Source organism: Clupea harengus, chromosome 9 (assembly GCF_900700415.2).
Source record: "Clupea harengus chromosome 9, Ch_v2.0.2, whole genome shotgun sequence".
NCBI lineage: Eukaryota > Metazoa > Chordata > Actinopteri > Clupeiformes > Clupeidae > Clupea > Clupea harengus.
This window is the reverse complement of record NC_045160.1, coordinates 17,580,496-17,652,584: the sequence shown is the minus strand read 5'-3', so window position 1 is coordinate 17,652,584 and position 72,089 is coordinate 17,580,496. Positions and strand designations below refer to the sequence as shown.

The 72,089-nt window shown below is 43.9% G+C and overlaps 1 protein-coding gene across 2 annotated transcripts; it reads right to left on the bottom strand.

The window, feature by feature from the left end:
- Nucleotides 1–13,044: 13,044 nt before the first annotated feature.
- si (sucrase-isomaltase (alpha-glucosidase)) lies at nucleotides 13,045–60,471 on the bottom strand. Of its 2 annotated transcripts, none has more exons than XM_031573710.1 (48): nucleotides 60,262–60,471; nucleotides 52,573–52,699; nucleotides 51,930–52,021; nucleotides 51,616–51,736; nucleotides 51,409–51,518; nucleotides 50,941–51,092; nucleotides 49,600–49,771; nucleotides 49,072–49,171; nucleotides 48,485–48,597; nucleotides 47,934–48,059; nucleotides 47,258–47,389; nucleotides 46,983–47,099; nucleotides 45,479–45,592; nucleotides 45,297–45,381; nucleotides 44,848–44,965; nucleotides 44,051–44,222; nucleotides 41,829–41,945; nucleotides 41,280–41,434; nucleotides 41,045–41,129; nucleotides 38,367–38,423; nucleotides 36,698–36,822; nucleotides 35,698–35,786; nucleotides 35,209–35,258; nucleotides 34,794–34,967; nucleotides 33,914–34,063; nucleotides 33,468–33,671; nucleotides 33,112–33,266; nucleotides 32,672–32,840; nucleotides 31,446–31,542; nucleotides 28,624–28,736; nucleotides 27,813–27,938; nucleotides 26,882–27,010; nucleotides 26,463–26,579; nucleotides 25,211–25,273; nucleotides 24,649–24,765; nucleotides 24,170–24,260; nucleotides 23,735–23,873; nucleotides 23,213–23,346; nucleotides 22,440–22,474; nucleotides 22,023–22,139; nucleotides 18,067–18,215; nucleotides 16,972–17,056; nucleotides 16,529–16,585; nucleotides 16,246–16,370; nucleotides 15,702–15,790; nucleotides 15,278–15,327; nucleotides 14,567–14,737; nucleotides 13,045–13,402 (listed from the first exon to the last, which is right to left on the bottom strand). In XM_031573710.1, exons 1-48 carry the CDS (start codon nucleotides 60,268–60,270, stop codon nucleotides 13,325–13,327), a joined length of 5,472 nt encoding a protein of 1,823 aa, XP_031429570.1. In that variant the 5' UTR covers nucleotides 60,271–60,471; the 3' UTR covers nucleotides 13,045–13,324. The 2 variants fall into 2 exon arrangements, with proteins under 2 accessions (XP_031429570.1, XP_031429571.1); XM_031573711.2 differs by lacking the exon at nucleotides 60,262–60,471 and adding an exon at nucleotides 54,108–54,534.
- Between the last annotated feature and the right edge of the window lie 11,618 nt (nucleotides 60,472–72,089).

Sequence of the window (72,089 nt, the reverse complement as noted above, 5' to 3'; positions counted from 1 at the left end):
GAGAAGAAGCAGAGGATGAACGAGAGAAAGAGAAAAGCTAATTAAACTGAGCTGCGAAGAGATGGATCCCCATGTATAGTAATTACCTAGAGGGGCTTTTTCTGGAAGGAGGAGGACGAGAGAGAAGAGGAGGTAGATAACTAATAGCGGAAGGACTTACGTGGTTAATGAAAGTGATCTAGATGAATCCTGAATTGTTGCTTTAAAGCAGAATTGTAATTAAGGCGTGCTAATTAAATGCACTTGATGCATGAAATGATGCAACCAGAACTTGCCTGGCAACTGTCTATGCACATTCTCTTCTCTCTCTTTCTTTCTCACACTCTCTTTCTTTCTTTCTCTCTCTCATACTAATTACTGACTCTTTCTGCCTCAGCAATTCTCATTCCAGGATTTTCTTTTGTTTGAGTATCGTATCTGTATGTGTGATCATCTCTGTTCCTCCCATCTCTCAACCTTATTGACTCTCCAATCAGCTGCGGTTTGAAGACTCACAGACTTGGACGAGGTTTTGACACTAAAAAACACAACAATGCAACAATAAAAAAAATATATCTATGATACGTGGAGAAAGTCGCCAAGGCAAATGTAAAAAGAAAGGGCTAGAAACGTCCATAAAGAGAGATGGAGACGGAAAAAAAGCCTATGGCACATTGTAGTAACCTGACCGGGAGACAAAAAAGAACAGATTACAGACGAAAGGGCAAACCTTGTTTCAAAGAAATCAGCAGCATCTTCCAAATAGCTATTAGGGTCTGCAGGTACACTGTGCTGCTTGTGGTCAGGGAGCTGTTGTAGAGGAGGCTTTAAATTCAGCACCATGGAGAGCACCACAGGGTGCCTCTGTTGCTGTGATGGCTGCTGGTGGCCCAGGAGTGAGTCACATGGCACATCTCTGTGGAGACTAGGTGGGGAGCGTGAAGATAAAAATCAAGCCATTTGTCTGAGTGATTGTGCTCTTTTAGTGAAGCTGATCCACCATTGTTGGAATAACAAGAAGACAAGGCGAGGGAGTCAGAGACTGACTTAGCAGCCTCCTTTTTCAATCAAACATGTGGACACACACATACACACACACACGGAGAGAGAGAGAGAGAGAGAGAGAGAGAGAGAAAGAGAGAGAGAGAGAGAGATACTGATCAGTTGAATAATGCAAGGTAGAGAAGTGATCAGAGTTGAGGTTACAGCTGACTCTGTCCTGCAGTCCTCTTTGTCCCTGGCTCTCCCCGCCTCAAAGTCTTAACCACTCTGATGAATAAAACATTCCATATCGTTGTTAACGTGAAATACATGCAGCTGGAATGCAAAAACAGAACATCTTTGCTGTAAAGGCACGCAGTAGTATAAATGAGCAACTTGCAAGTTGTTGAGCATTTCAGACCTCTCCAATCTCACACCAACTGGTTTAATTTCCCAGCAGGCCTTTTTATGGTGACAATTAACATTGTTTGTTTTACTATAATCTCATAAATAATTATCATATCTGATAGTAATACATGAGACTGCGGCAAAGAAGTTCCGAAATTTTAAGAGAGTTTTGAGAAAAGGTACTGTAACAGAAGGCAGAGCATTCCTCTCTCTCTCTCTCTCTCCCTCTCTCTTTCTCTTTGAAACACATACACACACACTTTTCCTCCCTTCCCCCTCTCCACAAACCCACTCTCAGCAGTTGCTGTTATTTGCATATCCAGCACACTGTGGCAGTGTTTAATTCTCTGATGCATGTTTGCTCAAAAGTGTGTTAGTGCAAGGGACAAAAAGCGAATGCTGAATAATGCAGTATGCTCAGGGGCTTTTATTGTATTTTTTCTTTTTTTTTGTTCAGAATGGAAGGTTTTACATTCGGGCAATTATCTATAACTGGCTAACCTTCTCACTTTGAAAAGCAAGCTTGATTTACCTTTGTGCTAAAAGTGGTGCGAAGAACCCATTCCCATGGGGATTTGTCATTTGGGAAAATATTTATTACAACATTTGAAAAGCTAGATAGCAAGTATAACCTGTGACCAAGGAGTGGTTTAATGCTAAAAAAGGTGCTAAGTGCTAAGTGCTACTGTAAACATGTATGCTTTGCTGCTTGTGTTCTGTGGGCATGGTGTGACACTGAGGAATCACTGCAGAGCACCTTTCATTAAAAAAAAATCCTTTGTAACATTTCCACAGAGATGTAAAGATAAATAAAATAGATACATTTTCAGTCAAACATCCTCCACATACAGAGACTGAGAGGAAGAAAGAGAGAGAGAGAGAGAGAGAGAGAGAGAGAGAGAGAGAGAGAGATGGGAAGAAAGAAGGAATGGGCGTGTGAGCGAGAGCTGGAACAAGTGTGGACTGAAGCTACATGCGGAAATGGGACCGCGGTGCTAAAAGCTGTCATTTTCAGCTCAGCACCCCCTCAGGTGAAACAACACCAAGATGTCTGCTGATATTTGCATCTTGCACGGTGACTGAGAGCGAGTGACAGACAGGTCTATATCATCTCCTCCCCACTCTCACACCTACCCCACTCCTCCCTCTTGAGATCTAATGAGATCTCTTGAGATCTAATTGTCAGACAGACTTCTTCCTGAGAGCTCTGTCCATCAGAGGCTAAGAGGAGAGATATTGACTGCTATCCCATAACCTATATTGTAATGGCTGTCAGTGGGAAGGATTCCATTGCTCTAAGGGTGGCTGCGCCGGACCAAACGAGGCTGCTGTCATTTCTCCCTGTCAGACTCGCCACGGGTTTAGCTGTCGGGTTTGAAGCAGCCTGGAAATAAATGGGAAGGTCATTTGAGGCAGCACAGCACACAAAGACACAGGAAGTAGCTCATCACGATGACAAGCTCCTGTCTTGTGGCTCATAATCATAGGCTTCCTGAAAGTCCTGTCATGCCAAAGATTTTACATTTTTCGCATCAAAGGAGAATATTTAATTAAATAACTTCCAAAGACTGATCTTACTGCTGTGTCCACATCAGAGATTATATCTACTGGGTTTGTGTGAGATGTTGACATTAAGAAGCATCAGAGAAGAAGAAGCCAGTGAATATGTGTTAAAGTAACACTATGAAACATTTTGAGATATTGAGGTCTCTTTTTGAGGTATGGTTTTATAGGCAACTAGTTTTGGTACCATTCTCAAATTAATTTTGATAGCATATGGTCATGTGAAGGTAGTTCTCGATACCGGGCTGGAATACCCTGCAAAAATGGAAGAAAAGCTTTCACCGCATGACACCAGTTAGTGTGTTGGCAAGCTGGGCTGTTGGTGGTGTTTGCAAGGTTTTTGCATGGCTTGTAGGTAGTTAGCTTGCTAGTTTTGGAACAGAACTCCTTATTGCTGCTTTAATGAAGACACCAGGGAAGATGGGAGCAGAAGTGTTTTTGGTGAAATTTGGTTAACTTCTGCTTTGTTTTTTTGTTCCTAATATCCTTTCACATCAGACAGGGAAGACTGCTCTGTTACCCTGCCCCCCTACCTATCAAAGGTGAATAAACTGACTGAACACTGCCCCCGTCAACTCCCCTACTTCTTAAACTCAATAAACTGTACCTAAGTGACTGGTCATTTTGTTTCTGCTCATCTTGGTAAGCTGGCGGCAGCCACGTCTCCCAGGTGAAATCAGTGGAGGGCTATGAACATCTCCAGTAATTCCTAGCCTGGCAGCTCACCTAATGAGTGACAGGTGAATCCTGTCAAGTAGCGCAGGTGCTACTGAGTGGAGAGTCACCCAGGAGAGCCACCTGAGTCTTGAAGGGATCTGTCCCTGATTTGGTTCCTGGTGCTATCAACGACCCTTGTCTGTCCAAAGTGCTCTACACCTACTGGTTGCCACTATGGGATGTCTTTTTTTTTTACCACATCACATAGATTTTAATCTGTTGGTTCAGTTATATCCCTCCTAATGTTTAGACCAGTGTAAAGTGGGAAAGTCCGATTGTCCCTCAGTTCCCTTTGTGCTGGTGTATGTCTGTCTTTTTAGATGTTGCTCCTCCAGCATGTCATGATAGAGAATTATCATTTACAAATACTATGTGTAGATACTTTTTAAAGCATGTAGATAAACAGAACGTTGATATCATCACTGTTTAGTGTGAAGAAAAAAATCCTTTCACACAACAATGCAAATATTTCAGTGCGATTCCTAATGATATTGCATTGCAAGTCATACATCCAGCCACATGCATCATTGAGGCCTACATCATCATATCACAAGACTTCTTCATTTCTTGGTAAGGGTGCACTGGAGTGCCTGTGTTGGTCTTCTAGCCGGTGTGGAGGACAGCGAATGATCCGAATATGTGTTTCCTGTCAGACCCAGCGACCTCAATCAGCATGGTGAGTAGCCAGGAGAGGATTGCAGTGGAGGTGGGCGCCACCTCAGCTTCCGTCTTCGACCTCCACGCTCAGCCTTCTGCTCCCAATCACAAATAATCAGCCGCACACAAACTCCACACGCACACACACACACACACACACACACACACACACAGACACACACAATCTGCTGTCTGTCAGAGCTCCCACTCGCAACACTCATCAGCTGCTGGATACCGCTACTGTGGATGAAGTGGACAGGAGAGGTATATTGCAATATCACAACGGCAATTCTTTTTTTACCTAAACTTGGGATCAGGATGATATATGCCACCTCATATCGTAGCACAAATTGCAAAAATATCAGCGCAGTTCAATTACAATTATGTTGAAAATCACTGTTAATTGCATTGAAACTTTGTCTAGAAAAATTAATTCTAAATGCTTTGAACAAGGGGCCTAACCATCCCCTCTCACAGATTAATCTACATATTCAGCACTTACTCATTATGTGGATAACCTTCACTGTTACTTGCATTTCCAAATGACACTTGAAACAAACATAAAGGCACTCTAAGCTTGCAGCTGTCTAGCTTTAAGATGGCTACCCTTACTTTTATTTCACTCTTTGGACCATTCCTTGAACAGCGGCTCCCCTTCCTAATGTCTATGCTGTTGTTGCCATCATTTTGACGCATATTGCCTCCAGGGCAAACATCTCCTTAGAGCTGCAATTGAAATTCACTAGGTTGTAAAATAGCGCTGTGGACTGGCTTACAATTCATGCCAAATCACACCAGAACCAAACCTATCAACATATTGTAGCATGCAAAGGGGTGCACACTTACAAGTATGTGTGTGGTGATGTAGAGAGAGCCCATGATTCTGTCTGTGTTATGTGTAATGGCTTTGTTTTAGCCCCTGCATTAGTTAGTGTATTTGGTACACCAGTACTGATTGTGTCATGTCGGAGTATAAGACCTGCCTCCTGTGCCTTGTTCTGTGTGTGTGGACCAGTGGTCAATAAATGGCGCTCCCCGGGTCGTGCGGTGCATAGGGCACAGGAGCTGCATTGAACCTGAAATCTTTGCGTCAGTCTACATCCTTCCGGACTGGCTCTCTACAATATCTATTAAGCTACTCTGGCAAAATAGTTATGGCTTCTTACAACAACATTCCTTCAGCAGTTTCCCTAACCCCAGCCTAACAACAACGGCGTCTGCAGCAGCGGCGTATCTCTGAAGATCAATATCTCCGTCTTGACCAAATTAATCAGTGTTGCGTGTGCTGCCGCATCTTGGCGTATTTACTTCTTACAAACACACAAAGTGGTGTGTCTTCGATCAGTAGAAGGACCCCACTGCCTAATATATCCCCCGATGATCAGACAGAACACAATTACAAAGTGATGCATCTCCATGGATATTTTTCCTAATTAAAATAATACTTGGGCCCATTGGGTGTGGGTCATCTCCAGTCACGCTGGGCTGGCTCAACTGAAGACTGATACGAGCCGAGAATGAGCCAATCTCAGGGGCACATCTTCAGTGATATTTAACTCATTTACCGCATGACTTCTCTCCCAGCCCTTATTTATTTATTTCTTTTGTGTTGATTTAATTTGCAAGGACATATGCTAGCAGCGTGTTGCCACCACGTCAATTACGAATTAGGCTACTCATTTCCTAGACCCCTCTTCCTTTCGGTGTGTGAATGCATACACACAAGTACACAACTTAGATGTCAACAACTTTATATGTGGATATAAATACCTAATAGGGTAGTTTATAGCTGGTGCATTGTTTTTTATGGCTGTAAATTGGATGATATTACCCCCATTAACTACAAACAATAGAGAAAACTGGATGCAGTAGACTATTACAGCCAGTACAGACACAGCTATTACACGTGATATCTCAGCCAAAGCCTAATGGGGAAGTTGTATTCATCTGTAGTCGCACACGCCCCTTTCTGATTCCCAGGCTGATCCAAACCCTGATGTTTTCTCAGTTTCCCACAATAATCTCATATGTTCGCAGTACTGAAAAAAAGGTTTCTATATTATCTACTATTTCATGATCGTGATCACCATTATTATTATTATTATTATTATTATTATAATATAATCATTGAATAGGGGAGATTTTGGACATTAGAAAAGTAAACCTGACACTCTACAAAACCACTGCACATGCAATCCTAAGTGGCAGAAACCCTTGCAAAGGAAATACAGATGGACAAAGTGATGGGTTTATGTGTCTGTGGGCACAATGGAGATAATGAGTGCAGGTGAGAGGGGAGAGGGAGTGGTTGTAGTCATACTCAGCTTTGAGACTCATCTCGAGAACAGTATCTTTCCACGTCTCGCAATTACAGACCTGTCATCATGTCAGCATGTAATCTTTTATGGATATGAGGATTAACAACCCTTTTGTCGTCGCGCACTGATGGTGACAATAATAATCGCTAGGCTGCGGCACGTGAAGCACACCTGCCCACCTCAGGTGGAGAGAGACCAATTCAGACAAGCTTCATTAAAAAGATCTCTTTGTGGGCATGTCCCCATAAAACTCACAGACAACGTTTAAGTGAGAGTCACTGATTCAATATGTGGCACTCTCACACTCTCACTCTCCTTCTCTGTCTCCCTCTCTTAACTGATGCCTGGGGTGTGATTGTATCAGGTATGGCAAAGTGCTGTTGTCGTACATACGCAGGCAGCTTCTCATCAATTAGATGGGCCTCTTGGCAGTGGGATTTGATTTAATTGCCAGTTGGAATCCCCACTCAACCTCTGGGACGTTCAGACAGGCTCATAAAAGGAGTTTGAGAGTCAATTTGTGTCCACTTGCTTGCCCCTGTCGCACTGTAAAAGTGGGCATGCTGGGACATGTAGTCTTAATCACAACCCGACAGGCTGCTGAGGTTAGTTAGCCTGGGGAGGGAGCACCGCTAGTGCACGGATTATCTGATTAATTGTCATTAAAAGGTTTGAACTTGTACATATCCTAAGATTCATGCAGATAGACACAGACAGACACGCACGCACGCACGCACGCACAGACACAGACACAGACACAGACACAGACACAGACATTCTCTCTCTCTCTGTGGCAAAATACAATTGAGACCTTATTTTAGTTACCTTATTTTCAACTTCTTCTACTCAAAAGGCCCAGCTTTTACTGGCAGCTGGCTATAGGCTATGGCTGTTAACACTGTAAAAACAAGAGGGCATGTGAGAGTGCATACTGTGTCTGTTTTGACAACACTAGACTGAGGTTATTTTTCCATCAGCAAACCTAGCCACTGTAGGAGTTAGCTTTAGCATGTGCAAGCAAAGGTCTTGTTTCCAGACGGGTTACAGATCTCAGCCAAGCTACAGAGAAGCACTATAAAACATCTATTAGCGTGATTGCTGTCAAAACATTAAATTAGTTTAGATCAAGTATCCCTCACAGCAGCATGGATATCACTTTACATTCAATTTGGTGCCCTACCTTGAAATGATTAGGGTCTAATTGCATGAGGACTATCAAGGCTCCTGAAAGGATTATCTTTAATGATCACTCTATGCAAAAGAGACCAGCCAAAGTGCAGTTACCAGTGGTACAAATCGTGCCTGTTGTCCAAGGCAGCCGGAAATATCCTTTTAAGACTGTGCAGCCGAAAATATCCTTTATAGACTGTGCAGCCGAAAATAACCTTTTACAGGCTGTACTTTGATGAAAGTCTCCCTCTCCTCTTTTAGCCACTAAAAGGAGTGTAAGGTCACGACAGAGTTGGTGTTGATAAGGAACAGAGGAGTTGCTGGAAGTTAGCCTCTGACCTTAACATGGAGGAGAAACCAGTGTACATCCTCCTTGTTCCTCCATAGTAGCTCTCTCATGTGAGCGCTCCATGCACGTGAAATGTGTACATGCTGGTCATGCTGGTGCATACGGCATTCTAGGAAATTCTGCCAGTTAAAATCACTGGAAATACTGCTATCTTAAATCACTGGAAATACTGCCAGCTTAAATCACTGGTCAGCCTCTTCTGTCAAATGCCATAAGGTTTGCATGTACCAAGGGACTCAGGGCCTGGTCCAGGGCCAACAATTCCAAGTGCTATTTCGTTGTTCATTATTTCACACGCTGTTCTCCCATCCCAGTTCCACCTCTCTTTTAGGGAAAAAAAACTGCACTCATTTAACCAAGGAAAGACCCTCTTCGCCAAGTAAACCGACTACGGATGAAAATGCTGACTGACTTGACAGTCCCTGACAAACTAGGCAGCAGCTAGCTAGGGGACGGGGGTTATGGCAGTTTGATTTAGAGGATGGTGGTATGTAAAGCCCCCCATCCATCTGAGGTGTGGGCCAAGAGAAGAGATGGAGGGGCCAATCACTCCGCGTCTGTAGCCCCATGCTCCCCCTGTCACACGTGTCTGGGGTGTAATTGGTGTCGGGCGCATGGAAAATTGTGTGGGTGAGTCGGCGTGTCACGCGGTAAAATGACTCGTGAGGAAGTTGTGTGATTGCCTGTTATTTGGGGGCTGTCAGGAGGGGCTGTGACAGTGCAGAGTCTGACAGGTCAAAATAGATGTTTTTTTTTTCCTCTTTTGCACGTGGTTGTAAGTTTGTGAATGGAAGAGAGACACAAAGACTGAAAGAAGCGTGAAAGACACAGAGAAGACTAGAGTGAACATGCTCTGTTTCTCTAAAGGGGTCCTTCCTTGTTCATCAAAATCATTTAAAAAACCTGTGTCTCAACCAAAGAGGAGCTTTAATGATAAGTTCAAACATATGCTTTCATTTAAAAAGCCAATTCATTTCAATCGCAAAGCCTGTGTTGAGACTCAATAAGGCTTTGAGTTCAGATGAATAGCGGAAACATTCTATATTCTTCCTGACTAAGGCATGAACTGAATGTAACAGTACGGTATGGACCGAAAACCCAATTCATTAAACCAGATTATTTCACTGAACCGGTCGAATTGGATGACAACAGCAAATGTTTCAGTTTGTCCAATTTAATCAATTTGTCAAATTTATATTGTTTTTCTTTCGTCTATCCCATTATGGCGCAAATACATAACTTAAGCCATTACCATCACTACTATGCTAGTAAAGTGTTGGCAGGGAGCCTATTTGTTCTATGGTGTTTAGGCCATATAGTTTCCTGATCCACTAGTGCATCTACTGCCTACGGTGGTTGTGCTCTACATACTGTGAGTATGACCAGAGACGTTACAAGAGAGGAGACAAATCACTGATGGGAAAATCAGAATTACAGAATCCCTAATGCTTAACTCGGCGGATTTGTGACGGGAAGTCCTGCCCTGTATTATAAAGAGTCAATCACATTGTTGGAAACGGCATAACATTTTATCTCCCCTGCATGTTCTGTTCATTTCCATTGTTGCCATAGTAATAGCTGCATGCGCACTAAGCAAATCAACATGAAAAAAAAAGCCTTATTTGAGCGGTTGGATTGTCCCCATTCATTTAGATAGGAGCTTGATCTTGGGTTGCCAAGATGGCTGCCGAGTGACAAGACTTGCCAATAAAAACTTTGGTATGACTCAAATCACTGTATCAAAGTGCACAGTGAACCGTGACAACCGTCAGACAGCAAGAACCATCAAACATGTCCATGTGACTGGTTCCACAGTGATACTGAGACACTTGGTGACTACTCAGCTGCCAAAACTAATGCTGGTACTGGCAGGTTTTGAGCCGATCCCATAAGACATTGTGATTTAAGTGCATCAAGAGGATTGCGCTCATAGAAGGCTGTAGCCTACAGATTTGCAATAGACTTCATGTGCAAGTCACATTCACTTCAGTCTTTTGTTTAGGTAAACTGTCATTTAAGAGTACAATGCACACCATATATAAATGGCATGAGGAGACTGGCTATTGAGTCAGTAACTTGGTTACAGTAGACTAGGCTACTCACTTGGCGAATGTAGTCATGCGGTTTTTACTTGCCCGAAAGTAGTCATATCGTTCTCATTTGCCGAAAGTAATTGTGCGGATTTCAGCAGGTTTGAATTGGATGGACGCGGACATAAAAGCAACCGATCCCAAAAGCTATTGCGATATTTTAGTGCATATAGAAGATTCTGCTCAGGGAAAGCTGTAGTCACGACAGTCACAACATTCATGGAAGTCGTGACATTCATGTCATTTTCTGTTGGTAGATTGTGTCTTGACTACTCAGTACTTCTGCCAAATATAATGCTGCGGTTCTTGACAGGTTTGAGTTAGACAGACTCAGTCCGTAAAATGAACGGATCCCATAAGCCATTGTGATGTTTTATAAGTGAGCAATCTGCCAATGCGGTGTACAAACTAGCAGTAACAACTTAGCAGTGTGATCCTAGATGAACTATGAATTTGTAATATCATGTAGTTGGAGCGACTGCTGTACATGAAGGTGACAATAGTACTTTTGGTGGGCAGATGAGTAGAGTTTATTCCATAAGCAGGACACCTGACCCTTGCCTAATGCAGTTACAGCTACAGTTAAAGTTTATACCATCTGCTATAGCCAGAGGTCACTCATCTGGGTAAAACCTAGGCCTGAGTCTGATAATAACATTAAATTAAGTTTAACATTAAATCTGACCAGTCCTTTACGGTAAAGGTAGAACAACTGCATAGTGTCCCACTAATGAAGTCTAACGACAAATACTAGCAGTGCTTCTGTTGGAATGTTTCATGAAATTGCTGTGGCAATCAATGAACAACAAGGATCATAACTATCATTGCGGTCATTAAACAGGCTTTCTTTTACTTGCAGGTTTAAGATGTCAATTGGCCAGACAGTAATTAAATAATCTTCAAGACAGTCTTCTGCATGTTGTTTACACTTCCAGTTGAAAAAAATCCACAATCTAAACGTTATTTAACATCTTTGCATCTTGCACAGGTGCATCCACAGCAGCTCATTAATCTGGGAAAGTCATATTGGTTTTCTACCTTCAGGAAACAGCAGGGAGAGTTTTTATAGTGCGTGTGTGTGTGTGTGTGTGTGTGTGTGTGTGTATGTGTGTGTGAGAGGGAGAGAGTGTGTGTGTGTGTGTGTGTGTGTGTGTGTGTGTGTGTGTGTGTGTGTGTGAGTCTGCGTGTTTGTGTGTCTCCCTTCACTTTTAATCTCACAGATACTTAGTGGTGGCCTCTTCTGTTACAAATTGACAATTAATGGGATGCAATAGTGAATTGTTTTGGACAGCCTCATTTTCATAACTGCAGCTTCTTTCCCAGAGCGTCTGTGCATTTAAAGCATCACCTCTTGGCTTCTAAATACAACGCCTGAGCTGAACTGTAGGCTGTACCTGTTCAGAATCAATCCAAGGCGCTCAACATATTACACATTGGAGAAGGCATGTTGGTGATCCTCCCTCCTCTCATCTGATCCGTGTCTCAGATAATATATTCTAGCGTGGGGATGTTAAAAACACTCAGTTTCATATGTCAGGCCTTTGAAGTTGTTTGAGTGTTTTTATGCTTTCATGTGTTCCTGTTTGAGATTTTGTATTCATTTTTTTCCTCCCTCCCTGCACTACTTTTGCTGTGAATAACAAAAAGTCTTTGTTTTCACTGCTGGTAAATCAAAGTGACAACGCCTGTCTGGAGTGATGTTTTTTTTTCTTTTTTTTCAAATTTCAATTTGATTGACTGTTCTAATGTACCTCCACCTCTTATTGACTGTTGTTTTAAGGACAGAAGCTAAAAGGGCTGGAAGATATCCCTGTATATATTGGAAATCAGCAATTCAAATTTCACATTTCAAGTTTTAATAATGTGTATTCTAAAATGAACTAATAATGCATTTTCCTTCATGCCCATTGTTAAAAGCCCCTTAAGTCCATATTTTTCCCAGAACTCATTTGAGTGACATGTATTATGTTTCTGTGAAGTGCAAATCTCTCCCTGCAATGGCCTGAAGGATTATAAATGGCTTCTTTAATCATGCATGGTCACATATTTTACAACATTTTATCAGTAGGATGTCGAATGTTTCATGCGCCGAAATGTGCATAATAAATAATTAAATTAGCTAATGATGTCTTATTGTCATCTTGAAACATTTAGTGGACTTTAATCTTTAATTCCCTCTTTTTGTAGAGAAAGTCTTAAAAATCACCATAGGGCTCTACTAAAAAGTTTCACTCCACAGGAAACGACACATATGCCGCGACCCGCTAATTGAATAGGAGATTCCAGATTTTGCTTTTTTTTCCCTCTAAAAAAAAATATAATGAAGAAAAAAATAAATAAAAAATCCAAAACAATTATCCTCTCAGTTGGATCTACTTTGCCTGGTCTCCTGCAAGCTGAACAGGAGCGGGCCGCTCTGCCGGTGCCTGTGTCATTAGCATCCGGCCGTGGCGCTCTCACCTCCTCACTCTCCCCTCCACATCTTCTCCTACTGATTGCCAATTAGAGCAGAAATCAATTTCAAGTCCCCATGGCTAAATTGATATCATTATGTTTACGGTGGAATGTATAATTGATTATTGTATCATTATAACCGAATGTAATCGTGCATCAGTTTCACGCACATGAGGGGAGCTCGAGAGGGAGGGGTGTCGAGCCAGAACTTGTGATCATTGATAATCAAAAGTTATTATTATAATCTCTCATTGCGCATCACCACCATCAAGTTTCGCTGTCTCCCATTAAAAGTTTGTTCTGATTATTTACCGGGGGCCGCAACCTCTCATTATGTGAACAGGTGTAGCAAACAGAATGTCTTTCAAAAGCAAATTATTTTATTACAAACATTTTTCCTTGATAAAAACATTAGGTTGAATTTCATTTTTTCCCCTCATGTACACGTGTAGTCAAGTACAACATTTATTCGGCTATTAACAAAGCCCATAAATACCCCAGCAGAATTCTGAAATACTAGAACATTTTCTTAGTTTTTGCAGTACAATATGAGTCTCATGATACCATTGCCGCAATGATTTCAGTACTTTTCTGTGCACCTTTAACTTGTAAATGAGAAGAGCTTCTGCCTGTGCATGTTAAACGCCAGTGTTCCACAGAATGGTGAAGGGCTGATGCAGTGGATGAGATCGCTCTGTTCCGTGCAGGATGAGCTCCTAGAAGCAAGGTCAGAAAGGTAATGAGTTGACAAATGTAATGAAATGTAACCTAATGTAATTTATGTATTTTTCTAGGGGCCTGTTTTCACCAAGTAGACTTTTTTTTTTACCGACTTGGTGAAAACAGGCCCCTAGAAAAATACATAGACACAACATTTACAAAAAGACAACACAAAAATCGTCTCTTTATTGACCAACAGGCAATGAGTTTGTCTGGGAAAGAATAGGTGTAACTACACGTCAGTTGAAAATGCTGTGCTCCAACCCATCCTTCAGTTAGACAAACAGGCCAACAGACAGGCGGAGGCTCCCTGCATATTTAAAGTGATTATACAGTACGAAGACTTTGAGGAAGATAAATGGAAGAGGTGGGTTTCGGAACACATTAAAATTCAAATTCATTTCTATTGCATCTTTATCATTCCATTTTATTTCAGTCCCCCCAGCGGTCTGAAGCAAACATCCGTGGTGCTGCCTCTCCTCTTTAAAAAAAGGAACTTAAAGGTGCACTGCTGCCCCTGCTCAATGAATATGACTTGTCACTTTTCAAGGGCAGAGCCAGAGAGAGACGGAGAGGGAGACAGAGAGAAGAAAAACAAAACACATTATCCTCCACCTCCGCCTTCCTATGATCCACTACCCCTTCCTTTTTCAGTGTTGTCTTTCATCTTATCCTTGCCTCCACCTCAAACTTTGTTTCTGTAGACTTGCTCCCATTACTGAGCAAAACTTTTTTTTTTAAAAGGTTGCATTATACTGAGAGAATGCAGGATTTAGCTATCCGCTGATAGCAGAAGAGATACTGTAATTTCACACTGTAATGACAATTTATTTTTAGTGTAAGGAAATAAGGATTGACAAAGTTACAGCTTCCTTACAGTGAGTGCAGACCATGTGAAATTAAACCTAGGGACCATATTCTACCCTACGTTTCCTCAAAAATATTATGCCATGACTTGCCCAGAAGTATAATCCATTTGATGTGATTGTGTTAGTACTCTGTAATATTATTTATGACATTAATGTTGCTTTTAACTGACTATTACAGACTTTTTTTTAAATCAGATGAAATTAACACCAAAAAGTGCACATATGTCCATGACCTTGCATAGTCCTAAATATCCTGTCTCAGTCCATCCATACAGCGTGTCGTCAGCTCACCTCTGTTTGCTGGTTATGCGTGAATCCCAGGCTGACATCAGCAGCCCCCTGGGTGCGGAAGATGACCTGGGTGATGGCCACACGCCCAGCGCCCCACACCTTCACCTCGCCCAGGGTCAGGTGGTCTGCAGAAGCCAGGCCATCGTGGCTGATCTGGCTGCTTAGCGTGTTCTGGTGGACAGACAGAATGAAGTGTGGATATATATGGGCTTCTTGCATACAATGCGCCTAACACGACATGACATGAAAAGCTGTAGATTTGATTACTTCAAAAACTCTGTGTGCTGTGTGTGAAGTGTGGGTATACAAGGAGAGACCTGTGACAGAGTGCCGTCACTACGGTTGTGTGTGTGCTCTGACTGCCACGCCAACGAGCCTGGCACTTTGCCATTGTGGTCAGGGTGCAGGGTTGGTTCCCCACAGAGCTGGGTTCAAGCCCTGGGCGAGGTGGCTGCTCTCTCCCTTCCCTACGAGACCCTTAGCCACTTCTCTCCTCACAACAAATATAATTTTGAAAACACTGCCACACATTTGGTATATAGCTGTGTGACAATGGGACCAGATGGTTCTGCCCAGAACCATGATGCGGCTGATTTCCCCACTGGTTCTAATGAGTCCCCACACTGCACAGTCCATCATTGTTCTGTGGATTGTGGTTCTGTCATTGATTTACGAAATACAGATTTAGAATGTACTAAAACAACAGCCTACCTTGTTTGCTGTGAAAGTCATCGAGAGGTGCTGGTTCTTTTCATAAGTATCTGAACAGCAAGACAGAGAGGATGCACATAAGAAGTAGGTGAAGGCAGGGTAGAGAGATAAAGAGAGATGAGAGGAAAAGATAAGATCCTGACAGACAGTAAATTTACAAGGTAAGACAGATAGCATTAATGTAATGGCATCTATCCTTGTTTTTTTCCTTCCTTGTTACACACTTCACTTCACTCAAAGCTCTCAGAATTCTGATCACACACACACACACATAGAGGGGCTTTCAAACTTCAAAACAGAGTGCGACCGTGTAATCAGAGTGCGCTGTCATCACCAAGTCAGATAGGAGGCCACTCTATTTCCCTGCTGTTGGTCGCAAAGCGCTACAGACGGAGAGAGGAAGAGAGGGAGATGAGTGACTCACCGATGCCCTCGCCGTCATCCCAGAACAGGGAGCCCTGCGCCGATCCGTCATCATCAAGACCAACAATAAGTCCCATGGGGTTCTTGCGACTGGAACAGAAAGAGGGGGGGGGGGGGTCAGGCACAGTCTGTGGCCAGTCGTCACAGGATGATGAAAATGCGTGTGGAGAGCCCACTGACACAGGTGGACCCCGCCAGTGAGCACCTCTGGGTTAATTCAGTGCAGCTGCTGCAATTTTCTGATGAAATTTTCATCATACTTTTTGCGAGACACTCATCTTCTTCTCACATACATCTAAATAGAAAAACATTAACTTTCCTATGGCAAAGATGATAGTATAAAGAGTCTATATACTGTGTCATAAGTGAATTTGTCACACGAATATTTCATCGCTTCACTCAGTATACATTACATCTCAAGCCAGTTGAGAGGAGATGAGAATGGTCCTATACCCTAGAAACATTTTTCATATTCATGCTCTGAAAATCCAACCTATCTTCTCAAAGTAAGAAAATGCACTGTGCCCATGCTTCCATGAGTTCACCTGTAGAGGGTGTTGTTCTCAGGTTTCTGCCAGGGGAGGATGTAACCGCCTCTCACGTGCAGGTTGATGTGGTTCAATGGGGTGTGCATCCTCACAGTCTCAGCTCTCTTCCCCACCGCCGTAGCCTGCAAAGAGAGCAGAGGGGATCCGTCCACATGTGAGTCCCCCACCCATGAGCTCCAGTAGCAGAGACACCGACTCTCCACCGGCGCTTTAGCCGTGGATAGGTGAGTGACACGTGTAGTGATGCATGTAGTGATAAACACAATGGAGATTGGCTTACCGTGTGATAGTCGTACCATTTGGCATTTGGCAGGTAACCACTGACTTCAGTGACACCCTGTGAATAAATCAAAGGTCGTCATGACGGATCTGTGTGAACGTGTATGTATGTATATGTGTGTGTGTGTGTGTGTATATATGTATATGTGTGAGTGTGTGTATGTGTGTGTGTATGTATATGTGTGCGTGTGAGTGTGTGTGCATGTGCATGTGCATGTGCGTGCGTGTGTGTGTGTGTTCGTGGAGGCCTTACGGCACTTGTGACATGTGTGTTGTTCTGTGTCTGTGTCTGTGTCTGTGTCTGTGTCTGTGTCTGTGTCTGTGTCTGTGTCTGTGTCTGTGTCTGTGTCTGTGTCTGTGTCTGTGTCTGTGTCTGTGTCTGTGTCTGTGTCTGTGTCTGTGTCTGTGTCTGTGCATGTGTATATTACACATGCATTAGCTCACTTGATCCAGTGCAGGCGTGATCAGCAGTGCTGGTCCCCAGAGGAACTGCCTGTGGATGTCCCACGTCACTCTATCATTCACAAACCTGCAGGGGCAGAAGAGACAGAGAAGCCCACTCACAACACGGCTCTAGGGGACACGGGGAAAAGCCCCGCAGAGTCCAGCAGCTCTTACCCAGATGCACCACAAATCCCCACATCAGGAGCCTCTGCGGGTGAGGCTGGTGAGTGGAATGGAGAAAGAGCCATGAGAGAGCAGGAGCCTTAGAAGAAAGAAAAAGAGAGTGTAGCTGGACAGTGACTGTGATGGTGGAGATGGAAGCAGGAGAGGCTGGTGTGCATCAGGCCCATTAGGCTGAGAGCGGAGACACAGGACACTGAGGGCGAGGGAGTAGAGTGGGGGAGTCAGCAGCTCCTGATCAATGCTGCCGCCGGCACAGCGCTGCCAGAACGCCAGAAATATGAGAGGAAGAGGAGGACGGGCAAGGGCGAGAGAGAGGAAGGACAAGATGAGTCAGAAAGAGAATGAACTGGAATGAGGGGCGTGTGAATAATGGAGGGAAGGGTGGAAGGAGACGAAAGGACATAACTTAAAAGGGCAACAGTAAGAGAAACGACAGAGCAGGATAGAAGGAGGAATGAAGTGAGAAGGACAGAAGACGAGTTAAGAAATAGAAAATAAGTTGCTGGACAAGGACAATTCGGAAGAAGCAAAAGCTGATGGCAAGGGTGAGATGAGACCTTCTGAAGTGAGAAGAGAGCTTTAAAAGGTGCAAATCTCACTCTGATATGTACAGGGAATGTGCCGGCATAGAGAAAATGGATTGAAAAAGGACGATTGGCATTCGGGGATGGCACATCAGGAAACGCCTCAACAGCCAGCCACCACGTAGGATGCATTAAAGCGGATTTTACAAGCCAAGGCCACTTATGCAGCGTTTTTTATTTGGAAGAAAAAAGCGGCCCATTTGTAGCCATGGGTTGGGTGTGTGGTGTGTGGTGTGTGGTGTGTGGTGTGTGGTGTGTGGTGTGTGGTGTGTGGTGTGTGGTGTGTGGTGTGTGGTGGAGGGTGATGTGGAAGGGCGAGGGCACTGACTCGTGCAGGAGGGGTCGCACAACGGTGCTGCCGTCGGCGTGGGCCTCAAACATCAGCGTGTAGAGGTAGGGCAGCAGCGTGTAGCGGATGTTCAGCACGTCTCGGGATGCCACGGAAAACTCTGCATCCCAGGCTACAGGGTCTTGTCTCTGTCACACACACACACACACACACACACACACAGAGACATAGACACACACACACACACACACACACACACACACACACACGTACACACACACACACACAAACACACACAGGAGTTAGGAGGAGGGAGGGAAAGAGAGAGAGTAAGCCAAGATGCAAAGTAAATTCATGGGCACAAACACCCTTGGGGGAAATGTATGCTAATCCACACATGCAACCACAATGCGTTCAACTAGACTTGTGCTACATCATGTGCATTCCTACAGCTGTGGCCTCCAGCACATAGCAAACGTCCCGAAAAAAAAAGACATTTTAAGAAAACAGAATCCCAGTCGACAACAGATCCTACTTATGAACAGATGACATGTGCTCCCTTCTATATGCATCTGTGGTACAGCTCTCTACAGGCCTGATGCCTGATCTAAGAGTGCTTCTGAGAGTAAATAATGAAAAAGACGGGAGAGTTAACCGAGTTAAACAGCCTAGCAAATGAGCTACATTTTGGGTAACGCAGATAGTTTCCGTGTTAAATATGAATAAGCAAGAGATATCAACGACACAACAGATTTTGAAAAATGAATGATGAACAAATGCATTTTGAATAAGAAACAGCAGAGAGTAGGTGATCCCTTCAGTAGGCCACCTAATTTAGAGCAAATATGCATGATTTTAAACAATAACAATTAGTAAACAAACAGTTAACCACAATCCACTCGGGTTACTGTTGTATTCTTCTCTTATGCCATCATGGACTAACCATATTTGGAAGATTATTATGTCTTGTGGCTGACTGTTAAGAGGGCAGAAGCCATTTACCTTTACCTGAAAGGTAAATTACTTGTTTCAGCATGAGAGGCCATGACAGCGGTAACTCCTCGGATAAGCACAGACTAAATAATACTAACAGAGGGGCAGGTTGGAGAGAGATGTTGCTCCCAGTGTTTCAAGTGGAGTGCACTGCTCAGACCCACTGTGGCCGTGGTGTAGCAGCACAGCGTGATGGAGGACTTCAGTTTGTCCCGGAATCTGACTTCGGCTATCGGGCTTGTCAAGCGGCAGCGCATTTGCAGTTGGGACTTCATACGTCATACTTAGCTTTTGGAAGTGACATTTCATAGGACCAAGGCCACCGACACTGGTGCGGTTCATATTTGTTTAAGACACTGAAGCTATTTCTTGGAGCCTCAGCTAAGCAGCTGAGGGTTTGTAGTTTGCATTCATGAGTGTTCCACAAGCAGCTTACCGGCATTACCAGTGATTTACTGTAATACTGTTAATTTTAAGGATAAAGGAAAGTGCTGTGTGTGATGGCATTGACCGTGCATTGTGCTGAAAATTGCAAAACAGTTCCCCTGGGTTAAGGCTCTTCTCCTGAGTAAAGATTCAACTTTAAACAATTTGAGACTCTCGGGAATATTGAGCTTACGTTAAATGTTACATATTGCCCCTCTTACTGTAGAAAATAAGACTGCTTAACTTAGTGCCTTCTTAAAGCCCATAAATCATGGCAGAGATGAGCATCTCTAAAGAGTGCTTCTGACAGCGAAGCTGAAGAGGAGTCGGGGAGACCTGCTTACGACCATATCATTTAATGCAGACATGCTTTCGCAAGGCAGTAAAGAGAGGCTTTATCCTATCAGTGTGAGCGTGTGTGTGTGTGTGTGTGTGTGTGTGTGTGTGTGTGTGTGTGTGTGTGTGTTTGTGTGTGTGTGTGTGTGTAAGAGAGAGAAAGAGGAAGACAGAGAGAGAGAGCTCTTTGCTGAGCACTATGCTTCTTCCACGGGGTGGGTGTTGTATATCTGACCACATGTGATCTTCATCACCCATGACTTTGCCTCATCCCCCCCCCACTCCTCTCCAACCAAGACAAGGCCTCTCTTCCCCTAAACTATAATATATAGCACTCATATTTCCCCATTAAAACCCTAAATGCCTCAGACCTCCCCCAGACTGTCTAACTTGCTCTCTGCATATGAGGGGCCAAAAATGATTTCAGGCGCACTGGCCCCCGACTCCTTTAAGATGCGGGTGCCAAGCGAAGGCGTCTCCACCCACGTGCATCTCCGTTCCTCTCCTGCGGAGGCAGCCAGGCGAGACTGAGGGTGGAGGGCCGAGACACACGGAGCATCTCTCTCAGTGGCAGCTCATATCGACGAGCACATTTACGGCAACTGGTAGACATAATAAACACAGAGACCCATCATCCTCCGGCCCCCATCCTCTCTGCTCCCCTCTCTGCTCTGCTCCCCTCCTTCTCTCTCTCTCTCATTCTTTCTTTTCTTGATGTGTCTTTCTGCTTTCCTGTCTTCTAATCTCCCAGTACCTTGCCCTCTTGGCCTCTTTTATTGCATCGCTTTCTTTCCCTCTCTCTCTCTCTCTCCCTCTCTCTCTCTCTCTTTCTCTCTCCTCCTCTCACCTCTTTCTCATAAATGCATTACGTCCGCCTCGACCTTCCATTCCTAGATCATTGTCTTCCATAAATGGCCCCATTTGACACAGCCACATAACAGCTAATGATATGTTACTGGGGGTAATTACAGAGGGCACAGTTTAAGAAAAGAAGGGATGTAATTGGCTCGATCATGGGCGAGAGATGTGTTAAAGCCATAAAAGTAAAGGAGGGTCCTTTGAGGACTTTTTCCCTGATTTTATTCTCTTATTTTATCTCTCTGTTTTCTTTTCACTTCTCTGACCTTGTCAGCACACATCATGATTCCTGGTCGGCTGCCGCTGTTATTTAGCCGCAAATTGGCGCAGATCAGAAATGACGCCGCTAATAGAGACATGTTCACTAGTGACCTCCAACTTAAACAGCCTCCCCATCCCTCACTAACCCCCTGCAGGTCTTTTAATGGTGTCGCATTTGTGGTGTTTTTTTTTGTTTACTCTCTTCTTGTTTAAGCCCCCATTTGCAAGCCATTATTAAATGATTGAAATCAAGGGGGGGGGGGGGGGGCTAGTGGATCACCTTGAGAATTCAATTACGCCCTGCACCTACTGTCACTGCTGCGCCCTGCGTCACCATCCAACAAGGAAATTTACTCGCGCCACATCGATCCTCTCGACCTACGCTTATTGGATTTTTTTTCCCCCCTCCCTTCTCTCCATGTGTTCAACAGCTCCACAAAGGTCACAGCACAAAACACAGTGAATAGATGACAAACTTTTAGCCCAGAGTAACATTCCGACTCTCTGCTCTCTCATCATCTCTGACCTGATTCTCTGACCTCTCATAGTGTTTTTTCCGCAGTTTGAAGCGGTTAGAAAGCGCATACAAGTCAAGTCTCTTGTTTTATCCGTGACACTCACAGATTTTCAACATTTCTCATGTCTTACGTACGTGACACAGAATCTCACCACTCTCGCTAAATATCATGACTTTTCACTCACGAAAGCACAGAACAATAATTACAAGTCCACTAGACTGCTGCGCAGTGCGAGTGAGAGACTACCGAGTTTGCACTGTGCAGCTCACTAGTCTGCATAGGAGGTATAGCCTACTAGTCAACGATGTTTCCAAATTCAGCGGCAAAGCACCTTCATCACTGAACAACTTCTTATCTCTATGGGTCGAATAAAGACCTGTTCACGAAATGCCTCTGAAATGTAACAATATGCATGCACGTTTGTGTGTGTATGTGGGTGGTGGGGGTGGCTCATTTTCACAGATTTCTGTCATGGAAGGTATAAAAGCGGAAGGCTAGTTTTTCAGTCTCCTGCGTTATTTGCTGGTTAAAAGTTTCAGTCAGCTTTTGTACGTTACTATTTGGCAGACGAGAGCTTTGTGTTCGGAAGGCAAGTAGACTCACCGGGCTCCCTTTGCCATTGTGGTTCCTAGAGTAGGGGTAGAAGGCCCCCAGCTGCATCCAGCGGAGGCACATCTCACGCTCGGCTGTGTTGAAGAACCCACAGATGTCTGCACCCGTCTAGAAGTAGCAACAAGTAAACACCATAACAACTTGTAACAACAAGTAAACACCGTAACCACTTGTAACAACAAGTAAACACCATCCACAACCACATGAACATCCATACAGTACTTTCTGCTGACATATTTACAAACATCCTCTGTAATGCAATTGCACCCACAGATGAGTCATAAAACACGTATTTCTCTGCCCCATGAAAGCATACATTTGAACGAAAGAAAGAAATTCAAGACGCAGAAATCAATAGCAATATCCATTTGGTCAGGAGAGCTTCGGCGAAGGAAGTGGAGCACTTACGTAAGGGATGCCGAACAAGCTGAACTCCATCATTCCTGCGGAAGAGGCGGAAAAAGAATAAACATCAAGACTACATCAACACAACCAGTCAGTGAGGAGGAGAGCAACTGAGTAACAGAAAAACAGAAAGAGTTACTCTTTACTGTGAAAGACAAGGTATACTGTGTGGACCTTCCATAGCCTTTCACAAAACAAAGCCTAATGTAAAGCTGATTCTGTACATGTATATGTCCACATCTTTGTGTATGTACAGTATTTGCATATGGCCATATGCATGCACTGTAGGTTTGTGTGTGAGTGTTTGTGTCTGCGTGTCTGTATATGTGTGTTTGTGTGCTCCGTGTGTGCAGTTTGGAACAAATGCTATGCTTTCAATGTGTCTAGCACTTTCAGCTTCTAGAACACTTTGTTTGCAATGCAGTTGAAAGATGAAGAATTCTGGTTCTCAAGAAAACTTGTGGACTACACTGCCAACATCTCCTTCTCTCTACATCCCCACACTGAGCTGCACTCTGCAGACTCTGCATTTCCTTGAACTTTCAGAGAGGGAGAAAGACATGTTTGCTAGTGGAAACAAACTGAAAAGAAAAGACGTAAGACACCCACAATGTAACAGAGAAAAATGCACTCCCACACAGCGCTGACATCCTTTTACGCACACACAGGCTCTCTCTCCCTCTCTGTCTGTCTCTCTCTCTCTGTCTTACACACACACAAACACACACACACAAACACACACACACATACACACGCACACACACATACATACACACCTATGATGGATTTGTACAGCTGGTCCCAGGCGGCAGTGTTGTCTCCCAGCCAGTGTCCTGCCCAGCGGCCACTGGTAGGGTACGTGGACCGCGTCACCACGATCCCCCTCTTCCCGGTCACATTCAGAAGGGCACTGCATTAGCGTTAGCATTAGCAAGCACAAGAGAGGGTAAACAAGAGGAGGGCAGAAGACTTATGGACACAGATCTGTGGGGAATGAAACTATGAGATTGTCTCTGGTTGAGGCAAGGATTGCCTCCTTACACGCCTGACTCTGGAATTCAGTGCATTTGAAGTGTAAGTGTAAGAATGTCCTTAGCCCATGTGAATTTCAGTGCTATATTTTAAAACTTTTATTTAACCCACCAGTGTCTACATGATCGTTGACACTGTGCTTGATGGCTGGGTGACTGTGCTCTCACATGAAGATAAGTGGAGCACCACATATGTCAGTCGGCTTACGTGACCAACAAGAGTGTTTTGTGGGAGGGACACAGACGTGTCAAAGATATGTCACTCACTCATATGTGGGCTTGGTGTGAGACCAGCCGTAAAGATTGTGGACGTCGTAATGCTTGACTGGCGTTCCGTCACTCAGGAACTGCTGGCTGTTCATACATAGTGTCTTGTGTTTCAGGCCCAGATGCTTGGAATCCAGAGCTAAAGCAATGACAAAAAAGAAACAAACCGCATTTCAACGACGGATCTTAACAGCTTTATGCATACATTTGATGCAGAATTTCTCTAAATAAATATTTCTAATATTTCTAGTGAAGCATTGCCACTGTAAGTAATAGTATTTCTGACAATTTAGTTTATTAAAAACTAACATAGCCTTTGTGGAACTGGAAATGGCTTTGTTTGTGTATGTACTGTATGATTTTATTTATTAAATGAAAAAAGACATTAGTGAATGTCTATGTTGCAACTATGGAGACTTCATCACAAGTCCTTACGTGGCATGTACGGAGGGAAGTCATAGATCTCCGGACCCAGACACCCCTCACCGACGGTGCCGTGGACAAAACTGGCAGGTTCGTTCATGTCCTACCAAAGGAAGAGACAGCATTTCAGAAACAACAGAAATAATCAGCTGTTCGAGCCAGACAACATCTCTCTGAAGCAGGTGGCAACTGTTTACATGTCTGCCTGCCTTGACATTTTGTGTAGCATGACAAGCTAGTGTGACTGGCAGGTGAGGGAGGGATGGCTTGGCTTTCTGATGGCTGGTGACAACAAAGTGAGACATACGACATGAGACATCACACAACTGTCACAAAAAGCTAGATCCCGAGAAGTTTGGAAGAGGAACTTGAGCACAACTGACGTTAGCGACACACAACGCCCGTACAGGTTGCTAAAAAAACAAAGTGACTCGGTGACACTCGGTGACAGCCCCACTGATGACTCTTTTTGTGCGAGAGGCAGTACTCACGATCCACAGGCCATCAAACTTCATTGTGTTGCGGTAGAAGTCGGAGATCTCTCGTTGCCACCACGTCGCTGTGCTGTTGCGGAGGAAGTCGGGGAAGGCGGCGTAAGACCTGTAGAGCTGGAGGGAGAGGAAGAGGAAGAGGAAGAGGAAGAGGAAGCGACAGCAGGACTGTGAGTGCCACACTCATCCGCAGTTGATTACAGCATCTGAGGGGGTCAGCCTTCATGTACTGGCAGTGCGCCATTGTCCACTGATTGGGCATGTTCCAGACTGTCATGTCATAATTAGAAGCAGCACTCTCTTCCAACTTTACCGAAGCAAGGCTTAATGAAACGAGATGGGGGGGGGGGGGGGGGGGGGGGGGGGGGGGGTGGAGTGCCACCGCTGGGCATAATCACACACTGATACCGGGCTGTGCAATTACATTGGCATTGTGTATTTAGTGATTGATGAGAAAGCTGCAGACAGTGTTGCATGATTATGGGTGAAGAGGAGCTGGAGGTTTTTATAGAACACCTCTTGCTAGTAGGCAGGAAGTGACGGTATGCGTGGTGTAGCTTACCTCGACTTGAGAGTCCCAGTCCAAGTTCTCATCAACAATGACATTGGGGAAGTCAGGCCACACCTGTGAGAGAGGGAGTGTGGTGTAGGACAGAAAGAGCACATCCTCTATGTGAATTGGCTTAATTTACTACGTATGGGTCACCTCCCCTTAACTAGTGACTGGGGTAACATGGAACAAAAAGCAAAGACATAACTGCTTTTATGCAATGAGGTAATGAGGCTAACTAGGTAGCTAGTTTCAGCGAAAGGTCACTTTTCAGAAACCTTTCACCTGTTTTGGAACTTTGTAATATTGTAACAGATTTACATCTAAAACACAGAACACAGCTTGAGCTGGTTGTGTGTGAAGGAGGGCGGCAGGATGCATATTCTGCTTCTGTAACGGTCAGATCCTGTCTGCTTACTGGACCGGAGCTTAAGGATTCAATCTGTCCTGGTCTCTCATCTGATGCAATTGTTTTTGGGAAAAGAGGTGAGTACATTCCTTGAGGCTAAGCTGCAGAGTTCTCTCAAATACAAGCATGGGAACGGCCTGCTGCTAAAACTGCCCATTAATACCTCACACTGTGTCATTCATTCACTTTCATTCTGACTTTCCCCCAACATTTCAGAGCCTACACTTGTTTTGCATTTGGGGGTATTTTTATGTAAGGTAAATTATGTCATATATAACCTGTATAAAAGTAATGTTATACCAAAGAGAAAAAAAAAGCATAATGTGTGATGAGTTACATGTTTGAAGTAATTTCTATAACATTGATGTTTCCTGTATGTTGTCTAGTCTCTATGTTGTCAGTAACTAGGTGTCTTTTTCCATCAGACTTCTACACTTTGAAACGCCTGGTGTTGCACTAGTGATGGGTAGTTCTCCCTCCTCACTTCCCCTGCTGCTTGTGCATCACATGTACATCAGCATTCTCCATTAGACAGAACAGCTGACTGTGGGCAGGATCCAGGCCAGAACTGACCCAGTGTCGGTGCTGTTCCAGACAGGAGCACACTGAGAAGCTGCACTGCAAAAAAGCTTTAGCTCTCTCTCTCTCTCTCTCTCTCTCTCTCTCTCTCTCTCTTTCTCTCTTATGCTTTGTATGTACTGTACATCATACAGCAGTTACACGAGTGTTGTGCTGCATGCTGCACCCACTAAATAAAATCAAGGCCATGAGTTGCGTGGTCTGACCAATCAGAACATCCCACAAGATGGCGACAGGTGCCAATGTGGAGTGAAGCAGGAGCAGGAGAAGCCCTACCTTTCCCCAGACTATATCACCGCTGAGCTCGGCGGGCCATTTGATGAAAACGTCGTCTTCCACACCCCGTGTAAAGGCAGGATACGGCTCAGTCTCATTGCCTGAGATGGCAGGATCCTACAACACACGGTGCCCCGAGCAATTCAGTGGGGTTCGTAAAGACTTTTAACCATCATTGAAATGAATGAAGGAGTGATGAAAAGTCCTTCTAACTCATTGCTATTCATCACTTTCTGATATGTTCATTCACATGAGGATCTCAAGTAAAAGAAAAAGACTGCATGCGCTGTGGCTCTGCACAATACATGTTTTGTCCAGCTCTCCAGCATATTACATTAAGATATCATTCATTTGTAGAAGCCACTCAAGTGATTAGAGGGTTTCAATTAGGGGGCAGTCAAGCTGGAAAGAGTCCATACCAGGATGAAAATGAACCGCATGCCCTCTCCTCTCATCCTGTCCACCAGATTAGGCAGACCCTGGAACTCCTTATCCAGAACGAAGTCCAGCTGTCTCTCCATGTAGTCGATGTCTGCATACTGGACGTCCTGCATGGAGGGAGGGGGCACATGTGAGGACACACATCATCCTATGAGTAAACCAGGCTATTCAAGAAGAGGCTAGTTCAAAGCATGTGATCCAGAGAGGCATGTTGACTAACTGATATGGTTCACAGTCACTAGGCCTGGCAATGGATGTTACATAAAAAAAGTAAATTTAGAAAACTCATTGCACTGAAATTGGGTCATGATTTTGACTTTGAACAGTTGCCTCAGTTGGAGCCCAGGTTTATTTTCAGGCACTGACAGGACACCTAAAAAGGAGAGGCACATGTGATTCCAGGTGGCTGATTGTGGCTCGTTTCATTACTGGTGTGAATCCGAGAGCACAGCATAGCACACCTCACCCACACAAAAGGTGTCGGTTCCTCACGACTCTCGTTAGCCGTGCACGTCTCCGCTCAGTTTGCAAACATTTGGCTGGATGTGCTGTCTGCCAACAGCACACTCAACCTGCTTGCTTGCTCTGCAAGTGCTACCCACGATTGGAGCTGCTAGGAGAGGTGTGGTGCTCGCTCTCAGTGGGAAGGGGATGAGGTGGCACACAAACGAATTGTGTGTGTGTGTGTGTGTGTGTGTGAGTGTGTAAGAGAGAGAGAGAGAGAGAGAGAGAGAGAGGAGAGAGAGAATGTAATTATGTGTTTGTGTCTATGTTAGTGCATTTTTAAGTGTGTGACTGTTTGTGTGTGTGCAATTGTGTTTGTGTGTGTGTGTGTGTGTGTGTGTGTGTGTGTGTGTGTGTGTGTGTGTCGATATGTGTCCATACGTGTGGTTTTTTGTGAGCGCTTACATAAGGAATTCCAGCTGCTCTCATGTCTCTGTATAAATCTGCAATCTCCGAGTCATTGGCATATCCATAGCGACACAGCTGGAATCCGAGGGACCAATAGGCCGGAAGGACAGGGCGACCAATCATCTATGGAGTGAACAATGCACACAGAGAGTGAGTAAAAGAATGAGAGGAAAAGAGAGAGAGAGAGAGAGAGAGAGAGAGTGGGAGCGCTATGGAATGTTTTAATATGACATCAGGTATTTAGTAACAAAGCGAACACAGGTATTGGATAGACTCTAAATCTGTGGGTGTTTTTGTCTAGGATTGTCTGGGTTGAAAACCCCTTGGGCATCGAGGCAAAGAAGTCCCAGCTGCTAAATTTCCTATTTGCAAATGCAACCCTACAAACACACACACACACACACACTCAGCTGCACACACACACACACACACACACTCACACACACACACACACACACCTACACACACACACACACACACACACACACACACATACCTACACACACACACACACACAGAGACAACCACACACACACACACACACACACACACACACACACACACACAGAGACAACCACACACACACACAGAGACAACCACACACACACACACACACAAACACACACACACACACACACACACAGACACACAGACACACACACACACACACACACACACACAGAGAGACAACCACACACACACACATACCTACACACACACACACATACCTACACACACACACACACACACACACACACACACACACACACACACACACACACACAGAGACAACCATGAAGCCTCTCACCGCTGTGTACTCCTGCACTACCAGCTCGGGTGTAGGTCCCATGACCATGTAGAAGTCCAGGATGCCCCCGAGGGTGCGGTAGGTGAGGGCTGGAGTAGGCTGGAAGGTCACGTCTGAAAGCACAGGAAGCCCACTCTGAGTATGCAGTATGCACTAATGCACCATGCCAAAATGGGCTTTCACTATTTTTGTCTTTTTGAACTTTTATAGTAGCACTGTGACTACCTCTGTAACACCCCCGCCAATCTGTTGTACTCCCATAATCCTTCTCACCTGTTGACCTCCCTGAGCCCTCTCTCACTAACGTCCAACAAGACCATCAAAGATCAAAGATGTAATTATCATTTTCAACCTCTCATAAAACAGATCTCAAAGGCATAGTTTTTTTTATCTGCACAATATTGCCCAAATTAGAAAAGTCCTATCACTTCAAGATGCAGAAAAACTAATCCATGCATTTGTTACTTTGCGACTACACTACTGCAATGCTCCCCTTTCCGGATATAGCAACAACTCACTTGAGCCTCTAACTAATACAGAACGCTGCTGCTCGCACACCTACTAGAGCTCAATAATATGAACAGATCTCACCTGAACTTGCCTCTCTGCAGTAGTATCAAAAGTGGAGTTGATTTCAAAGTACTCCTTCTAACATACAAAGCTGTAAATGGCCTAGCTCCAAATTACCTCCAGGAATTAATTGTCCCCTTACTTCCCACCAATACCCCCTAGGGTGCAGGTCTTTTTGTAATTCAAAAAGCACAATAGGAGGCAGAGCCTTCTGCTATCGAGCCCCCCCCCTCCCCCCGTAGAAAAATCTTCCAAACCCAGACAGGCTTTTTGGAGAGGTCTGGCGTGCTGTCCTTTCTCTCGCTCTCCTGCTTCGCTCCTCTTTCTCATCAGAGAGGGCAGTGTGGTGATTAAAGCCCTATTTTTACCAGTGGCATTGACACAAATACAGCAGTCAAGTTAAGAAGCGGTTGGAATGCAATCTCAAACCAAACCTGGGAACTTAATCGAACCCACACCCCAAAAGTCCCCAATAGACAGCATTTGGAATGAAACATCTTTTCCTGTGTATAACTAAAATTAACAATTAGTGGCCATATTACTTGTCATTCTCTTTTGGTGCGAACTATTATGCACAAATTCTACTCTGCTTATGATGCATAATGTATGCCAGCCTATTTACCCCTAATAGAAACAAATGCCATCATTGAAAGTTTTCTGCCTCACCTCTGCTTATCCTTATAATAGTCCCCTTATGAGGTCACTGTATACGCACTAAGCTGCTCTACAGCCAATACTTTGAATGCTGGCTCTCCATTTCTTTTCACTATTAATAATGTATATTTTATTTATACACTTTCTTTTATGTTTCATGGAATCATGTATGTATGATGTACATATGCCACATGTGTGTATGAATCCATCTGCTTGCTCCTGATTCTCTCTTCTCCTTTTCTCCTCTCTTCCCTTCTACCTCCCTTCCCTTTTCTATCTTTATCTCTCTATCTGGCCAGCCCCAAGCAGATGGGTCCTCCTGTTTCCTTGCCCCAGTCATCTTAGTGCTTGCTCTAGGGGCTTCAGGCTCTGGGCTCTCTAAAGTACCGAGAGACTATTTTAACTTTTTTTGGCTCTATATGAATACAACTGGATTGAATTGAATAGAAGCCTGTTTGTTTTCATTGAATGACTTTGGCCGACTATGACAAGCCTGAATGCACACAGCAGTTACATTGTTTACTAGTCCGTGAACAAAGACACTGCAAAGTGACAAACTGTTTAACTGCGTACAGTGGCCTCTGTCAGTGTATAATTCAATCAGTTGCTCGATACCATAAATGTCTACTTATCTTCTCATTTCACAATCAAGCGAGTGCTGTTGTGGAGTGATGGAGTGGGTCCCACTGTGCGTGTTACTCTACAGCGATCATTAAGCTCGTGGGGCATCTCCTCGTTGTGTTCAAATACTCTTTTGATGTTTCCCTTTTAAGCCAAGCAAGTTCAAAGTTTTTCTCCTGCTGCGCTACCAAGTTACCCACTTTGTGTGTTTGCCCATGTGTGTGTATTTGTGTATTTGTATGTGTGTGTGTGTGTGTGTATTTGTGTATTTGTATGTGTGTGTGTGTGTGTGTGTGTGTGTGTATGTGTGTGTGTGTATGTGTGTGTGTGTGTGTGTGTGTGTGTGTGTGTGTGTGTGTGTGTGTGTGTGTGTGTGTGTGTGTGAGCGAGGCAGACAGACAGAGAGAGGAGAGGGAGAGGTAAAAGAGAGAGTGTGTGGGTGTGTGTGTGTGTGTGGGGGGGGGGTCTCTCTTCAGCCAAATTGCTATGCCACAGCGGTAGCAGTGTTCCTCATGCCTTGCTCTGTAGTGATGATTCATTTCGTGAGGGCCCTATGTCAAGAATCAGCTTGAGATAAATAATATTACAGCATTATTAATGACTTGCAGAAGCCCCACTGACCCCTGGGCTGCTGGGATTAGCTGGGTGGAGGGGTAAGGGGGGGCAGATACGGCGCCCCACTGTCCTTGCCCCATCCAGCTGCACTGACACAGAGGACTGGGCTCTTTTCTAAATGCTTTACATGCACAGGAGGACACAACTGGCATTGCGTAACCAGCCAGCCTGTGAAAGGACACGTAGTTAAGGTGAAAGGGACAGATATGTAGATGCTTGTATTTGCACACACTTGGAGGAATCCACACTGCACTACATGGGATAGCGAGAGTCAGAGGGAGAGAGGGAGAGAGGGAGAGAAAGAGAGAGAGAGGGAGCAAAGAAGGGAAATGACGAGTGAGAGGGCACGTTCTGTGTCTCACCCATGGCATTGCTGTTCAGCAGGAGGACTCCGTGAGCATCTGCAGTTTTCTCCAGGCCCATGTAGAAGGGGTGAACACCATAGCAGTTCATCTTGTACTGATGGAGAGAGAGAGAGAGAGAGAGAGAGAGAGAGAGAGGAATGAGGTGAAGGGAAGGCACGAGTGGAGCGCAGTAGTGAAGGAGAGGTGTCACGTCAGGTTTGATGTATTGCGACTCAGACAGTACGGTGTTAATGCGTGAAATTCTCGCTGCCGGGGGTGGGGTCTCCCCCTTCTCCTCCTCCCTGGCCTGTATGTCCTTCTGGTGCATAGCGTGATGGGGGTGAGTCAGAGAAGAAAGGTCGTTAGCATGTCCCATAACGAGGACTGACAGCTAATGACAGCGCTCCCTCCACACACGCCACTGAGGCATCATGGTTCAGCAGACATTCCGGAAAAAAAACCGACCGTCTCACTCTTAGCCCGCGTGCACAGCACACTCAGCATATTCGCATGCCTCCTTGGCACCTCTCAGCACAAACATCCAACATAAGGACTTTAAAGTGAAAAGACAATCCTTTAATTAAAACCTTTTTTTTTTTTTTACTTAACTCGAGCAAGTTCAAACGCTCAAACAAGAAAACAAACAAACAAAAACCCACACAGATGTCCAGAATAAGCAGAAGTAGCTTGATGCTAATGAGGATTTGGATGCTAAATATACTTTATATAAGATAATGGCAGCAGTGTTGTGTGCGGGGGCCAAACTAGTGAAGAAAACACCAACTCTGACCTCAGAGTGGTCAAATAAGGTGACCATGAGGCCACGGCTAGAAATCTCACACGCGTGATATACCACACACACACACACACACACACACACACACACACAAACACGTGTGTGCTAACAATAGCCTGTCACTGCACAAAGGCTTGTGCTGCATGTTGTATGAAAGCCATAGCAACAGCACAGGCGAAGACCCAGGTTGGGAAGCACAAGCACTCAAAGACTGTGCTTCTTCCGCATGGCCTAGTATGTTGGTTAAAGGAGTCTAATAAATGTCAGCTACAGCAATGAAATAAAGAATGCCATTTGATTAGATATGAAAGAAATTTGAGTCAAATAAATATGGATATAGGAGTCATTAGTGAGGGAGAAATTCTCCCATGGTGAGAGAAAGATCCTCCCCTGTTGAGAGAGAGGGCTTCTCCTGGAGAGAGAAAAGGGCTGATTGAGTCAGCCTTACCCCGGGGGGCTGATCCTTGGCGAACATGCCCCAGGTGTGCCAGTTCAGGTCGTGGCGGTAGGTCGGGTGCTCCGTCTCGCCAAAGCCGTAGATATATTCCGAAGCGAGACGGGTGGACACCTGGATGAAGAGGTCGGAGAACGTGAAGCCGGGCAAGACGGAGTCCCATCTGCCAGGGAAAAACAGAGTGCAGAGATGTGAGATCACACAAGGCAGGACAAGGCAGCACGGACGTGAAATATGACCACTCCAAATGGAGTAAAATAACCAGTGAGAATCACACCTTTAACCCCCACTGTGCCACAGACAATGTCAAACTCTGTCCGCTCGCTATATTACACAAGGCCTTGATTAAGCCCATGCTAACCAGCAGAACAATGAAAGAACTAGCAATGGATGATCCAATCAGTAGATGTCATCATTGTTAATGGTTTACTCACATGACAGTGCCCGTGCTCTTCCTGACCACCTTAATGCCGAAGGGCTGCTGCTCGACCCGCACCTCATACAGCCTCTTGGCCTCGTCCGCCTCAGGCGTGGAGGGCAGCTGCAGTGGCACAGGCACCTCGTAGCGCTTTGTAGCTGGATCATAGATCTGGACAAGGGGTCAGGGAAGAGGCATGTTTTTCTGTATTTCTGATGGATCCTTTTTTTTTGTTGTCATTATCCAATGAAAATAATTCAGTATGAACAAATCTGGATGTTTTATGGTGTGACTAAGAATAAGCAAGTAGAAATCCAAATGCTCAGAGGAGTTGTTGCATGAGCTGGCAGGTTTGCTGGGTTAGGTCCCTACCTTAAAGCGCAGAGAGTGCCCAGAGAGGTATGAGATTTCCACACGGAGTTTGTCTATGTCGGCCGACCGTGATCGTGGGCTCGGGTACCCCGTGTTCCTCTCAATGTCAAAAGTCCATCCGCTTGTGCTATTAGAAACAGTCGTGGCGGTGTAGCCATAGTCTTTAGGGTAGTAGCACCAGGGGACTGAGGTAAGGTGTGAAACCTTGGAGAAGCCACAAAAAAAAGGTGATGGTACCAGCTTCAAATCTTATTCAAAGTCTGCAGTTCTCACAGACGGATGTCCTTGTCGGGAGCTTTTTTCTCCCTTTGAACACACATGTTCACACACAGAGAGATTCTCTCTCTCTTTCGCTCTCTCTCTCTCTCTCTCTCTCTCTCTCTCTCTCTCTCTCTCTCTCTCTCTCTCTCTCTCTCTCTCTCTCTCTCTCTCTCTCTCTCACTTACCTGCCAGATACAGCCTCTGGCTTTGCACTTTGCCTCATTGCTGTCTTCCTCAGGGTGGCAGTCAAAGCGCTCAAAATCAGAGTTCACCTCGTCCCACGTGACGGTGTAATCCATCCCCATATTCAACCCGAGCCCCCTGAGGTGCAGCACCTTTAGAGAAAGGAAATATATATTTAAAAAGAGAGAGATTTACACCGGCTTCTCCTTGTACTGATACGCCCTGAGATGCTGCTCGCTCAAGTAGTTATAGAGTAAGGATGACAAACATGACAAACATTCATGCGTTCAGCATCTCATATCCCGGCATCTGTCATGGCAACGGCCCATAAATCTGGCCACCGAGACGCAAACATGGCGCGGCGGTCGGAGTGCCCTCGATGAGCTCTGTGCTTTTGTCATTCCGTCGGGACCTTGAGAGTAGCGCATGTGTGTGTGCAATGACACCCACCCTCCATCACATGCTGCTGTACTTAAGGGAGTGTGTCTCGCCCGAGTGACATTCGCTTTCTCATGTGTGAGCTACGGCCCTAGCTGCTCTGTGCACAAACACATCCTGTTCTGTGGGAGGGGGGGGGGGGTTAACAGCAGTTAACAGCTCTTCAGCTGCATTCATACCTACCATCTAGTCGCTCAAAACCAAGGACTTCAAGTAGAGCAGCATATTTCTAACATTAAATTCTGAGTCATGCATGCTTATTTCAAGCCCCGTTATAAATAATACCTTTCTGATATCACTATATCATACGGAAATTCCCCTGCTGTGTTGTGCTTTTAGTCAACTGTGAAACTATTTTGGCTCATCAATTTTGATTTGTAGGATGATGAAACTACACACAATGGTAATGTTTTGTTCATTTCAGTACTGACAAGAGAAAATTACCTCTTTCGTGGCATCGTAATGAATACTTGTTTCGGGCACTGTGGTGGATGTGTTGCCTTGGCGCACGGACACAGATGTAGGTGGACCGCTCACACCCAAAATGGCAATGTCCTCAAACTTCAGGTCATTTGGATCCGTGTAACCATTGTGCAGGACCCTTATAGTCAGAATGCCCTAGTGGAAAAAAGTCTTTTGTAAGTATGATCTTGTGCTTCACACAGTCCACTGCATGGCAGTTTGGAAGTCTGAGAGTTCAAGTCATATTGTTGAGGATCAAACCAAGTGGGCCTACAAAATCTTCTAAATTCCTGCAAAATCAGATTATCTTTATTATACTACTATTATAGCATTGACTACAAACTATATGATGCGATTGAGTTTCAAAATATGGTTTAAAATGGTGGGGCAGACATACTTTTTCCACAGAGAACTGGCAGTGAACATAGGCACCAGTAGAAACCGTATCTATGGGGAGAGAAAGAAGGAGAGAGGGACAGAAGAAGAGAGAGGTGTGTGGAGAGGGAGAGAACAACAACAACTGATTAAACACATTCTCCACAGATCTCCAAGCCGATACTATATTACCCTTCTGTTGGAATGTACGGCCCAATATTTTGCACAATCATTGTGTTCAGGAGAATAAAGAACCTTGTACTACTCTAAACAGACCATTAGATACTTTGACCTTTTGGACCACAAAATGTGTGGTTCTCTATTGATAAGCTCCAATAAAAGATGTCGGGTTGATATGTAAAGCCTTTGAAGATTACCTTGTCATCACTCACACACACACACACACACACACACACTGCAATATGAAAGAGTGATGAACTTTAAGGATAGGGAGAGAGAATGAAAAAAACGAGAAAAAAAAAACGTTTTAATTAACAAATCCCTAAAATACCTCGAGAATCTCCATCGTCCCAAAACAGCTCGCCTGATGCTTTTTTGTTGTCATCGAGTGCGATGATCAGGCCCATGGGAGAGAGACGACTGAGGGAACACACACACACACACACACACACACGCAAACACACGTACACACAGACACCCTTTCATCACAGAACTTTCACCAGGAACAAAATAAGCATACGTAGAAAAAGGAACGACAGTCTCTTTGAAGTTGAGATATGATTCTTGTTTTTGAATAACATGTCAGAGGTCTCTGCCTTACCGGCAATTCAGGGTGAATTTTAAATGTGTTTGTCACGCATTTTGTGTATGTGTATGTGTGTGTGCGTGTATGTGTGTGTGCGTGTTCGTATGCGCGTGTGTGTATGAGGTGTGTTAGCATGTGTGTACGTGCTACATACTGGGACTAAATGAGATCCACTAACTAATACACCCCAGCAGCACATACTACACATGTAACACAGTCTTCTGTCCCCTCCCTAAAGATAGACTTTACCACATGTTTACCTCATGTAGTCAATCTCAGTGGTGTCACAGTAAACCATCAACTAACCGCATTCATTCACCGTAGCTTTTACGGTTAGTAGCTTCCACCAAACCCCCCTCCCAAGCTCGCTCTCTCTCTCGCATGCTCTCCCACACCCTCCAGCCCTTTCTTATCAATCTAGCACCTCTCAGCCTTGACGGACATGTGAAGAGTAATATATGTGAGAGGTGAGAGTGTGTGTGACACTGTGTGTGTATGTATGTGTGTGTGTGTGCGCCTGTGAGTCTTGACACCGTGCGGTCACCTCTGTAAGACAGAGACTATCTGTGAGCGCCCGAGGCCTTCGTTGCGAATGATACACAGTTTATGAAGAGAAAGATAAGCACAGGCTGTGTGACAAGGCCAGGAAAAACATTTACTCTTCTCCGTGTCAGCTTAGTCCTTTGATGGGAGTGACAGACTGCTGGGGAGTGTGTAAATGTGTACATTAGATGGCAAAGGGTACCTGTAGGTGGTGGTGACATTGGGCCTTTGAGTTGGGAGAATGGCTCCTCCTCGGATGTGTAGGCCAAGCTTGTCTGAGGGAAGGTACATATCGATGTGCTTCTTACGGTCGGTGAGCCGCTCCTCCTGATTGGCCGAGAACAGGGGAAATTAGTCAGAGTCTGTCCCTGGCTCTCCAAACCCAATTGGGAGTGAGGAGGAAGAGAGAGAGAGAGAGTGAGAGAGAGAAAGAGAGTGAGTGAGAGAGCAAAAGAGAGAGAGATTGAGTGAGTGAGAAAGCAAAAGAGAGAGAGAGATTGAGTGCGTGAGTGAGTGAGCGAGAGAGAGAGAGAGAGAGAGAGCAAGAGAGACAGAGAGAGAGAGAATGAGGTTAGATGGGGGAGCTGATTGAAATGATTATCCTAAAATCCCTCATGCCATCACCTCCCTTGAGGAGAGGCTGGAGAGGAATATGTTTAAGTGGCACAATATTACAAGACCCATCTCAACAGCAGTCCCCCTCTCGCCTCCACTCTCCCCTTTACTGACACTCATTCAGCCTCCCATCTCTCTTTGTTTTTTTCTCCTTTTTTACTTTTTGATCTCTCGCTCTCTCTCTCTCCCTCTCTCTCTCGCTCTGAGTGAGTCGATGCAGGGGTGGACTGGGAGCAGAGAATCACTGAGCTGTCCACTGGTAATTTCAGATCTTATCTGGTGCTCATTGTCCACCCTTCCTGATAAAGAGGGAACTTGTCTTCTCCCGCTCTGTGGGGGATCACTTCTGGGTCTTAATTGATGAAGTCTGACAGGCATGCACACAGACAGACACACACACACACACACACACACACACACACACACACACACACACACACACACACACACACGCACACAAAACTGTCATGAAACACAAACGCACACTCTCTCACAAACGCACACTCACACACACATGCACATATACACACACATGCACACATACACACACAGTCATAGTCCAAGTGTGAGTCATCATATCTAATCAGGCATCAGATCTGTGGCTCTGATATTTAATCAGCCATCTGAGGGCCCGGACCAGACAATAGAGGTCACGGCGCATCAGTCCATTTTGGTGAGAAGGCTTTCCCTCTCTCTCACTCTCACTCTCACTCTCACTTTTACTCTCTCTCTCTCTCTCTCTCTCTCTCTCTCTCTCTCTCTCGCTCACTATCCGTAGGGAATGCCTGCTTAGTCTCTGTGCCTGATAACATGGCATCTCCATTCAGAGGACCACTCGTGTTTTTTGAATCTCCTTTTGCCCTTAGTGACGCCAGCTCTCACAGAAACACTTACACACTTATGGAGATTGTGAGTCAATTACTCGATAAATATTCCCTGAATGTCAGTCATTTTTGGGCATGGTTTTTAGCTTTCTGTCTTGGCACGGGTTCCGTGCCGAGATGCACAGCAAAACCAAAGCAGCCCTGAAATAGATCTGATGGCAAGACAGATTGAGGAATGTCTGAGTCTTTTTCTGGCGTCTGCCTGGGCCTGATGAAATATTCATCAAAAGGCATGTCATCATATGTCATTTGCTGACTAAGTTCACTGGGAAGCTTGGAGGAGCTTCTCTCAAGAGAGAAGAGAGCAAGAAAGAGAGAGAGAGAGAGAGAGAGAGAGAGAGAGAGAGAGAGAGAGAGAGAGAGAAGGCTTACCGTCTCATAGTTGTACCACACTGCGTCCGGGATGTAGCTCCTTACGCGGTCAACGCCCTGGCAAACAAAACACATTGGCTCATCAGCGATGTGTCTCGCCCATGTCGGGAACAAAAGGCAAGAGCACTTGAGAAACACAGAGGCCTCCACGTCAAAAAGAAAAAGACTCAGAAAGCATCTGCGTTTTTCCCCTACACACTTTTTGATAGATGGGCTCTGATTACATTTTAATCTTTTATTAATCATGCCTGTCCAGACAGCAATAATCCCTAATCGAGGACTGACCTCTGATGGGGCTCCAGTGGCTATGAGAGTGTCTGCGCCTTTCATTAAAAGAAAGAACGGCGGATCAGAGAAAGAGGCAGAGAGAGAGAGAGAGAGAGAGAGAGTGGAGGGGGGTTGAGGGATGGATGGATGGATGAAGAAGGGCAAGAGCTGCCATGCACTGCTCAAGCAGACTGACGGTGGAACATGCTGTTCTCCTCAGGTAAAAGTCATCTCTGGCGCTGTCACTCTCCTCCTCAGTCTCTCTGTCATGTTTCTGCCCTCTCACTACAGCCTGACATTAGAGCTTTGAAGGACGAGGAGCAACACGAGGCAAAGGACAAAGCACAACAAGTCAAGATGAGTCAATACAGAAATGAAGGGGGGAGGGGAGAATGTGAAGAAAGAAGAGGGGAGCGGTGAGAAAAACTGCCGTTCTTTTGCCTGAAGTTGGTTAGAAGTGACTTTCCTTAAAACTGTCTTCCTACGGGCATCGTGGATCTCACACAGGTGAGGGTGGGTGATTGGTGTGGTGACTGCAACAGTGATGCTGCACTGAAGGAATGTCAATGTGTATGGAGACTCCTCGGGCCTTTGAGGATCAAACAGAAAGCTCGGAGTCTTAATTTCAGAAAGATCCTCCTCTCCTTACAGACATCAGACACATTCTTCCCCTACGCTATTTAATGCCTGATGATGAGCCATTGTACTATGTCATTGCAAGTAATGAGCTTTTAGCAAGAATCTCATGAATGTATATAGTGTTGGAAGATCAATGATCATCACGTGATCAATCTCCAGTGGAATCAGACCTCCCAGAAGTGATGTCATCTGATTAATACCAGTCATTACTCTTTTCAATGTCACACATACATGTACACACTCAACCCTACTAGCATTTATCATATCACTGCTAAAATGCAAAAGATTGTTAATTGAAGATTACTGAATATGAACTGCTGCTGTAATGTCATGAACTGTAATGCAAAGGGGCCACAGCCGTTCCTTTTTGCACTGTAGATAGGGAGCTGACTGTCAATGATTTACACATAATAGGGGAGAGCGGTGAAGACTGGCACACACACAGTCTCAGCACCGGTGGAGGAAAGACAGAAGGAAAATGAGGGAGCTGCTGTCAGTCAGGAAGCCTGTCTGACCCCCTCAGTCTGACGGCTGCCTTTGATCCCCAAACGGGGCGCACATTTAGGGGGAGTAATTAAAAGCCAGCCGATGAGCCGAAAGACTATGAAAAGAAACAAGTCAAAAGAAGAGGAGATGGAGAGAGAGGAGGAGGGAGAAAGAGAAAAAGAAGACGAGGGGGAGGAGAGGAGGGAGGACGAAGGAGGAGGAGGAGGAGGCGGCGGGAAGGCACAGGGGGACGAGAGGAGATTTCCCCAGTCAGAAGACATACTGTGCAGATCAAGGTTCGGCGGACTGTCTCAGAAGTGGGGAAGCTAGCTGTTGGATGTCATTAGAGAAACAGTCTTGGTGCAGAGAGGCGAGGAGAGGCGAGCTGGAGTGGGAGCGGGAGCAGGAGCAGAGGGAACACTTCTGAGTCTTTTCTTTGACTCAACCCTTCTTTTAAAGTGTGCCCTCTTTAAATGCTCCCTGCTTATCAATTTCAAGCTGAGTATAAAAATGCTGGCCGCCTTTCATTGCTAATGCAGTGGTGCTCGGAGAAAGCGGATTCATTTCACTCAGGCTCATTTGGATGTAGCTGAATGCGTACTGTCCAGAGAGTCAGGTTTGCACTTATGTTGTGTTGGGGACCAAACACGCATTGTATTGCTCGTCTAAATCTACTAAACTTTTTTTTTAAGATAAGGACCCTGGATGAACTTTTCTGAACTGCAGTATAAATCTGAGCTGATCTATTTCATTAAAAAAAAAAAAAAAAAAATGAAAACATGCGAGGGGCCATGTTAAATTGGCAATTAATCACCCACTTTAACATGACCGCAATTTATCTTCAATTCTCATTTCTTCATAATGAGGTCAGCGCTCTCATTAGACAGAAAAGAAAAGAGGATGGGGGGAAATGAAAGAGAGAAGAGAAAAAAATCTCTGTCTCTCGTTCCCGTCCCGGCGGAGGTCAGTGAAGGCCCACAGGAAGCGTGTGATGGCAGAGCCCAAATCTGATCCTGTGCGCTCACTGGCTGACAGATGATCACTGACCTCAAATACTGTCATATCTATCGCTAGTCTGTTCTGATCTGCAAATAGGAAAATAGCCCATAAAGTGACAACTGTGCGTGAGAGCGATAGATAGAGAGAGAGAGAGAGAGAGAGAGAGAGTGAGAGAGAAAAAGAGTAGAGAAAGAGTGTATCTGTGTGTGTCTGTGCGTGATAGAGAGAGAGAAATAGAGAGAGAGAGAGAGTGTGTGTGTGTGTGTGTGTGTGTGTGAGATGCTTACAGGATCCAGCACAGGTGTGATGAGCAGGTGGGCCCCCCACAGGAACTGCCGGTCCACAGTCCAAGTGTTGCTATCAGAATAGAACCTAGAAAGACGAAGCACAAGGCCAGATGGAGGTCAAGCACTTATTCTTTGCGTCATTCAAAACAACCCAAGGCCAGAAGGCCAGAAGGCCAGAAGGCCAGAAGGCCAGAGCACTCAGAGTAGGTCAGTATGGAGGAGTGACGTCACCCACTCGTGCATCATGGGTCGCACTACAGTGTCCCCGCTGACGTGGGCCTTGTAGAAGAGGGTGTAGAGGTAGGGCAGCAGCGTGTAGCGGATGTTCAGGTAGTGCTTGGAGGTCCTCACCAGGAGGGAGTCGGCTCCGTAATATGCAGGATCCTGGGGCTAAAGGGGGGAGGAAAAAAGGACGTAATGAGAGGGCGAGAGAGAGACAGAAGAGTGGCAAGCCTGGGAGTGTGGGCGCTGTCCGTGCCTGCTCTAAACCCTGGGTCTCATTGTTTGTGCGGATTGTTTGTGCCTCGCGGGGGCTCAGTGATTACCGCTGGCCCTGGGAAAAGGTCAAGTCTTATTCATCTAATTTAGTCACGAATATCAATTTCTATTCATCGTCATCTCCTGTCTGTTCGCGGGGAAGGAGGCGGCATCTCGCATTCTCAGTGTGCGCGCGGCTGTCTGATTAGCGCCTCCTGCTAATGCATCAGTGATGGCTGGTGATTCATCACTCAAGAATAAGGTTGGGGGGTGGGGGGGGGGGCAGAAAAAAGACATGCCAGCGCACCCGGTAGCCCTGAGCGTTGTGGTTTCTGCTGAAGGGGTAGAACGCTCCGACCTGCATCCAGCGGCGGCACAACTCCTCGGGCGAGTCGTCGAAGAAGCCGCAGATGTCCGCACCGATCTGTCAGGGGAAGAAAGAAAAAACAACAACCAACAACAGTGAAGAACGGGACCTGTCAAACACGCCCCACCCAGGGCCTGGGGTGCAGTAACATCAGTCACATGTTTGTCAGGTAAACAGAACACAAACTCAAACTTTCACACATGAGCGGATTGGTTGGAACTTCTAACATCACCCACTGATGTATTGGTTGAAAACAGTGTTGACGATACTGGGCAAACACACACAGAGAAAAGGACTCCCTCCCTACCTGACACACACTGATTCCAACCTGTTCTCCGTGCCTCATTAGGCTGCTGGTAGGTCTATGGGTGGGATAAGATGTGTTTGGAGCTCCACAGCAAAAGCAGAATGTAGCCTAGACTCTAGAAGCTCCATCAGCCAGTCTGTATAAACAACCCCCCCACTACAACTGCTGGGTGTAGGTATGAGCACTGCATTTCCACCCACAAACATCTGTGCAGTGGCGTAACATAGTTACGATGGGCCCAGGTGCAGCCGCACCTGCTGCACCCCCTATAGTTACGCCCCTGCATCTGTGGAATTACCATGTCCAACGCCTGACATTTTATCCTAACTCGTATTTACATTACTTTGTTTCAGAATCACTCTCCAGTATGATTCCGTGATTCTATCTTTATACTTCTTGTAATCATTTCAGCTTTTATTCATTTAGATTCAAGTCTTTATTCCTTGACTTGACCCTTTGGCACATTGGTAAGTCAATTCATTACTTTCATCATTTTGAGTTATTTTGACTAGCATGTACTACTAATGAAAACCATGGTTGTAATTTTTTTCACACCTGTATTCTGCGGAGACACACCCACACCCATACTCTGCCTCTGATTGGCTCTGACCCTGATAGTTATCTTAAATCTAGACAACTTAACCAATAAAGGCAATGCATATTAATCAGAAGCTGAGTGGGGCGGGTCTTTGCAGAATGTTGGTGGGGAAAAAATGTTTTGCACATCCGCGAGTACGCATGGGTCCTCTAGGGTCTAAGTGACGTACATTTTGTCATCAGAAGGTGTACACTACTGAATGACACAATTAGTATTACAAGCAGTTAGTAAAGACATGCTTTACAACTGGCCAATGTACTTACTAGATGATAATATGAGTTTTCTCATACCAGTATGTTGTATTTTATTTGGATACATTTCATGAAGATACTATTTGGTGTATTTGTGCCCATTTCTGATAAAAAATGCTATGATGGATTGATTATGCCACTGAGCTGATCATGCCACTGAGAATTAAAACCTTCCGGTGAGAAGCACTTGAAAACATCCAGCAGCTGGTATTTTTGAAAATTTCCCAAAATACATGAAACACACACTTCTCTTTCATCTCATCTCCTCTTATATGTATCAAACAACAACATTTTATTATACCTATATTATTTGATCAGGCTTTGAATTCTGATTTCCTTCCTTCTTTCTATGGTAGTGATTCTCTCATACAGTGCAATGAAGTAAAGTATCTGATTCTGGCTACATACTGGGCAGATACAGTAGTCTTTTGGTATGGTGCTAAACATCGTTTCATAACAGATAACATTTAGTAAGATAGTACTTGATCCCTTACCCTCACAGCATTTACACCTTTGCACATGTTCTTATTCTATTTCTGTATGTTTTATCTGAATTATGGAATTTCCATGCACTTTGTTCTTGGCATGCCTTCTTAGAGTATGATCACACGACGACAGCAGAGCCACACGGCTGAGAGGCACACTGAAGCTGGGCCTGAGCCCACAGCGGTTTAGTGTTCCCTGCTCCACTGCTGCATGGTTCAAATAAACATGAGGGTCAGGGATGCCTTACAAGGGCTAGAATCAACTGGCATCTCTGAGGAGCGTGTGTTGGCATCTTTTATTATCGCTTAAGGTGAAGCACTTAAGGTCGGTATTGGGGTATCGATCAAGATTCGGTTTGACTTCACAGGAAAAAAGCATTAGACCGTAGCCTAGAAATAGGCGAGCAGAAGAGTGAAGCAGAAAAGCAGCTCTCTTTTCTTTTTGCTTGCCTTCATGGGCATTTTTTTACAAAAAAAATCACATTCCATGCATCCATCCAACACTGCACAGTGGCTCTTACGTAAGGGACTCCAAAGAGGTTGAACTCCAGCATTCCCGGGATGGCCCACTTGATGTCGTTCCAGTTTGCGGCATTGTCACCCAGCCAGTGGCCCGAGAACTTGCCCACTCCGGGAAAGGAGGAGCGCGTGAGGATGAAGGAGCGGCTCTTGCCAAACACTTTCTTCACGGCCCTGCAGATGGGGCGAGAAATGGGACAGTTGAAACCACAAGAGAAAGCCTAGGGTGTATGTGTGTGTGTGTGTGTGTTGGGGGGGGGGGGTGTTAGGGGGTCACAGGGGCGAGAAATTGGGTCACGAAAGAGGGGATGAAAAGAGAGAGGTGGACTTTGGAGTTTGGTGGTAGATGAAGTAGATGAAGACAGAGAGAGAGAGAGAGAGGAAAAGAGAGATGAGCGAGCATGTCAAACCCCATCAGTCACTTCCCCTGCATAAGTGCGGCCTGGGTAAAAAACAGAGAATGTCTGTTTTATTTAACCAAATCTGAGTCACTGTAGCATATGTCCTTGGGCCCTGCTCTCAAAGAGTATTATTAAGCACTCATGTCCATGTTTAGGTCACAGCGCTGGAACGGAAAGGCCATTTTACACTGTTTGCTTGCACAGGAAATACAAATGTTTCTTTTTGTCTCTTCCTGTCAGAGACGCTTCTCGCAATCAGCTGGGGGTATATAAAACTGTTCATTGGGTTGCATTGGCCTTGTGAATGTGTGTGTGTGTGTGTGTTTGTGTGTGTGTGTTTGTCTCTCCTGCTTAAGCTGTGTTGGGTGAAACATTAACTTTAATGTAAGGTTACTTACTCGTCAGTTGCCAGGGTCATGGAGTAGCCGTACAGGCTGTGCACGTCGTAATGGTTTCCCCAGGTCTGCTTGGCATCCATACACAAGGTCTTACTGTACATCTGCTTATCCAAGATGTCTACAAAACAGAAAGGGTGAAAGGGGTTGGGGGGGTTGAATGTAGATGTTACATTAGTTACCAATTACAATTGATATGAAACAGAAGTGTGTGTGTGTGTGTGTGTACGTGTGTTACATCAGTATGCATGGATTATATTCACATTGTATGAACACAATGAAACAGAAGTGTATGCATATACGTATGTATGTATGTGTGTGTGTGTGTGTGTGTGTGTGTGTGTGTGTGTGTGTGTGTGTGTGTGTGTGTGTGTGTGTGTGTGTGTGTGTGTGTGTGTGTGCGCGTGTTTGTATCTAAACAAAAGCATATCTATTTAGTCTAGAGGGCTTACTTGGAGTGAAGGGTGGGTAGTTTAAGGTGTTGTCAGGACACCCTTTGGATGACCCCTTGATAAAGCTGGCTACTTCATTCATATCCTGTTAAAAATGATTCAATGAACTGGAGAAATGAGATAGAGAAATATGTTTGGCTGTATTGTACATGTGGAAAAAGTAATTTATTTCAAGGACTCACGATCCAAATTGCATCATGCTTCACTTCCTTGTAGAACCTCTCGATCTCATCAACCCACCATTGAATGCAAGATGCGTTTGTGTAGTCTGGGAACACTGTCAACCCAGGCCAAACCTTGAATGAAATACAGTATAGCTCTTTAAGGAAAGACAAACCACGAAAGGTCATGCTTCTAGACTATTCCAGATGCCTGGTCTAAGTGCTCTTAATTTGAAGTCCCCTTATGTGGAGTAGAATCCCTTAGTCTCATCAAGAGGTGCCTCACATCGAAATGTTTCCCGCTCTGTGACTCATTACAAGAATGAGAAGCCAGTGTGGCTCACACATCTGTTCACAGTCTTCTGCTTTCTTCACGAGAGCACTTGAGTCAGTCATTAATTTATTTGACCAGTGTTGCAAGAAGGGCTCGGAAAGAGTCTGTGGATATTGTCATTTTTCGCTACTGGCTCGCTGGCATCTTTGTGAATTAGTTATTTTAAAAAGTGTCTTTCCCTTTCTCTCGCTGTCTCACTCTTGACAGGACGTTGTTTTCATTCAACTTCACTTTTATTAATACTTATTGGCATGGATGCCCGCAAGGTCAAGTTGAATTTATTACCTATAGTTATTCTGTGCGTGCTCTCTCAAGCTGCTGGGCTCTTTCTGCTGATGACACAGCACTGTCAGATGCCGTGATCATAGCCCTCCTTCTCTCCCCCTCTCTCTGTGTCTCTTTCTCTCTCTTCTTTCTCTTTCTCTCTATCACTGTCCCTTTCTTTCTGCTCTCCTTACCGCTAATCTATATCTTGCTGCCATGCTGCTAACACCTGGCATATACATTTCAAAAGAAACCATTTGTTACTATACTCTCACATCATGGTCATGCTTTAGCGATGGTACTTTGGCTGTTTATTCAACCAACTTCACCACAAACAACTGTCCCTGTAACTGGATTTTGTTGCTCTGCTGATGCCCTCACGAAGATAAATTCCTCTTTATCCACATTTATCTCACAAAGGTAGCCGTCAGTGCAGTTCAATACTTAAGCTGTGCTGAAATATAACCATTAAAAAGCCATCAATACTGGCCACAGTCCAACCAAGAGCACATTAAGTTTGATATGTAACTGATGTTACCTGTGGGTTTATTGCACCAGGGTAAATGGCTAACATCACTTTGGAGCGCCTATGAAAGATCAAGGACTCAAACACATGTGCTGATTGCCATGTGACTTCCTATTGGGTGTCCTGATTTACATGGAAAGAATGACCTTGAAGCAAAGCAAATATGGTGAACTTTTTTCCCCCACTTGCGCTCTGAGCATTTTCCCGCACAGAGAGACAGGCGGTTTACGGGTTTTTTTCTTTTTTTTTTTGGAGCGGATGGCAGGACATAAATGCAGGCAATGCCCTTGATCAGAGTTTACTCTGGTAATGATTGTCATCCTAACTTCACTGGATGCTATGAGTGGAGGGTAAACAACCCGAGGCTTATTTTCCAGCCTAATGAGGGACTCAATGCCAACCTCTCCAACAAGGGCTGTCTTCCCGTCTGCCTCCGTGACCCAGGAGTTGGTTGCACTCCCCCTGTCGTAGGAGTGGTACGGCCCATTCTGCCTGGGACTGATGGCAATGGCAGGGTCCTGGAAGGGGTGGGGGAGGGGGGGGAGCAGAAGCAAAGAAGGTCAGAGAGTGCAGGATGTCCAGCAGTTATGGGATATTAGCATTTAAGCCTTCACTACAAACATGCCAAAACTGAGAGAGGGGCACACTGAAGGCTGAAGGCCTCCTAATGACTCACTAGAATGAGAATGTATTTCTGGCCTTTCTCGTGCATGTAGTCAGCAAACTGAGGCAGGTCCTTAAACTTCACAAGGTCATATGTGAAGTCCTTCTTGTCCTCCATGTAGTCAATGTCAGTGTACTGGGTGTCCTGTAATGTTCAGAGAGGTTCAAAAAGGTCACATGTGCAGAAACATTGAAACACTCCAGCATCTCGGCTATCCTTTCACCTTGATGTGAGCATTAGCTTAAATAGGCTGCCTTAATGACCTCAAATATCATTGCACATTCTGTCTTGGTCTGTGCTTTGATTTACTGGCAGAGCTGCTCCATTGCGCATTACCAGATGGTGATGTGCCGTTGCCAGTTTCTTGCTAATGTTAATCAGTGGGAGACAGATATTTAGCTGAGTGGTTATCTCCTTTGTTGGAGTGGACTGTTCGTCTTAAGGAAATAAGCCTTCTTTTAGACCAGAAGCAGTAGATGACATCCTTTATTTGACAGCCATTAGGCCATTTGATAGATGTGTGTGTGTCATTTGCAGATTTGGCGCGCTGTCTCAGTCTGTGTGTATGTGCTTGTGTGTGTGTGTGTGTGTGTGTGCGCGCGTGCGTGCATGCGTGCGTGCGTGTGTGTGCGTGTGTGTGTGTATGTGCGTGTGTGTGTGTGTGTGTGTGTGTGTTTGTGATACATACATAGGGCAAATCAATGTCACGATTCCTCTCCACTGTCCTCTTCACCTCGTCCAGACTTCCGTAGTCCCAGCGGGAGAGCTGGAACCCGAAAGCCCAGTATGGGGGGATAACTGGCCTGCCAACCAACTGCAGGAACACGGGAGTCAAAAGTCAATTACAATAGAACACAGTAAATCTGATCTAACCTAAGAGTTCAGTGCTACATAGTTACAATAATACAAGTTACAAAAACAAATTACAATATATATATATTGATGATAAATGACATTTTGACACTAAAACGACACTAAAATTCTACATGTATGCAGCATGTAATACATATATATGAGAACAGATAATATAATCTACTGAGAGTAAACACACACTATATATGCATATAGCCTACATATTTAAATATATACGTAATAATATATCACTCTGCAACTTGGAAATGAGGGAGACGTTACAGTTCATCACAACAATTTGGTGGAGGAATTTTGTCCTCTGATACACAACAAGATATGAATAATTCAGCTCAAAGAAGCCATTTGCTTATTCATGCTGTGCCTAACCTCTGTGAACTCCTGCACCACGGCCTCCGGGGTGTCCCCCAGGAGGATGTAGAAGTCCAGCACTCCACCGATGGTCCGGTAGGTGACCGCAGGAGCAGGCTGGATGGTCACCTCTGGACAGGATCCAGCCACAGCAGGGAGAGGAAGAAAAGTTTAGCAATCTACCACCAACTCGCCAAAACCACAACAAACTAAAACACGTTGTGAGGCATGTCAACAAACATTACTTTCCTCTGTACAAGGGTGCACGCAACCCCACCTCCACCCCGTCCCCGACCCTGTTCCACTGCACGATAATGACGGCCGTGTTTGCATGGAGTCCAGCTCAACAAGACCCAATCTCTTAAATGTCAGCTTTAGTTTGTGCCAACACTACGTATTTGTCAAGAAGAATCAGGCTTATTACGAAGAATCACGTGTTATAAAAGCTTTACGCAGGGTCGCCACTGGACATGTCCACTGTCAGAACTCACATCTATGCAGTTTATCACCACTGAAGCAGCAGAGGCATCTGATTAGGACGCTCACAGTAAGGCTCGAGAGATTGAGACAGTGTGATAAGGTGGCATGGCGCGTGGCGCGATTACCCATTGCATTGCTGTTCATCAGGAAGACTCCAAAGGACTTGCCGCTGTCGTCCTCCAGGCAGAGGAAAAAGGGGTAATGCCCATAGAGGTTGTCAGTTCCCTAGAAGTGAGGAGAGGGGGCTCCAAGTCAGAGTCAGAGCCTGCCCTGCCATTGGTCACTGTGTGTGGCAGAAATGACTTATTGCTCAAATAGTTCACAGCATGCAAATGCTGACACAGCAGCATGCAAAGCCTGGATTTATTGCTTGTGTATTGGGGTCTGCTGCTGGTGTGTGTGTGTGTGTGTGTGTGTGTGTGTGTGTGTGTGTGTGTGTGTGTGTGTGTGTGTGTGTGTCTGTGTGTGTCTGTGTGTGTCTGTGTGTGTCTGTCTGTGTGTGTCTGTCTGTGTGTGTCTGTCTGTGTGTGTGTGTGTGTGTGTGTGTGTGTGTGTGTGTGTGTGTGTGTGTGTGTGTGTGTGTGTGTGTGTGTGTGTGCGCATGCGTGTGTGTGTGCTTGGTGGAGAGGTGAGTGCATGTGTTTCTTACTCACTCCATTGGGGAAAGCATCTCTCGTGAAGATGGGCCAGGTCCTCCAGTTGGTGTCATGGCGGAACTGCTGGTGCACGTGCTCGCCCAGCCCGTAGATGTTGTGAGAGGGAAGCTTTGCAGAGAGCTGAAGGTACTGATCAGCGAACACCAGTGGGCCCATAGTGGTGTCAAACCTGGACAGGTGTGAGAGAGAACCAAAGCAATTAAACATACTTATGTGTGACGTGTGTGGGAACAAAATGATATTGAATGGTGGTGTCAGTTAATCTGTATTCCCCCTTGTGTATCATATGTCTTTTTATTGCTTATTCTTCAGGGTAATACAATTTTCCATGTTTTTTTTTTCTAGCTCCAAAATTTCACATAAAATGAATTGTGCATGTGAACTATTATCTGCTGTTAAGCTTATCAGAGCTGCAAAACAATCAAGTCGTGATTAACATTATATGTTATATACTTTTATAGCATTCCATTCCATGTCTAGGAGTAATAAACCAATAAAGTCGACGCTGTCCAGTGATCGACTGTGAAAGAAGTCCAAAAGACTTCCATCATCAATGATAACAAGCAGACTTTAACCAGGACAAGAGCCACCACTCTCATGGCGTACAAGACTGATAAACAAAAAGACCAACATTCACTCACAACTGCCTCAAATAACAGGAGGATGACAGGAATGGGGATGAATAAGTGGTCCATCACATTTCTCCTCTTCTTTCATAATGAGGCTTTAATTGAGCTTTGCATCTGAGGGGTAATTGACTCCTGTTCGTACACGTGGACCGCTGAATGACACCCACTGTAATTACTGTCTTTCCACACATGGCTGAGTGGCACCAAACAAGCCAAACAAACCAGGCTCCTCTTTCCAAAAAGAACGGCATAATAATCAGATCAGTACATGGAAAACAGATTGTCCCCCCCCCACCCCTTGGGGATCTACAGCGATATGACAAGAGTGTCAGCCAACCACTGTGATTATTGCTGTTCCATCTTGATAGCCATTCAGGCTCATGTCAGCATGAATGAGGCTAGTGTGCTAGCGTGCTAGCCTGTGCAGCAGAGGTAAACGGCCCATTAGTGGCGATGCAAATTTTCCCTCTCACTCCCTACATGGATGTTGTCTCCAGTGGATGTTTGTTGGTTACAAATGAAGAGAGTCAAATTACATATTCTGGACCCTGACTGATGCGAGCCACTGAGCCAGATACATGATAGACTCAAGACAGCTGGAACAAAGACAATATGTGTGTGTGTGTGTGGGGGGGGGTTTGTGTGTGTGTGTGTGTGTGTGTGTGTGTGTGTGTGTGTGTGTGTGTGTGTGTGTGTGTGTTGCACTCACAAGACTTTTTTGGAGGATGCCCTGCGAACTCGGATGCCAAAAGGCTGCTTGACGAGCTCCAGCTCGTATTGAAGTGGGCCTGTTGGAGGATTGGCGGGAGGCTTCACGTGTTCATGGGGTACCTCAAACCTGGGCTTGTGGGCATCTGTAATCTTTAGAGGGGTGAGTGGTGGAAAATTGGAACAAAAGTTTAGTGATCATTTCCAGAGAGATATTCTTTTAGCCTAAATATATCTTTTAGCTAGTTTTGGTTTAAAGTAACAGTGTGTAGTTTTAAGTGGCATCTAAAAACGCAACACAGCAGACTCCGTGGAAGAGGACCAGCTCCCTGTATAGATCTGAAGGGCTCATTCTAAGCTAATGATTCATAGTTACAGCTAATTATACACCAATGAAAACATAATTATGAATACTATATTCCATTTCTACAAAATACACTAAAAACTACACACTGTACCCTTAACTCACCTTAAAGCGCAGTCGGTTCTCTGTCTGCATCTCAGCATGGAAGGACAGTTCCTCGATGTCCGCTCCAAAGAGGGAGGGAGCTGTCTTTCTCTTCAGGACAGCTTCCACCTCTGGAGGAAACACGAGAAGAGGTCATGTTGAGCAGGGCACAATTCAACACCACCGTGTCATTTTTAACAATACTGATAAGTCCAGACAGGATCTCACTTGTACTGCTTGGCTGGTGATCACTAGTGACATTGTATCCGTGGTTTTCCGAGAAGAAGCACCAAGGCACGTTGGTCTCATCAAGAGGCTTCCAGCAGCACCCACGCTCCAGACACTTTCTCTGTGGGGGACACATCACAGGGCATGTTGAGGACTGCGTCAGACAGTAGCTCCCGCCATGCCAGTGGCTTTGTAGATTAACAACCACAAATGCATTCAAATCAGTCTACAAACACCAAACATCTATGCCCTGCGATCTTGCCCCACGGATGGCAGAGATTGTTCAGCTGGAGTGAGATGTAATGAGGACCTACCTGAGAGGCACCCGAGTCTGGGAAACAGTCCACCCGCTCAGCCAGCGGCATGTTCTGGCACTGGGGGACTACCTCCGGTGGCTTCGGCGTCTCTGCCAATCACCACAGACAGTTTGTAAACATTCTGAGTGCTCTTATCCTGACATCACCTCTCAAAAAGTTTCCCAGACAGACCGACAGACCGACAGACAGGCCATTCCATCAACTACATAATGAGGTTGCGCTTTGATACCTCTTGTCCAAGGTTAACTCGAGGTTGATTTTAGGGTACAGTGCGGGCGCAGCTAATTGTCCCCGGCTTCAGTTAGGCATTTATAAATAGCAAACTCATACCGACGTCAAAGCTGAAAATGAGGATTGAGAATGACAGCTGTCATAATATCTGTATCTTAATGCTGTCATCAGACAGCCTCACTTACTGAGCGTTCACTGAGTATCCAGTTGGTAATGCTATCCCGGTCTACCATGGCCTGGCTCTCTGACTGGCCGTCCTGTCCTGTGTGTGTGTGTGTGTGTGTGTGTGTGTGTGTGTGTGTGTGTGTGTGTGTGTGTGTGTGTGTGTGTGTGTGTCTGTGTGTGTGTCTGTGTGTGTGTCTGTGTGTGTGTCTGTGTGTGCACTCTGCGGCGTATTGTCCCGACTCACCGCCCTCTGTGATCACCGCAGGCTCCCCTGTGGCCAGCAGCACCACCAGCGTCACGGCGACCACGCTGACCAGGAGGAACATCGCCATGAGGATGAGCTCCAGCCCCGAGAACTTCCTCTTCCCCATCTCCAGCGACCAGCACACAATGACATACAAAGACAAAAGAAAAACAGCTCACACAAATGCATGCACTTGGACACTACCAGGACTATATGGGGAAATACGATGAAAAACTAGAAACCTCAACTAAAACTAAATGGTCACTTTTAAGATAATAATGTGAGTAACAATATTTTAATGTAACATTTTCATTCTTTAATTGCTGTGATTTGCCATTATTAACTCCAGTTAATGATTTACTCCTGACTCAAGTCCAAATCAGATACAGGTATCGGTAAGGGCCAAATTCAGGGCCATTTATTTCCCTCCTTTCAGGTGAAAGATTTTCTTGAGTGAGATATATTTACCTCCAAGGTTAAAACTCAGCTGCCATTCAATTAACCTCTCCTGAGATGAACGGAACATGAATATAACACATTCAACATCCTACATTCATCCATGCTGAAGACATTCAGTCAGTTCTCACATGCAATTAGCGTGATGAATACGAGACCTGTTTGCTTTCCTTACTGCTCAAGCACTTACAGCTGGGTCAGTCATCAGTGTGTAAGACTGAGCATCAATCAGTTCATTGCTACAACCGGAGCAGTGTTGTACAAATCAAACCCTTACACCACTCTACACTACCGTGGGTAGATCCACAAGGAATAGAACCAAAGACTACGGGGATGTCAAGTAGAGAGAGGGAGAAAGACTGAAAAACATGCTGTGGACTGTGTTTATAATTTAGATATAAAATGGTGTATAGCATTCTTCTGAACACCTAGGAGAATAAAAAAGAAAAACACAGGACCCAAAACTAGGAAAAAAATGTGAAGGTTCTTTCAAGGCCCAATGAACCCTTTATGATTGAAAAAACATTCTTCAAAAGTTTTGTGTTACTGAGCACTACATGAGAATCACGACTTCAAATATTAAAGCCAGAACTTTCAAAAATTCTACTGAGTTCAAGTTCAAGTTTATTTATGAGGTACATTATTATGGCAGCCATTCTGAGGGGAAGCCATTGTGTTGATATGAACCAGCATGCTAAATGATTTATTTTTTAATAAGGCTCATCTTACAAACCTACAATTTCTTATTATTGAATGTCAAAAAAGCTAGCAATGGTCATCCCTAAAATAACACAATGTCCATAAACATTAAACCCTGTGAACTGTCAACTGTGGGAAGTCCTTAATTGGTTACCTACTACAGTTTCATATTCAGTACTGGCACACATGACATGTCACATGTACATAATATTTCCCATATTACCCAAACTGTGACATTTTTTTTAGCAATATTATCGCACCCTATGACCAGTCAGTGTTCAAACAGTTTTCAGCACACAATGCTGACTAACCGAATATTTCTATTTGCAAAGAACATATTCAGAGAAATGACTTTTGTGAGCCATTTGCATGCTTCTTACCTTTGCCTCCTAGTACAGTATTACTCCACACTGTCAATGTTTGGCATTCAAGGTCCAAGTAAAGTAAAGCAAAGCGCACACTCCTGACCTAGGACTAGGTCCTCTGTGTTATGGAGTAGAGTCATGGGAAAGTAATCTTTTTGTGGTGGTCAGATAGAGAGAGAAGTGGGAGGTGTGCATGTCTGTGTGTGTGTGTGTGTGTGTGAGAGAGAGAGAGAGAAAGAGGGAGAGAGAATGAGAGAGCATAATAAAAGAAAGCATGGACAGAGCAAGAAAGGTAGGAAAAAAATTGGCAGTTCTTGAAGAATGAGACAAACATGAGTGGAGAATACAGTGTAGAATAAATGTCACAAATCATGTCAACATGACAAACACATATTGTTATGATTAAGCATGATCCTCATCACTCCCAGCAAGCTCTATTCAGCATAAATTGTATCTGTGTGTGGCTCAAGAAAATGAACATGTTTGTGAGGACATATTTATGTAGACACACATCAAAGAATGTTTACTAGAATTTAAATGTGTGTGTGTGAGTGTGTGTGCGTTTGTGTGTGTGTGAGAGAGTGTGTTTGTGATGCATCCAGTCTATTTTATGGCCACACTTAAGTAATCCGTAGGGAAAAGCATGCAGTAGCTAGCTGTGAGATACACTGCACAATATTCAACCACATACAATGAACCCTTATGTGACACTGTCACGTAAGGTGACTGCTTACAGTTTAACCTGATGGAGCTGTCCTCTGGTTTATGTAAAACATGACTGAACAGTTAGATCGTGTTGCAAACGTGATGTTTATCCGATGCTAGTGACTCCTCTGACAATGACTAGAAGAGTATAGTGGTCTCTTTTTTACCTCAAAATTGGAATTTTACTAGAATTGTCCCTAAATTGACAATTAGTTTTATTTATTATTTATTTATTTATTTATTTATTTATTTAAACATGACATTTTTTTGGCTGCAACTTGCAAAAATATCTCTGTCATTTTAAATGAACATACATGGCAAGTAATAATACACTTAATAGGTGCAGCGACCATTCTTCTCTACCCATTTCTGTTCAATAATCAGACAGTAATTCCTGATGTAACAATTGCTTAAAGAGTCTGTGGGAAAACCCACCTAACCCACTTAAGTGTTTTACTGTCCTGGCCCTCACCTTTGTCCCTCAGCTAAGGGACATTATGAGGGAGTAGGTGTTATGCATGGTTTGGTAGGGCTTTATGAGGGACCATATAATGTGCTAGCCAGAGCTGAATGAAAACCGCCTGAACATGACAGAAACAATGTTCCACCATAAAATAAGCACAAAAAAAAAACTAGAGGGGAAAAGAATAATGAAAAAAAAGGATTTTTTGTCTCATTTCGTCCTCCACCAACTAACTTTAATTGCTACATCACATTTAATGCCATGCTAGTCAGCCATCATGGCTAAGGCCTGGACTAAACTGAACGGATCGATACTCAGGATTGAATTGCCAATTCCAGTTTTGGCGCATTGGAAACTGATTGGAACTCTATGTTCTCTTGAGCAGCAAGCTGCATTCCAGGGAGAAAGTGAGGGGTAGAAAAAAAGAAAAGGAATTGAATGAAGGTATTAATGGGTGAATGAGACTGGGTACCAAACTACATTTATGGCTGTCTCATAGGTGACCAGCATCATCAGGATGGCAAAGAAAATGAATGTGCGCTACAAGGCTATCTGGCTAGATAGAGAAATAGGTAGTGGGAGAGAGGGAGGATCTACAGAAAAAGAGATGGATACAACCCAAGACAATTACAGTGAGTAGCCTCTATAAGGGAAGGAGTGTTACATTGAAGGTTTCAGATGTATAGAGAGAGAGGGAATGAAAGGTCACCAAGGGTCAGCCACAGACAAAGTGAAGATGGTGAGGAGTGTGAAAGACTGTCACTGGCCCTGAAAATGTTTAGCCGTGAGGTCAATCAGGTCACAGAGGTCTGTGAAGAAGATGTTTCAAAGTGTTGGAAACACTTTTTTTATCACATTGGGTAAAACAAACAAAATAACACTAAACTCATTGTTTATGTCTTCATAAAGAAGATGATGATGATAAGATAACACAGCAGATTGTGCAGAGAATGTGCACTGTTTGGACCAGCACTGTTGTACATTCAAAGGTTTTGTGTTTACATTAGGGCTGTCAATCGATTAATTTTTTTTTACTAATTAATCGCACATTTTGAAATTAATTAATCGCGATTAAAAGTTTTTATTTTTTTCTTAAGACTAAATCTTATAAATAAACAAGTAATCACTTCAGACAGCGTGTATTTTAGACACTGTTGTTTAATTGTATTTTTTTTAACACAATGGTGCCCCTTGACGGTAAATCGTAAGAATTTCCCCTGAAGCAATTCGAATCACCTCAATCAGCCCACTGTCCTCAACTATGTTGATGGGCTGACAGTCACTGTCATCCTAAATGGTAACCTTTTCACGGACTGGTCTAGTTATTTTCCAAGAGAAGTCGTGGAGTATGGGTTGGCGATCATCTAACCTGGGACTGCTTTCTTTCGGGTGCTTTGCATTAAGGTGATAGCTAAATTCAGCTTGACAAATGCTACATACAACTTTAGTTTTGTCGATTGTTCCGTCATTTTGGCTCTTAAACAGAGACTTTCCGCCCAACAATCCCTCAGCTCTCTCCATCTTCAACTACCGCAGTGGTTCTCAAACTTTTTCTGTCATTCCCCACTTTGAGCAAGGGGGGCTATTCAAGCCCCACCTGTCCCTCATCGCTCTCATTAAATGGTAGGCCAAGCCCCCTACTTCCGGGCTATATTGCCCGAGGGGACACAGGTTTAAGTCTGGCCTGATGTAATTTCCCAATGCTCTCCCCACCTCTTCTCCGCCTCGCTTCCTGTCATAACTTCATGTCCTATCCAAATAAAGGCATTAAAAAAAAAAAAAAAAAATGTGAATTTTTTTTTTTTTTTTTAAGTTGCGTTAATTGCGTTAAAACATTTTATCGCGTTAATCGCGGCCGCATTAATCGCATAGATTAACGCGTTAACGCTGACAGCCCTAGTTTACATGTTTATGAACCCTATAAACAGAGTCATTTTATTTTAGTTATACACAGGAAGATTCCTTGTGCTATTGGTTGGGGACTTCCCATAGCTGCCAATCCTCTCACTGTCTCATGCAAGTACAGATAGCCAACAACCTACCTAACCAATATAACAATTGCCCAACTATAGATCCTGAGCAGCAGGATGCAACAGCAACGCACAACTGGTTGATAACAGCCACAACACGCACCGCATGTTGTACTCAGGATCAATAAAGGTCCTCCTTCACAGTACAACATGCGCTGTTTGTAGGCCCCAACTGCTAAACACAACTATATGATGGCCTAACTATAGAGCCAGAGCAGCAGAATACAACAACAACAACAAAGCTGATTTCATGAGCGTTTCACTGTTGATTTCAAGCAGGCACCTTCCATCAGTGTTTCGTTTTAAATTAGGCCCCCAATACTTACAGAAGTGATTTGATTTAGCTACAAAGCCTGTAACACCTTCTCCACTGGTTTTGTGTGTTTGCCAACCTTGTTGCCTTGCTTCGCTACCAGTTGCGTATACTTCCTTTCAAATGCTTCCTCAATGACATCTTCAAAGGGAATTCCTTACTCAATAAAGTAAACAATGCACTCACACTCAGAGTACAACACCATGTCTGGGGGGTATTCGTCGTAGCTCGCTAAGCGGTTTAGCGAGCTAATTTTCAGGCTAAGATAAAAAACGCCCCTCTTTTTGGTTCTTGGAAGCAACTTTTGATAAATCACCATAGTTACATATCGATTAGCACTAACCTGCTCCAGGGCAGGCTAACTTAAGTGTAGCTGGATAAGCTTGCCACACCCCCGGAAAAAGGAGGGATCCCATTGACCAAGGACTGATATTAGATAGTTAATAAGATTAGCGGAGGGAGAGAGTTCTTTGCAATCGCCAAGATCAATTATTCTTGTATGAGCGCTACCGATTCAGCCGACAAGGAATCATTAATTTACAAGACCTTCTCGAGTCATTTATTGCAAACACCACAGTCGAACATTGACTGTCTTGCGCTTTTTTGCGAGTGGTACATTTTTGTAGTGTCGGTGATGCGGAGAACAAAGCACTCATAATTATATGAGCGTTATTAGTACATAGCATATCATTATTGTAGAAAATGATTAAGGTGGACTCATGATAAGAATAGAGAGAAATACAGACAATTTATTTTCACTGTTCAATTTATTGCATTTGTTATTAATACATTTAGTCATTTATTAGACGCTTTTATTCAAAGCGACTTACAAGAAAATGTAGAACTATGTCGAGGAAGGAGGTGAGGGGATTTGAACTAGCAACCTTGTAGTTTCGAACCGATAGAGGGATCCTCTGTACCAGTTGACACTTGCCGTCAGTTATCCACACAAGATATCACCCTATAAACATCCCAACACACCTTGCTCTCACAGCGGTGGCGGTGTTGAATTTTGCCATGATTATGGTCTTGTATTCTTCATAAGCGTTCATGTTCATCTCCTGCTCGCCAGCGGAGAAAAAAAGAGCAATTTTCTTTGAGTTTAGAACCATTATACCGTTAGAAAATCATTGTTTTGGTGATCGACCTTTCCTGCCTTTTGAAGTAGGACGTGCATGCGCAAATGCCCCGGTAAGTTTAGCCTGGTTGAAATTAACCACATGATTTGGATGCGGATCAGCCGTTAACGAACCGGTATTTGCTGTTCTCAATCAGCTCGCTAATCTTTTTTTTTTTTTAAGATTTATTTTTGGGTTTTTTGGCATTTAATCGACAGTCTTAGTGAAGAGTGGGACAGGAAATGAGAGGGAGAAGAGGCGGGGAGTGGACAGGAGAAATGACATCAGGCCGGAATCGAACCTGTGTCCTCCATGGGCATCAAGCCCGAATGTGGTCGGGGCTACTGGTTGCCGACAGTGCCCCCCCAGCTCGCTAATCTTAACGGGCTAAAAGGCCAATTGATTAACTTAGCTTCAACCCTACGACGAACGGGCCCCTGGTCTCATAGCAATTCACAACAATACATTGTGGAACTTGAAGTTGTCTAGCAAGAACAGCCAGCGATATGCAATCCGGTGCTTTGCCCCATTTGCCAGACCTGTTTGTACGTTTGTGCCCCTCTCACATAAATCCTATTGTCCCTGTCATTAACCAGCAAAGAGTTCACCTCCACTCGTTTATTGTCAAACAGACACGCAAATGTTTTAAAACCTAATTATGTCTTCACATGTAGCGACCCTGGATCATGCTAGTTTAACTTATAGGCAAAAAATGTTTTAATGAACCAACACCCAAACACAACTTGTGGCTTTTGTCTTCACCCTCATACAGACACACACACACACACACACACACACACACACACACACATATATATATATATATATACATAAACATATATTCAGGGGATAGTACTGTGGGTGAGGGTTAGTAGATGGGTAGAACTGTATAGGTAGGGTAGGACTGTATAGGGGCTGTTCTTATTCTATCACCACACACAATCCTGAGTGTCGGCCAGAACACCACTTCAAGGCCAGGATGTTCAGGGCATGAGAGGTGCACGCTGGAGATGAGGCAATGATGAAGCGAGATTTGATGCAACCACTTTGTATTGGAAACGAATCAGGAATACAGGAATTCTCTAACAGAGATATTCAGTATGTTGCAAGCAACCAGTGTGTTATAACAGTGTGTGGTTTAGGTGTGTGTGGAGTATGTGTGGTTCTGAAACAAAGTAGAAAGGGGAAAACAATAAGTACACAGCTACTACGTAGACCTCGCGCACATATCTACGCTGACATGTTGACCAAACAGGCTAGTCAGCTCACGGCATCTCCAAGCATGTAATATAACTAAATAACATGTAAATACAAATTAGTAGGTACGTAGCTACACTATAATGAACACAAATAGCATATGTATGCAGGCTAACAGGATAGAAAGTACATGGTTTGGCGCAATGCAAGCTAACATAAACGTCATTCACACGGTAAATGCTAGCATTCCTTCAGCCGTTTAGCACTAATGATAAACAATAAACATCTCTAAACATATAACACTGCTTAATATATGGAATCAACATCACAGTAGAGAACTTACATCTTTCATAGACGCACACGTCGAAATAAAGGGGTTTCTTGGTCTCAACACATGCTTCAATAGCGCGACACAGTAAAGTATAACAATGTGCGTTCTCTCTCAGGCATGACGTTGGTGCTGCTAATAACAAATTAAGAGTCCTTCAGCATGAAAAGGGAAAATAACATATTAAATGGTAAATAAGTCCAGAGCCTTTTTTACAAGTACATATATTCAAGATAGTACTGAAAGATTGATTCGGAGTATAAGGTCTAAAACATTTTATTTATTTATTTATTTTATCTATCAGACAGTTCAACAGAATGTTTTTTTAATTAGGTCTTAAATGTTTCATACAGCTTTCATGCTTTTATGTTGTATTTCAACAGACAGAGGGCAACAAGTGGTAGGCCTGCTACTTTGGATGTATACATTTTCTAAAGAATCTCACCTCTACAACAAATTACTAATTAAATAATGCAATTGCTAATGAAATTAAAGTAATTAAGGCTATCAGGTACTTAAGTGAGGTACATATCTTTGCAGGACCTTATGCTTTATGTTTCCATTACCTCAACATAAGTCTGTGAAACAGCTTCTCTGTATTGCCTTGCATCCTTATTGATATATATGTGTTTTGCTGGTTGTCAACTCCACATAAGCACAATTTAATCAAAATACACTGGTTTACTTTAGGTTTCATAAGAGATTTGTCAGTGTTTGTGATTTTGTTTGTGAACCTTGTTGTTATGAAACATCCTTTGTTTATTGCTCAAATGGCTTCAGAGGGAGTCTTCTGAATTCATTATCAGCTGGACATTCTCAGCTTTGATCACAACTCTAATAACAAGAATTTTCTACTCTAATCGACTTACACAATTGTCGGTGTTCCAAGACACCACTAAGATCACAAAATTTCACCTTACCACTAAGCTACAACTAGATACATTTGCTTTTTCATTACACCTATGCAATCTTCCTTCTCCCTCATCTTCAGTGTAGCCTATACTTGACAAAAGACAAAAAAACATATTTTCATACTTCACATCATTCTGTTCTGTTTAGGCCAGTTGTAATGTCCTGCTCTGACAACACAGTAGGCTGGTTTGGTAGTTACAACGTAAAAATACTTTTTTCCTGTACCGTATAACGATTCCCTTCTTAAAGGGCCTGAATACCAGAAAAATAGGATCATGGGGAAAAGACAGAATTACGAAGCTGCTGAAGTCCTGAAAAGAAAGTATTTTTATTTGTTAAAAGATTCTATTATTATCCTGTGAGCGCAATTTATTTATACTTTTGTTTGCAGTATTTGTTTTCTCGTTCACCTATGAAAGTTGTCTTTTGCGTACAAAATACCTTTCTTGTGCCCCCAAATTAATTATACAGTGCTCAAAAAGGTCTATCAAATGACATTTGCTTGCTTGAATCTAACAGAAATGGAGAGAAAGCAATTCTAATGCAATAATATAATGTATCAAATCAGCTAACTGCTACTCACAGTCCTCTAGCTCTCCATTCAGCATGTGCGCTTAAAAACATCTGGTGTTCATGTACAGTTCTGGTGTTGCAGATAGAAAACAAACTATTGGTGAACAACTGGTGCACACAAAATATCAACAACCATTCACCAGAATCACGGACTTAGGTCTTGTAACATTCATTTGCAGAATAAAGTTGTATTTCAATCTTGGAATATCTTAACCTACAAAGACATTCTTACTGCTCTAACCACAGAGCATGGCATTGTGACTTGTCAAAATTGCTTCAAATTCTTAAGGATAGTTAGTAAAGTCAATGTGAAGGGTATGCAGATATAGATGAAGTTACAGACTTTATCTAGCAACAGTTGGAGACTTTGGGCTATCTTGCTATCTTGTTCGTACAACATAATTAAATTTGTGCACAAGAAAACTTTTGTGTGCAAACTAAATAATACATTCTGTGAACAGGGCACAGCTGACAGAGTCCTGAAGGGTCATGGTGATTTGTTTTTGTTATGAGCAATAGTTTTCCATTACCTCGCAATATGTTCCCTTGCAATACTTTGGCATAACCTCACTACATTTATTGCATGGGAATGCAAAAACTACTGTGAGGGAATGCAAAACTATTGTGATGGAATGCAAAAAGCTGCTCAGGAAAAAAGTCATCACCATGACCCTTATGGGGCTCCATAACTTTTGTGAGCCAGCAAGCTAACAAATAGCGCGAACAAGATAATAAATTGTTTGCACTAGCTCTTTTGGGCAATTTGTATCCTGGTCCACTGGAAGCATAGGTGAACATTATGTTGGTGTGGTCTTGCTGGTTAAGAGTTCAATAAGAAAATGAAAGATAGTGATCAACATTTCTTGTAACAGTTGCAAAGTCATCCATTGTTATAGGCCTAACCGAAATACCGAGCAGTTAGTAGGTGACTATTGGTCAACTCACTGGGTGCAAAGTTGACAGTCCTCTGCTTCAAGAGTTTTGGCTGTCCTGAAGGACAGTTTGGCAGATTTTCAAAATTAGGGTCTGTAATTTTCTCTCATTATGTAATTCATTGATTTACTGGTCCATATTCACTTAATATAATCTTAAATCCATTGAAATGGCACAAAACGAACAGATAAGCAAAAAGCCAGCACTACCAACTTTGGGCTTCAAGCAGATGGCACCATCTGCTATTTGAACCTAAAATTCCACTGACAAACTAGGGCAATTTCAACTTCTGAAAGGGATTTTTTTTGGAATTGTATTATTTGGTACACATACTGTATATGCGCTGTATGTATCTAATTGATATTCTATTTCATACTTAAATTTTTGTTTTTTTACATTCTTTCGCCACAGCCTATTAAAACCCAAAATAAGCAGCCCTGGCCTAATTTGTGTAATCACCAAATGCAGTAGGCCTACATCAACCACACCAACTCGCTACTATATCTAGAAGTAATGTTACTAAGTGTGTTACATCATCCCACTGAAATGGGCATTCAAATAAATCAATTAAATGACCTACCATATTTCAGTTTTATTTCACCCTGAAACTGCATGCCTGCTGTTTGTTCTTACTTATCCAAAGTCACCGCCAAAGCAGACGGCTAGAACAGAAATCTGAAGGTGTTCTGATGAGATATTATTTTCAAGTTGCTTTATGAACGGCAGTTCACATTTATTGTGCAAGTTCCATCTTTGTAAGCACTAGGACGTGTTTAGTGAGAGACATGAGCTATTAGTTTGGCTGTCACTCAGTACACAGCTATTAAATGATGTTACCAAACACTTACTTAATCCTGTCTTTCTCATCCTCAGTATTATCAGGACAAAAATAAGTAAACAAATAAATAAATAGTTTATTTGGGCTATTCCAATGATACAAGGGCAATACTTGCATTAACTTTCTGCTGCTATTGTCTGGCTTTGTTGAAAGCATTTGCAGTTTGACAAAAAAGTAATTACATCCCATGAATGCATTCGGAACAATTCAGGTTTCAAAAAACTACTAGAAGAAAATGCAGCATTTATGGAAAGCTGCTGGCCAAGGGTGGAAAGGAAATGGTAAAACAGCAGGTATTAGGGCTTTTTGAAGAAGAGGATAATGCTCAAGGTAAAATAGTTGTACTTGTTTGACTTTAGAGTCTAGTGTTTAAATGCGTCATTTGAGAATAGCAATGATGTTTGACAGCTAATTATCCCCTGCGTTACATTGACAACACAATTGAAATACAGAGTACAGACACACCTGAACAGCCTTTTACACAAACACACACATATGTACACACACACACACACACACACACACACACACACACACACACACACGCACGCGCACATACACACGCACACACACATGCACACATACGCACACATACACACACACACACGCACACACAAGCACACACACACACACACACACACAAGCACACACACACACACACACACACACACACACACACACACACACACACACACACACACAAACATACGCATGCACATTCATATACAACGAAAAAGCGAGAGAGAGACCCCGCAAACAAATTAAGCCCTTGACAGTAACAACCTTCGCTGCACTCTTGACAGACACTGTGTTTCATCAACGCTGCTGTATTGTCCATTCTATTGTATGTTATTCTGTTTTGTATGACAGGTTGCTTCCATCTTCATTGCCTTGCACTTATTTCCAGGTAATTTCAAGTGCATTCTTATAATATTATGCATAGCAACCTGCAGGTTTCGTGTTCTTTTCTGGCGACGATCTTTTCCACCCCTAAACAGAATGTGATATGGTCTGATGGCAGATGGCTACTAGTTATGGATTACCACGAATACCGTATGCTGCAATTGCAGTAATGCCACCGACAGCCGGCTCTCTGTCCAGGATCCACCCACACACATGGCCACACTTTGATCCTGTGGGGACCACATATGCAGCACACCTAACTGACACAAATAAAAGCAAAGGATAACCACGTGTTTCACACAGTATGGTGTGTACTGTAAATATAGGCTTTTTAAGAAATGCAGACACTGCATGGAGCTCAAACCTGCAGGGCACATCTCTTAAAATGTCAGGGAATGAGGTTTACACACACTGCACAGCATTGTATCCTCTGGCCTCTCTTTCATATAAAACAACTGAAGCATCCACTCATTTAGCTAAGATGGTTTTCCTGCAGTTCATTTTTATGATCAACAAAAAAGGAATTTCAAATGTTTCCAGCGATGAAATACAACATTTGGCACTCATGGGTACACCAAAGAATGACCTGTGCTGCTCAGCTCAGATGGAGCAGGATTTTTGCCATTCTTTCTTAGCCTGGCCTTCCCATTAGTAACCCACTAAGTGTTAGTTTGCTGCCATATATCAATATCACCAACTTACATACATAGCATAGCTCAGTGATATTTGCACGTATGGGCTGATACTTCATCAGTTTATCAGAGAAGGCTATGTCCATATACAGGTCAAAGATGCAACGTATCTCTAAGATAAGCACTTGTCTTTTACCTTTGTCTAAGAACACAACATCAAGGGTGTTGGGGATGTTTGAAAAACACACCATCAGAGCTCTTAACCCATTCTGCCAATATGTCTGAATGTTTTTTTCGTAGTCATCTTTTGGTAGCACTAGGAACAGGATAATAGTGGAGTATTTCTTAGTATTTCAACTCTAGTTTCTCTGCCTTTGGCTACGTATTACCTGTGGTAATTATCCAGTGATATACTGTAATGTACCATATATTTACCAGATAAATACTTAGTAATTAGAGGACTGTAAAAGGAAGGGTTACCAACATTTGACATGAACAAACAAGTCCAGACTACAGTCAGCTCATACATTTGTGGACTGTTATTATCACAGGACTGCACTGGTGTGACCTACTGCACTTTTCAAGATTCTCTAACAAACATGTCTGACTATCATGCCCCATGTCAGGACACTGAAGGCTTTTGTGATGAGTCTAGTTCTCTTTTAGCTTGAGAATGCTAATTTCTCTATCCCTTCTTTTAGAGACTGATTAAAATGGAATGAAATAGTTAATCAATAGTTTCACACACTTTTCACCTGGGTTAATCAGGCCAGTCTACGCTCCCATGCTTCGGTTACGCCTTAGTCAACCACTTACCCAATTACTTTAAAAAGAGAGAGAGGAAGAGAGAGAGAGAGAGAGAGAGAGAGAGAGAGAGAGAGAGAGAGAGAGAGAAATAGAGGGAGAGAGATGGAGAGCAGAGGAAAAGAGGATTAGCTGACACAAGCGAGAGAGACGTAACAGTATAGATAATTCATACCCACACAGAGATGGTGCAGTCCTGTTCACATGTGCCCTACCACAACTGCCCCCTCTCACATCTGAGCCAAACCCAGGAGCACTGCAGGGGCAGCGGCTCACTTCCCTCTGGGGGAACCGTACTGTGACAAACCCAACCCCAACCCCATCGACTCTGGGGCAACAGTAACGTGACAAACCCACCCCATCAACTCTGGGCTGCTATTCATGCTCCTTCACTGTTAATGACAACCAATGAGAACCATGGGCGAGGACAAACAGGGAGAAACAGAGGCGGGTGGAGCTTCCAGTCAGGGATCCCAGATAACAGCAGAGAGATGTCACCTGCAGCTGGGGTGGAGATGATCCCGGTCATGCCCTCAAATACCCTATCTCTCTCTCTCTCTCTCTCTTTCTCTCTTTCTCTCTCTCTCTCTCTCTCTCTCTCTCTCTCTCTCTCTCTCTCTGACACACACACACAGTTTCTCTCACAGACACATACATACATGCGTACATACATACGTACCTAAATATTTATACATAAAAAGACTTTGTCAGACGCATTGCACTGGCAAAATGATCCTGGATTCTGAGGGATTCAACTTACAGAAATGCAGTCCTTGCCAGTTCATTAAGATATACACCACAGCGAGATGTTGACAAAGCACAGAGTAAATGGACCTCAAAATGCCTTCCATCATCTCCTCAGCCAGCATGTGTCCAGGAGGATCACCTTTAAGGGCAGATATGATTCAGCAGTCCTCTAGACTCTAACTAGGGTTAGTTAGTGCTGGAAGCTCAAAGATTACGTACATGTACATCAACATACAGAAAACTCCCTTTCACTCACACTGGTTTTCTTCAGCTAGTACAGATAGTATGGAAAAAGAGGATGCTGGTGATCCCTCTCCATTCATCCTCGTGAGTTGATTATGTTAGCTCAGGTTGACCACCCCCAGCTCTTATTACATCTTATTATCCACTTCTGTTCGCCCACGTAGGTTATAATAAATCACGAGGCCCCTGCTTTAATAGATTAGTCTGCTGTGATGTTAATTAAAGTCAGTGTGAGGTCTGAGGAAGGCGTCCTCGTGTTAATCACTCGGCGGTGACCCACTGTGAGGCCTGTGGTGTGGACCTGTCCCTGTGTGTCCCCCCGACGTCCCTCAGTGTCCCCCTGACCTAGCGAGTCCGGGACAAACCTGTCATCCGACACCACGGACTCATGGAGAGCGTGGCAGAGGAGAGCCGGAGAGCGGGAGGGCAAATGTAATCCACTACTGCTGAGAGGTGTGCTCTGATTAAAAGGGAGGGATTGACAGAGGGAGAGACACGGGTATTGTCCTTGCCTTCAGCATGTTTTGCTTGTTAGCATACTTTGAAAAAATATGCTTTGTCACGTCAATAATGGGGGTGGGGGGGGGGGAGAGGAGGCTCCCTGGGCTCCCTGCACAGGCTGTATGTTGAAATGAACTTAAAATCCTTGACCTCGTCTCCCTGATGTCCTTTTTCAAGTGTTGGTGTTTGACTCAGAATCCATCAATTGGTCTCTCAAGTCGGATGAGTGCTTCTCTCAAAGTTACTAGGAGTCTCAGCGAACGCTGCGATCATTGCGGCAGTACAGGTAAAGCAGCCGTTTTGCTCACTCTATTTGCAGATTGTTAGCCAGATTCTGTTGCAGCATATCTCAATCCGCACACTGGATTGATTAACTGGAAATCTCCGGTGCTTGTGTCACCGTGATACTACACAGAGGGCATTAGATTTCCAGGCTGATCCTTAGGCATATGTTAATTCTGGATACGAGTGTTTTAGGCCTGCACTGTGTTGTGGGCATTGAGTTGCCTTGTGGACCCTGGAGCAGCGTATACCGTTTCCGCACATTGGTTGGTTATAACAAGGCACTGAATGCCGACTGTGCCCCTTCCAGAGAGGGTCTGTTTACAGTTTGGGGTGAACAAGCATTAAGCACCAGAACTAAGATTACTGCACAGAGTTGTCCTGGTCGCTACAATTGGCTTCATTTGTTTTTATTATGAGAACCACTTGAGGTCAGGTTGAGACGAGGATAAAGGTTCAAAACACCCCATGCTGAGGCGGCAATATAATTTTTGACAATTATAGGCTAAGTGTCGCATATATGTTGCCTGGGAATTGACGAGCTGGTCTGAGAAGAGGGCACTTGATGAAATAGCCCTAAGAAAAGAAAAAAAACACGTCAAAGACACAAGTCTTTGTTTCCCCTTGTCAGTCAACACAGGCCCTGAATGAGTGAATGTGTGTGTTTGCTTATCTGGGTTCAGTTCTTGGTGAGATGTTGGGTATTGACATTCTCCATCAAAGTGAAGCAAAAATTTAGCTTGATATGCATGAGCTATTTCCCTGCACTGCATGTGTGTGTGTGTGTGTGTGTGTGTGTGTCTGTGTGTGTGTGTGAGAGAGAGAGTGAATGGCTATTATCTGTGCATGTGAAGGTCAGGGAGCCAGTTCACACAGAGAGAGGGAGGGACATAGAGGAGAAAAAAAGTCTTAATTCACTAACGGTATGAAGTTACAGCTGCTTTACAACCTATTTCACTCATTTCAGCCTCTTTGTCAGATGAATATTAAATTCTCATTACCATTTTGTCACTGGCAGCATGATACCACATGGTACCACACGTCACTGTTGCTGACAGCATGTTAACCCTGTTGGTGCCCCTCACCGCCAGCAGTCTGTGGGCTATCAGCAGTCTGTGGGCTATACAAGAGGGTAGATTTAGCCCATTCTAGGGGAAAATCGGAAGAATCTGCACCGATAGTATAACACCTGATGAGAAACTACCATACGTAGCCAAACTGGAAACTTTAAGGATGGATTAGTGTCCTGACATAATTTTATGCTAAATGCCCTTTACTCCTCCATCTAGCGCAGGGGTCTCAAACTCCCAGGTCCGGCCCGCCAAGCGATTTCATCCGGCCCGCTGGCTCTTCGGAATGTTGCAAAAAGTTCCATTGATTTGAATGGGCCACCCCAACGTTTACCGCTGCCATTGGCAACGGGTTTTGTGCTTTTAATTCACATCTTTCATATCATTCCACAAGTAGTCCAGTCATTTAACGCAATGGAAACTTAATTGAAGTCAGCAAGTAATGGGTTGCTACGCAACACCTGAAAATGTTAAGTTCTATTTGTGTTAAGAAATATTTTTTAGTCACAAAATGGCAGCAAAATCACAAAATGGCAGCAAAATCATTAAAAATAGGTATTTTGGAGGAATGTCTTCTATCGATTTGACAAGTAACCGAATATTAAGCAGTATAATGTATAGTCCGGCGGTCATTATCGGAAAATAAATCTAGCTGTATGTCAAAGGCAAAAGTTTCAGTGCGTATTCTGTGGCTTTGGACGAGAGTACTGACAACAATGATAATGCTCAGCTCGCAATTTTTTTCCGCGGCGTTAACAACCACTTTGAAGTGACAGAGGAATTACTTTGTGTAAAAACAATGCAAGGCCGTACCACAGCTAAGAATATATTTGAGCAACTGTCTGACGCAATTGAGCATACTGGTCAGTCATGGAAGTCGTTCCGAGGTATAACAACAGACGGTGCACCATCAATGATCAGCATATCAGTAAACTGTTAATTTTAGATCACTATGGATTGAAAGATGCTGTTCTTTGACAGACAAGTGAAATTATACGCTTGAAATGTATTTATAAAATAAAATAATTCAGATTTTTGCTGAAACTTTATTCAGTTTTCTGCTTTGTTTTGTTTGTTTTCAGCCTTGTTACCAACTATACAAAAGTTGTGCAGTACAGCATTTGCTTTGAAATTTAGGAAAAACATAAATGTAGTTGTCGATGAAGACATAATCCCACTATTACTGCTGTTTATGTAAGTCATGGGCTATCAATGAGACAAAGTGAACATATTGCAGTTTTTGGTGAATAAAAGCAAGTTGACAAGTTAGACTGTCTTGAAAACAGAATCGACTCTACAATATTTCATATTTTGATCAATATCGATTTAGTTTTTTTCAATGCCAAATTTAAAGTCTCTGTTTTAGCTCCATAAGAGAAAGCAAGAAGCCTATGACCCAAGGCCTGTCCCTGTAATACTTTTGTTTCACCACAGTGAGTAACAGTAACAATAACAGTAACAGTAACAGTAACAGTATGTTTTGCTGGGACAATAAGTCTATTCATGTTTTTTTTTCTTTTTTCTTTTCCTCTTGTTTAATCCTACATTTCCCCTCACTTTCAGTGACTCATAAAACACAGTGTTTAACTTGCCTGCATCCTATTACACTACCTCTGCACATTCACTGAAATCAGAAACTGGCAAGGTGCCGATTGAAGTTAACGATTTCCATCGACCTTCTTTCCTAGAATAGGATGTACTCAGAGAAGACACCGGAAGACTTTTCTGTGGCCTAAGGCTTGCGTTGTTTTCACGGGAGGTCATGAGAATGTGTGGGTAGGGTGAGAGGCTTGGATTTCCTGTCTCCTATCAAGCCTGCCAAAGTTGCATGTATTGCATGCAAACATTTTTAATCAGCTCACAGTTCCATTACAGACATCGTGTGCCCTATTTTGTAAGTGAAAACGGTTGGTGGAAACAGAGGTATGTGGCACTGTTGCACAAAAGCGGACCTGCTTCAGGCATTAGGTGGGCAGAACCAGGCCGAGGTTAATTAGTGAAAGGTTTGGTTAAAGCTGACCAATGGCGTTGTCAAATAATCCCTTTAAACTGAATGCATTAGATGAGATTACAATGGAAGAAAATGGCAATGTTGGCGTGGGTTCTGGACAGTGTTCGCTAGGAATGCTTTTACAAGAAGTAAACCTTCAAAACAATTACATTCATTGACACATAATTGTAGACTGACATCTTTTGTGGGGAAATGCTTGTAGAAATGTGTTGCAATTGCATTTCTTCTTCAACCTTAGTCTAATTAAACTACAATGTGTGAATAGAAATAACAAGTTCAAGTTTAGTTCAAGTTGGGCTCAAATTTAGTTCAAGTTGGGCTCAAGTTTAGTTCAAGTTGGGCTCAAGTTTTTCAAGGGGTTTAACCTTTTACGGTTAAGATTTTATTTCTTTAAAGCCTGCCAGAATATGAGTTAACTGCGAGAATATCTAAAATAGAAATAGAAACATAACACAGGTTTGCCTCTGCTTTCTTGCCAATGCAGAACTAGCCCAATAAAAGGGAACATGATATTTTCTGCCAGACTTGGGCTGTGATTGTTTGTGATTGGCACATTCAAATGTTCCCCGTCAGAGAAGAATATGTTGCCATGCCTCTATCCAAATCCACTTCTCGGCGGAAAGTTTAATTTGTCCCTGGAATTTAGACAACCTGCCCAGGCAGAACAGATCATTTTTGCCAGCCATTTTCGCTGTCAAAATAGGTCCCCATACGTTTCGGCTTAGGAATAATCTCGTCACACACAGGTCTAAAGCCCACAAGGATCCAGGCTCGTCACACACAGGTCTAAAGGTCTCACACACAGGTCTAAAGCCCACAAGGATCAAGGTTGGAGTCCAATTCTCAAGCTCACTTCCCATTTCGCAACCACTTGCTTCCTGTGTAATTTTCACTGCCTGTCAATAAAAGGTTAGAAAAGCTAAAAAAATAACACTAAAAGGAAGTGTTGTGATGTGAATGCAGCATTTTTCTTCAAGACTTACAAATGGCTTACAAGCGATGCCTTTATCTCCAGCAACCCTGCTATACTGTACTGTAATGGCCTGTAATGGTCTTTTCACTTGCATTCCTAAAAATACAATCAAACAGCTTCGGCCTCTACAAAAGAGTTCTTACGAAAATGAAAATAACTGACAACATTACTCCGATACTGTGCAACTCTGTAAGTCCTTGCACTGGCTTCCAGTAAAGCTTTGCTTATTTGTAAACCATATAGGTGTATCTACAACATGTTTGTTGGTAAAGGTACATTGATACCTTCTACCTGTCACCACCTCGGGTCAAGATCCTCTCACTCAAAGGCGTATGGGGCGAGGCTTTTCAGGAGGACGAGATTCCCCACTGCCAAAAGAGGGGGTGGGGGCACTCCAGCTGAGATCACTGCACCCCCGTCA

What these genes read in the sequence shown, in the direction of transcription:
- si (XM_031573710.1), bottom strand. An exon ending in TCACACCTGTGCTGGATCCT is followed by an intron (nt 38,424 to 41,044) that starts GTAAGCATCTCA and finishes TTTGTTTGCCAG; the next exon opens with GGCGTTGACCGCGTAAGGAG. An exon ending in TCACGCCTGCACTGGATCAA is followed by an intron (nt 16,586 to 16,971) that starts GTGAGCTAATGC and finishes ATTTATTCACAG; the next exon opens with GGTGTCACTGAAGTCAGTGG.